The following is a 57,207-nucleotide window of genomic DNA, read 5'->3' on the forward strand; positions in this document are numbered from 1 at the left end:
CTTTGGAGATTTGCTAAAATCAGCAACTAAGGCTCTTGTACAGAACAAAAGAGTTCCAAGTTCATGTGTGTAACAGCTTGGTTTTTTTATTTAGACCGCGGATGACTGAGACCTGCGTTAAACATGACCGAGTGCTAGACAAGAGATTTATAATTCGGGATCACTTAACTTTAAATTCAGTTTTACTACAAGATTGCTTCGTTTCAGCCATTTTAGAGTCAAAGACCTTTAGACATTCTCGACTAGAGCTGTCCAAACTACTCGCCAAGAAAGAAAAACTTGGTATGTTCTTGCCTCAAGAAAATTGTACCGACAAACTAAATGCATTTTCCTTTAGACATTTCTGAGAATCTTCACGATGAGTTTAAAAAAAAAACCTTTCGAATGCAAGATCTGTGGCAATTCTTTTTGCTGTCCGCCATTTCAACTTTCACTTGATAATTTTGCCAAGTTTAAGTTTTCTAAACACTTTTGTAAATTTGAACGACAACTCCACGGCCATTTTAATACAAGCTGACACAACTTTTTGTGAAAGGAAAAGAGTGTAGCTCGAGTAAACAAAATAAGTTAAAAAAAGAAACAATTTCTTTAGTCCAATGTTTTACACTCCTCTCATTCACTGAATATTCCTGCCACCCCTCACAAATTTTAAAATATTTTCCCCCAAAAGGTTTGGAATTGATTCAGAGACGCTCGAATGTTGGGTCTGGATTTAGAAAGAACTGGTCAATTGGATTAGTACTCCCTCCTGGCCTCTCAATCATTTTTTCAGATTAACATTTGTAAATTTAGGGTATACCGCAATATTTTTTCATAGACTCTTAAAGAGAAATTAAGAATGCGTAACATATTTTTAAATTCTCATTTTCAGTTGTTGCACTTCGAGTGTTTTGACGCGCGCATTTAAAATTGGCTCTCACTTTTTGACTAGGCTACAGGAGTCACAAGGCTGATTGTTTTTTGTTCTTGTTTTTTTTTTCTTTTTCTTCTTCCCTTTGTGTAAAGGAGATCAGAGGAAAACACATATCTGAACACTGGACTGCATAGAATATTCCTAACTTGATAACTAGACTGGTTAAGAATGAGGGGGGAATCGAAGGTGAACGTTCACTACTACAAAGATTCCTTCACAAAATTTCCTTACAAATTTTTCTTTGATAATCTATTTACACAGGATGAAATGACTAAATTAAGTTTCCTTAAAGGTAACTTAAAGGTTAACATTAGAAGTATTTAAGACATCTTTAGGTGACATACGAAAGTTCTGAAATGAATCTTTAATTGAACTTTCAGAAGTCAATTAAAGTCTCCTTATGAACCATTTCATGAACACTTTAGGATCATATGAAAGTAAACCTAAATAACCATTTAATTGACTTTAAGAATCCTCCTTATTCTCGTAAACTCGTCTTTAATTGCCAAAACTTCTACTTGTAAAGGCAACTTAAAGGTTTCTTTAATCTTTTGTTTCCCTTTAAGTACTACTTAAAGTTGCAGGTTTTGTTGTAATTCATCTTTAGTTGTACTTTCAGGTCCTCTTAAATTTCAAGTTTTGTTAAAATTCATCATTTAGTGACCTTTAAGTGCCTCTAAAAGCTGTAGGTTTCACCTTAAATTGACTTTTGATTTGCTTAATCACACCCACATTTATATTATGATAAATTATAATATTTTGGGAAACTTCTAAATTGTTAGAAAAAGAGACATCACACATACAAGTAATTACAGAATGTTTGAAATTGCAGTGATGAAATAGTTTCGTTCAAAACTCACTTCCTCCCGAGATAGAGTAAACCCACAATAAAGCTGAGGATATCTCATTTGAGGCACATACATAATTAAAAAAGAGACATCAAAATGTTTGAATTACTAATTGTCATACTTTATTAAGCATTCCTCTTTCATTAATGTATAATTCACATAATAATCTCAGTCATCTATATAGAATAGAATAGAATCTTTATCAATATAAAAATATAAGAACTACAGAATATAACTAGCTGTAGCAACACACTACACAAAAAGCTATTAATTCACAAATTTCACTCTCAAATCCAGCCACTAAGAAATGCAATTTGAACTGATACTAACAATAAAAAATAAGTTCAACCTATCAATCTAAAAAATCAGTACATTTTTCTAAATCAATTTAAATTTGCAATAGCTATCAATTATTTGCCGACCTGTACATCAATATGGAAGAAAGTATTTCATATGGAGGAAATTAAAATATAAAATTGAAGAATTCACAATTACTTACTTTAGATAATGAGACCATTAAAATTGCTAATTAACATATTCAATGAAAAAGAAGTCTCACGCAGGCATTTAAAAGACCTTCATTCTAGACATGGCTGATTAATACTTTTTTCAACAATCAATTTGTCACCTTAAATTGATAAAACAATTTTTTTTACTGCCTTATTGCCCACCCTGGAAAATTTTCAGTTGGTGGGCATCTCAGAGAAGGTTGCCCATCAACTCTGGGTAGGATTCTCTCCTTAGCTCTTGAAGTGAGTTTTTTCCTGTAGGCCTTATCAAGTTTTTTTTTTATTTTTTTCATTCTTCTACTCTCCCATTGAAGGCGATGGACAGAGTATTTTGTTAATTTTGAGTTATTTATATCATCATCCTCCTCGTAACAGCTTTCTTCACTGCTCATTGCCTCCATCACAAGAACCTCCGCCACACTCCCCTTTTCATGCTGGTCAGCCCAGTTGACCAGCTCCAGGGCTGTAGTTCGTCTCATTAACTTCTGAAAAAACAAAAATATACAACAAGCATGAGAAGGGTATTATAAGACCTCAAATGGAAAATATGATCCAAATTACTAATTTCTCTTGATATGCATGTGCACACAGTGTAAGAATGGAATTCTTAAGCATGTTATACTATAGAGTCTCCTTGTCCTTTATTTTTCATCAAATGGTCCATACAAGCTATCATTGATCTCAAATCACATCTTAATATTTTTCATTCTTTTCCTCAACTACAGATCCATCTTTAAAATAATATTATACAATTACCAAATTTACTTTACAAAGATTTTCTTTGTAAGGAAGGCTCTAGATACAGACTAGAATACATAATTCATTTAACAATAATGACATAGGCACAAAACAATTTTGACAGGACACAGTCCCTTTAAAGTGTCTATATGCAAAGCCATCCAATTTTGAAGTGGCAAAAAAAAATGCATTCAATGGGAAACAGCAGGGTATATGAAAAGTAAAATGTTAAAATAGTATCCCAATAAATACCTCTCTTTGGCGACCACTCTTTCTTGTTTTTTGTTTATGTGCCTCATAGCGATTACTGCTCTTCAGCTTATGTGTTTCTAGGCACGTTTTAAAATATCTTTGTAAAGCAGCTGTTCAAAGAAATAATTATCAAAATGCCATGAGAAGTTGATTATAAAAAGATTCCCATATAAATAAATGACAATGTTCAAATTTATAATCATTTATGGCTGGCCGCATAGGAATATTTGAAACATATAATGAGGGTGCTCATTAGAAGTTGCATGATATCTAACTGTGTTACTGAATACTAGTTCTATGATGAAATTTTTGTTGAAGGAAAAGTGATTAAAGACACTAACTGATGGTACAGACTAAAAGCAGGGGTATCTTTAAGGACTGGGCTCTAGACAAATTGACCAACTGTGAGCACGATTTTGTCTGGATGTTTGTAAGCCAAGGCCTTCAGTGAAATTCAACTTGTTATAAAAGAGATATACATCAATACGCTTAAGTGCCAAATTCTTATGCCCACCTGCAAAAAATCATAATGACACCCCAATGAAAGTGAAATGCATGTGCTATGATTATTGATAGCTACCTTCAATGATATCCTTTGTCCAGGGACACTTTTCAGGTCCTCCCTGTTGATGTACAACCTGCTCTACTGTGCGCTCAAAAATTCCATAGTTGTTATCAGAATTTACTCTGAGACAAGAACAAACACCGTGATTAAGCCACGTATTCTGTTTTAACAGTATTAACACTTAGACAAAAGCAACAACAATTAGGTATTCACATAACATCTCAATATTTCTAGCAGCAGCTTAGTCTCTGATTTCACGGTTTAATCAATATAAAGTAAAATATCTTTGAATATAATAACATGTTACTCACTCTTCGTCAAGATAAAATCCACCAAAGTCGTCTTTTTTTAAAAGAAGTTTATATATCCTTCTCACAGCTCTCTAAAAGATTGAAATAATTTCAACAATCAATTTGTCACCTTTCCCCTATTTCTACTTCCACGCTTTTTACACAAGTACCCATCTGTGTGATTAAAACAGGGGAAGTCAAAAGGGTTCAAGAGAAAAGATAATAACATGAATTTTCGTACTGGATTATTCTCGTTGAAAGAACAGGGAGGAAAAAACCTTTCTGGTAGACCTGTTTATGGTAAAGGGGATTATCAAGTAAATGTAACCACACATAATTATGCCAAATGATTACCGCCTAAATAATTGAGTTATGCATATAATTTGCGCGCCAAACACGTACTCAACATAAAAGCAAATCTTCCACGAAACAGAACTGAATTCAGCAAATCATGAACATATATCACATTATTTATGCTCATCGGTTAAGTTTTTCTACTCACTCGACAAGCTGGTGGAACTACTATTGTCCTTCGCTTCTGTCTATTTTGGCGCCGACGGACTTTGGCTCCATTATCACCAGTTTCAAGACGGTTCTCAATCCGCTGAAGAGCCTCTAAGTTCGATTTGTTGCTGCGCTCTTGCTGCTGCCGCAGCTTTTCATTTTCGCTCGCCAGAGCCCGGTTGCTGCGGATCAATTCCTCCAGCAGTACGATGCATTCTTCGGACATGTTACTATTTCTAATTGGCGCTGGAACCACATTATCATCTTGATTTTGTCCGCGATCGTTTACTCGTCTTTCTGCCATTTCCTTCACTTACTTTCCCTAACTCTGAATTAGCTGTAAAATAACCAGACAACAATCGCTTCGTTCGGATGCTTTGTTAACAGAGTCGTCAACGGAATTGAGATTCAAAAAAGCGCGCGATTATCCTATACCAAACCTGGAAGGACCTCCTTTTGATATTGTGCCTCGTTGTGATATACACTGTACCGAGTGTACTGGGCCTAGCTAACGCTGGCGAGTACGAATGAAGACTCAAGTGTAATTGGAAGCGAGGAAACACGGAGGTCTTTTGTGGCGGGAAAACTTCTACTACACGTTCGATCTTCACTTGTTCAAGCAAACTGCTTTGTACCGATACCTAAATTTCATCAAGGTAAGCTGTTCATATATCTAAAATTTAGACGTGTGTAGGTAAGGGATATCTTGTAACAAAGGAAATTTATCTAAGCGTCAAGTCACGGCATCGAAGTTAATTAATTCGATTATATTTCTTGTGCAAGAAAGTGATTTTGTTGTGTAATGATATGTGATCGACGCTTGATACAATTGTGAATTGTTTTCTTTTAAGTGACGAAAGTAAGCTTGTGATAAAAAAAGCTTGTATGTATGGCATGCAAACAGAACTCAATCGAGAACAAATAAGTAGGGGCAGAGGGGACGGTGTGGGAGGTAATGGATTTTTTTGAAATAGCGGGTTGCTTTTCAACAGTGAAGGATATATACATTTTTATTTTGACTAGGAGGGAATGAATAACAGGATAAGCTCAATTTAATACAGTCAAATCAATAACAATACAACCAATACTGTAGATTTTTTGTTTAGTGGGAGGAGAGAGGAGTGGGCTTATTAGGGTAAAGACATTTTAGTCAGGTGGCCTTGATAGATAAGGGGTACCTAAAGAGCAGTTGTGGCATTGAGCTCACATGAATACTAGAGTATGGTCATTAAAAACCTCATTTCAGTGCCATTTAAGGAATGTAAGCTTCATTCCTTGATTGTATTTTGAATTTAAAACTTTAAGTAATCATACATGATACTTGTTATGAACATAAACATCAAGGACACTTTTGAAAGTTTGGCTTTTCAGTTCTTAATGCTCCTGGATCATTGTGAGTGACCACATTATTTTTACTAAGCATTTTGTGGCTTTCTGATAAACATTTACTCAGTCTAAAGTAAAATAAGATATGCTTAAGGATATATAAAGAATATAGAGTGTCAATGCTTGGTTCAGGCTCCAGAGACAAGTGTCAAAAATTTTTTTGACAAATTATACATAAGTAGACAAGACAGGCTTTACTCAATTTTCATGCGTTTGAATGTATGGCTTCTAAACTGAAAGTATGTTTGAGTATGTCAGGTTTTTCAAAATGTGGAATCTTTATGCAAGGTTTGGGTTGTGAGTGACAGAGTTTTAGTCAGATCTTAATGCTCCTGGATCATTACAAGTGACCACATTTCTGTTACATTTACATTTTTTAACTTTGTGATAATGTTGTTTCCTTTGAAAGTGGGTATAGACATGACAAAATCTTCCAATAACATAGACTCTCATCGCTTGGTACAGTCCCAAACTGAACAACTGTTAATATGTAGACTAGTCAGTTGTTACCACAATTTTCTTGTGCTACAATTGTTTCAGTTGAAAGTAGGTTTCAGCCTGTCAGGTCTTTTTCAAAATATGTAATCTTAATGCATGGTACAGCTTACGAGTGACTGCTTTTTGGTCACTGGGCGAAACCAACTGTTTTGTACATGTATTTTTGTGCTGGCTTTTCTTCCCTCCGCATTTATTTCATTACCCAAAATAAGGGAGGGCAGCCCTCCCCTAGATCTGCCACTGGGTTATAAGCACATGTCATTTACTTCAAGCACTCTTCTTTTTCAGCTTGAGGATCATGTTTCAGGAGAAGACATTTCACTTCCAATAGACAAGTTGGATCACAGAGAGCTAATGGTATCTTGTGTAGGATAGTGAAAGAAAAAACATTAGAATTTGAGTCCCTTGTGAGGATTCAAACCTCATGCAGTCAGCCCAGAGAAGGCAATCCCAGCTGGGTGGAGAGTTTCGTGCGCTCCTCTCAGTGCTTGTTTATTTTTGCGTCCCGAGGAGAGGTGCAGTGCAGATTGCCCATACTTCGGTCTTACCCTTTGGTACCTCGGCAATGATATGCTCGTATCGTTTTTATTTTTATGCTTTATGGTTCCTGCTTTTTTTTTTATTTGATACGTGCACTGAGCTGTTAAATAGGTCTCAAACCTGGAGGCCAGACCCATTTCGGTTGTCGGCTGTAACCACCAGAGGACTGTGTCTGTATTCAAGCAGGGATTTACTTTTCTCTTTTCTCTGGCACACTTGACATTCAAAGTCAAAGGAATGCAAAACAACTATATCCAAGTTGGAGAGTATCTGCTACTTAACTGAACAACATCAAAAAATTACGGCATTAGCAGAACTGAATGGTGACTGAAGCTTCCAGAGCTTAACTTGAGAGGGGCCACCAGAAGTAACTGTCTATGTTATATCAGTCAGACATCAATTATCTCTCATACATACTGGTTGTAAGGTTTTAAAAATGTCAAGTTTTTCAGTAAGTGGAATCTCAATGCCTAGCACAAGCTGCAAATGTCAAAATCCGTACATTGCCAGGCCCCAGGAAGATGTAAGTGGGTATAGACATTTCAACTCTTTCAAGAACAAACTCTCTCTCTCTTTATTGTTATTTTTTGTTTGAGACTCTCTCTACAAACATACTGGTTATAAGGTTTTAAGAATGTCAGGGTTTCAGTAAGTGGAATCTCAATACCTAGCATAGGCTGCAAAGGTCAAAGTTCATATATTGCCAGGCCTCAGGAAGATGTGGATAGGTTATGACCACATTCATTTCTCTAAATCTAGATATTTTGTTCCAATTTATTTTGTTTAGTATTTTTTTTGAAGTTTGGTACAGACTGCAATTGACAACTTTCTGAGTAATTTTTTTGAGACAGTCTTAATCTCTGGTCAATTTAGTTTCTTTCCTATACACAGACTCTCTGGAGTCGCAGTCTTTTAATCAGAAGAATATTTCATTTGTTATTATGAATCTACCTGTTCACAGATGAATTTCAGAAAACAATATTTTAACTTGTATACTATGTGCCCCTATCTACCCATTTCACCCCCTAAGATCTCAATATTATTTTTCTAAATTCCTTTCATACAGTTTTTTTGATATATTTGTGAGAATATTGATGTATTGCTAGTGTGTTAGGGAGAGTTGCTTATTAACCAGTCTTTGAAGTAAAAGGGTTGGGAACTCCACGTGTTGGGCTTCCAACTGAAACAAAGGCCTCATTTAACTTTATTGAAATAGAATGTAATTATAAACTGACTATACCTTGCCAAGATCACATTTTGTTCTCTTTTGTACTGGAAAGCATACTACTTGTTTATACAGAATCTACTTGTTCATAAAAGATGGAAGCTGGAACCTTAAGTGGAATCTTTTGAGGGAGATCACAGTTAATCAAAAAGCAATCTTAACTGTATGGAATTATTGGATATTTACTTAGTAACCAGCTGAACGTTAGAAATACATTCGAACATTCTTATTACCACAAACTTTTAGAAGCAATTAGGACTTTCCTCTGTGTAAAGATACTTACTATTTCTAATACGATGCTCCATTTACGTTTTGATTCAGGGATGATTGTGAATGCCTGTGTGCGATATTTTTACAAGAACACATTCCTTGTTATTTGTGCAACAGCAATTGTTTGTTGCCCCTCCAGCTCAAGTTCAGCAGAGGCAAACCTGGAAAATACCCTCTGGAGTGGCATAAACGATGCTGGCCCCCCTGGATGGAATTTATTTTTATAGATTTTAATTGGGTTTGCAAAATAAGATTCCTCATGGGCTAAAAACCATCTTACACATGCAAAGTAGTGCGTGACATGTTCCTCTCCAAGCTTGATTGAATGTGTAAAATAGTACTGGACGATGCCTGGAGATAAAACAAACGCGTCTTGAAGGACTTGTCCATTCTTTGCTGGCCAGGATGCTAGTATCTTGGCAGAACGTATTCCTCTTGGTTGCATTTTGGACCCATACGTAGTTGACCAGATTTTAAACGAGCTAAATTTATATATAGTTTCTGCGAGATTACTCTCTTCAATTCGCCTCTCTGGGTACATCACTCTATAGACGGCGGTCAGTAATTTCAAATCATCGGTATCAAAAGAAACGAGCTTGAAGCATGACGAAACATTAATCCCCGATTTATTCATCCAGTTTATTTCACGTAGTGGCACATTCGTAGCAACATTATAAAATTCGTAGACCGTCGGCCAGTCGGAAGGGGAAACATCTTTATCATCTGGGGTTGTACTTTCTTCAGGTGAACAAAATTTAAGGAAATCTCCTTGAAACTCGTTTGGTAGTGTCATGTCCTTCAGGAATCTTGTCAGTATGAATTTTCTCATGATTTGGAGTTCGATGGATCTTTTGTTTGTTGTTGTACTGCCCAGTATGCCATTAAATCTTTCAAAGCTAAAACACCAAAAGCTAGTAACTGGTCCGTGGTCGAGAATAACCTCTTTCAAATGGTTGTGCAAGTGCATATTTGGGGTAATGGCATCTTTTCCATAAAGAGTCTCCACTGATTTGCAAAATTTTAGAATCAATCCGTCGGCAATATCAAGTTCTGTTTTCGTAATAGCGGACTGGCACAAATATTTACATGCTAACACAAATGTCTGCCAGCACCGGAAATGTTCCTCTGGTAGAATACCTTGAAGGCAGAAAATAGAGTAAATGAGTGTCCAGTTCTTCCACTGCTCTGCTGTATATGAACCACAATTACTGGTTATCCTCATCGGTAATCGTCCGATGTCACTAGGAACCTCGACTGATTTTATCCTTTCCTCGATTTCGCTCAGTTGGCTGGGCGAAAAAAGTTTTGAGTCTGTCCATAGTTTAAACATTCTTTTGGCAGTTCCGAGAAAGAGATTGTGCATAGGATCAACCGTGCAAAATCTAATAACATCAAAGTAATCGAGTCTCAGTAAAATGCTATAGTGGGTGATACCACTTTGTTGCCCTAGCAAATTTTTTCGGGCTTTCGTTTTGCACTGAGTAATTTTAATGGCCATTCGACGATGTTCTTCATTTGTGCGGGGTTTCCATGAGCTTCTGTTGAATCCAGAGTAATCTCTCTTTTCCCCAAAACCACCTAAAAACTTCTTCAAGCAGCGTGAACACCCAAGTTGAGCTGAATGCCCCTTGAATCCGCAGATCTTTCTCGTTGCCGGGACGTCAGAAGATACACACAAAACAGCAGCACGAAACGTTAGGGCAAATCTACTCAGACTAGCTTTGATCTTCACCCCTTTCCACAAGGCTTTCAACTCATCCACAGCTGGCTCAAGAAATTCATTTAGATCTTTGGGTTCTCTGCCCAATGAAGGAACAACGCCTACAATAATGATATTCTCCCATTTGAACCGTTCAGACCTGGGCAGATTTAAAATTGCTAAGTAAAACACTCCAACGGAATAATCCTTGCGGTGTTTCATCGGCTGGAAAAAGTCAAAGTTCAACATAAACCCATAATTTCGTGGGTTACTCAAGAAAGGTGAATCACTGACGTTCTGGAATTCTTTCCATAGATTTCCATCGTAAACATCAGCGAAGGTATTTTCCCCCACTTCTCGTTTTCTCCACAATTCACAATTTATGGGAAAGTCTTTTCTCAAGACCAACTTCTCCAGTTGGTCTATGATGCTGTTGCTGCAGTAGTACTTGATAGGGTAGAAGCAAGTTTTTCCATTTTGAAGAGTAACCTTTGTCACGAGTGTGGCGTCACAAGTTAGTTTTCTTCCTCTGGAGTAATGAGTGTTGCTACATTTTTTTGCCACCTGTCGATTGTTTATCATCGAAATACAGGAGTCGTACTTATACAGCTTTGTACACTTTGGACAAACCACAAACTTATTGAAATCGTCTCTATCAACATTTAGGAATTGCCTCACAAGGTACAAGGATCCCGGAAAGCTCATCGCTAATTTTTCAAAAACCTCATTGGAAATTTCTACGCCAAGAACCCTGAGCCACGAGACAAGGAAATTGAGCAACCAAGCGAGACCATTATCGCTGAGGTGGCAAGTCGCCTGCCAGATTAGCAGAAAGTAAACGAACCAGAAAATCAATGAATTTACTTTTTGAAGTGCTGTTTGGTGGCCTTGAGCTTCCGGAAGGGGAGGGGCGTTTTCTATATCTCTCGATATCATCTCAGGCAGCACACCATTCCAGATTTCTTCGTCACAGTCAGAGCTCGAACTGCAACAGTCGCTCTGGTTTTCATCATCGGTACTGTTTAGATCCCCATATTCGTTGTCGCTGGTAGAGTATGCTGCCTCGGATTTCCGCAAGTCCGTTGGCTATATAGAGGAATTTCAGAACGGACAATCTATGTTTCACCTCTCATAAAGTACTCTTAAGAGTTATGTTAATGAAAAAAACAAACAAACGAATGAACGGCGGCATTAAAAAACAACCAAAGATCATTAGTAGATAACATAGCTTTCGCAAAAGTGTCCTGTTTGTTGACTACAAACTTTTACAATTTGCATGATAAAAGTTAATGCACAAACTCCGCGTTCTTCCTTTCTCACCTGCTCAGCTTTTGACCAAGAATTATCAACTTCTGCTTCGATTTCAAGACGCTCTTCCTGAACAAAATCTGTGGGTCCTGTAAGGATTTGGTGTAAAAGATAAAATTAGTTGGCAGTGGTCTATCGCCTCAAGCAACGTTGAATAGCAGTTACGTTCTCTGTATTTAAGGTAACTAACCTTCATCGTCAGATGAACTTGAAATTTCTTGAAACAAATCACGGGAATTTGAAGTCGACCCGAAAGTATCTGTCAAATTCGACTTGTTACGTTTTCGCTCATGCCTTTCGAAAGTTGAACGTGACACGAAGTCATTACAATGAGTGCAGTAAACATATCCTTTCTTGTCATCGCACTCCATGCGTTCTATAAAGGAGATGCGAAAATGAAAACCCGTTGCTTTCAATTCAGATGTTTTGACAAAATTTGCTGCTGCACATGGAACAAAATTTGCTATTCCTGTCCGACGCAAGTGCCGGCTAATTTGTGATGCATTTACTATTGACAGTTCAGATTACAATTAGACTATCTTTAGTGCGTCAATTAAAGATGTCAAAACAGCGAGACTCGTTTAATTCTCACCTCAAAGGTTAATTAAATGTGTACTAATTAAAAACCTTCTTTTGTGCCAAAAAAGAGACCGCTTAAAGGATGCTAAAAGATTTACGTTATTAAAGTTCACCTAATGTTCAATTAAAGATTCACGAAAGGTGGCTGTTAGCTTTTGGATATTTCGGTTTACAATTAAAGACGCCTAAAGCTTATGTCAACCTTTAGGGACGCTTTCGGTTTTGCCTAAAGGCACTGAAATAAGAGCATTCGTCCTGTGTTAGCGTACGAATTTTCCTAAAGCAATAGACGTTTCCAAGAACATTTTTCTAGTCCAGGTGTTAATGCAGCTTTATTAAGATATGATCCATACTAAAAAAAGTTCTTTGTAACGTTTTTTTCGTATATTGAATATGCGATATCACCCACGCATTCAAATGCCTGCTTTGAAGGTTGGATTCCATGCGTTCCTCTTACACCAATATTGAGAAACACTCCAAACTTACAGCCACATCAGCTGGGTATTGTTGCTGAAAATGCCTGATGGTAAATTCCTCAGCTGGTTGTTGTTCAACCACCGATCAAAAATAAGTCAATATATTTTCAATTGCATGGTATACGACAACAAAGTTCAGAGAATAAGAGGCTAGAAAGAAACATGTTACTTCTTTTAGCATGCTCTGATATAAGGGCATAAAATATACAAGATATCAAAAGAAGTTTGAAAGGGGAAAATATTGAACTTATAATAGAGAATGTCTGGAATAGAGAGACGTTGGCAGGAAAGAGTAGGGAAAATTTTCTGGAGTTGCGACTGTTTGACACTCGGCACAATCTGAGTTTCCATAAGGGAAATTTAATTTTTGAACATGCGCACAGGCGGCCTCTTCGAACTGTGCCACTGAGGTAAAAAACACACTCGTATTTTGTTTATAACCGTTTATCATCCAGTTTTAAGACCAGCTCCTATTTAACTTCCACCGATACGTTAAAGATACTTTCATGAGCGAGAAAATGTAGGTTTATTCTCAGGCTGATAAAACAGCATTCGTTATCATCAAATCGGATACCTATCGAATTTGGTTACACTATTGGTCATGAATGAAGTGACAAACTGTGTACAAATTTGTAAGTGTCTCGCGAAGTGTAGCAGGTAAAATTCTTCAGCGCACAAAGCGATTCGGCTCAAATGACTTTAAAAGCTCCATTGATCAGTCTCAGAATCGCATAATTGAATAAAATATCGCATTCTGATTGGTCAACGAAGCGAAGTATTTAGCGTGGAATTGCGAGTTGAAAACGGGCCAGGGTCGATTGTCATATATACAGAAGAAGAAATAAATACCTTTCATCGCGATTTTAAACTTTCAGTGCTTTGGCTTGGACACTTTATTTCTTTCAGTTTTGCCACCAAAGAGGTAAAAAGTGTAAATTGTTTTCCTTCTCGAGCAAATAATTTGGAAATTTGAAAAAATATTTTAAAGATAAACGGCTTGTAAACTCAGTGAAATACATCTATTATCCTTAATATAGTGTGAAGTTGTGTAAAAAGTTTGAAAATAAATGTAAAAACAAGGACAGGGAAAGATAAAGTCGTCGAAGATTCAAACGTGTACGACTGACCATGCTTCCTATTCGCTGACGCAATGAAAGTTCGAAAAGTTGAATTTGAAATGGCTTTCTGGCGCGCGCGCCCAGGATAAAAACAAACAAGATCATAACTGTTTTCGTTTTTTCTTATTTTCATTCAATTTTGTGATTCAAGGAAAATTCATTACCTGACGGGGGAATTCCGCGTTAAATTGCACTTGAAAACCGATCGGTTTTTTCGATGTGGCAATCAAAATTCAGTCCATAAAATAACTCGTTTCTGCAAATGTCTTTTGCTAAAAAATAAGATAATTACACAGCTGCAGGATACCGGTCTACAAATGTGTGTAACACTGTCTGCAGCCAGCCGTAAACTTGTGCCTTACTGATAGAACTAGAGGTGGGGAAACTAGACCACGAACAAGTGCATTTTCATTCGTATTTATTAACCTAGATTTTCCTACAGAAAACGCAGGAAACTGCATTTTCGAGACCTTTCATGCAAACATTTTCTGCCTCCAGACCCCTTGGTTTAGATGGTCTTCAGCGCTCGAAATTATCTTCACGTGCGTTCACCTTAAAAATCTCACGCTTCAACTTCTCGAAGAAATCGGAATAATTTTACAAAGTGATTACTCGGCGAACAATAACGTGCAATAATACCCACCAGCGCTACGCTTTAAAATACAGACTTATCAACAATTTATCGGCGGTGTGACGGTACGGGCGTAATTCATAATTTCGTTCGTCGCTACATACGTGCATTGCATGAAGCAACAAGGTTTGTCGAATGTAATGTATTAGTACGACCCTTAGAAAGCCAATATCACAATGACAACGAGACTTTTTAATCTTATAATTCCCCCGGGGTGGATATTTGATTAGAGAAACTAAAAGCAAGGAATTAGACAGGAATACCGAACGTTACGTTTGGCTTTTCGATTTCATTTCGAAATGGCGTGATACGTTTTGCCGCAGCTTTCAAGTTAAAGCTAGGTTTTTGATGCTTCGTGTCAACCAAAAGACGGGTGTTGAAGAGACTAAATGAACACAATTGTTATTAATTTGGAACACGTTATTACCTACTAGTCTTTGTTGGTGATTGTCGTTTTGCTTAGTTTAGTTTTTGCGTCTTCTTGACTTTGTCACCTTTGTCACCTTCACCAATAAAGTATTGGTAGCAGTGTCAGAGTGCCCAATGCGCCATGTCATAACATAACTTAGATACAACGCGCGCTCTGATTAATCAAAAATCTATTGTAATTTCCATGTAAAATCAAACAAATCTGAAATATCTTCCCGTCCTGCTGTCAAATGGTGCTACTACTAGCGAATTCCTAAAGTTTAATTTGCTAAAAGCTTTTGGTTTGAAAGAAACGAGGAGGACACTTTGAACGCCAAAAACAACCACAAAAATTTAACTTTTCTAACAATATCAATGTCACCGATTGCTCTGTTTTAGGCATTTTAAAGTGAAAGACCTTCAGAAACTCTCCAATAAAGCTCCCCAAGCCACTCGCCAAGCTCAGGGAAAAACTTGATATGTTCTTGCTCAAGAAAATTGCACCGGAAAACTAAATGCATTTTCCTTTAGATATTTCTGAGAATCTTATCTACTTGATATATGAAAAAAAACCATTCGAAAGTAGATGTGCACTCAAGATTTTTGGCAATTCCGTTTGCTGTCCGCGATTTCAACTTTCACCTGATAGTTTTTGCCAAGTTTGGGCATTCCAAACACTTTTGTAAATTTTAACAACGACTCCATGGCAATTTTAATTCAAGCTGTGACAACTTATATAAATTTTGTGAAAGGAAAATAGTGTACCGCGAGTAAACAAAATAGTTGGACGACGCTTGAATCAGAACACTTGAAACACGGCCCGATGTTGTTGTCTTTCGATTTCTTCGCTTTCAGACGTGATGTGGTCTAGTAATGTTATTAAATAATTAAAAGTTAAATCCTCACAATGAAAATAAACTCCACCAGTTAAAATCCTACAACTGAATTTATTTTTCAAAATAAAAACACTTCTGCAAGTAACTAAAGCTGCTTTCTAAGCTTGCTAACTTTAAAAACTTTCCGTACAGACTATCATGAAAAATTCTTCACTAACACCTTATTGTTTATAAATTTTTTTCGCGTTCTCTCAACATCCAAAGTGGTTTCTGTACGACGGCAAAGCGATGCTTAGCTATCCCGGAGCAACGCACGCGAAATTTGCACTTTTAGCCGTTGCAGGGTAATAGCCATTAAAATCACCTCTTTGTGCTATATTATCTCAATGCTTTCGTATATACTACGAGTACGTTTCGGTGTTAGGGTAAGGCTAAAACCAAGGGAAAAATTGAACATGTTTTGGCTCCGCAAATCATCGAAAGTTGAGAAACCACGATCCTTTATCACACTCAAGACTATATATTCTTTATTTTCATTTTTGTGCCTTTCGGTCGTGGATTTGCATTGTATTTTATCCAAGGCATTTGCTTCCTTTCTTCACGTTTCACGTGAAAGGCTTGTTTAAGTAGTCAACTTCAATTTGTTGGGGAAAATCGCCAATGCAAAATCGTTCACAACGGAATTCAGAGAAAAGTTTTTGTTAAAGGTTTTTGTATGCGGCTACTTTCATATTCCATTTTATATTACCACATAAAACTTTCTTTACATTTGTAACCTCGAAATCTCTCGAAAAAGAAACAATTTCTTTGATTCAATGCTGTACACATTCCTCATCCACGAAATATTCCTGTCATTAAGGTTGTTTCCATTGTGTCCTTTTTCCAAGCCTTTTGGGTGTAAAATATTTTTCAAATTTAAATTTGAAAAATATTTTACACCCAAAAGGCTTGGAAAAAGGACACAATGGAAACAACCTTAATTTAAGCGCCGGAAAATAATGGATATCAACAGGGAGGAAAGCGTTCTCCTAATGCCTGGTGTTGTTTCCTTTTACAAATCACTATCAGGATTTCTATTTTATGATTGCTAACAAATTTTTGGGTGCCGCTAGTTACCTCCACTTTGCTGAATAGCTGTAGGCTATGAAGAATTTCTAAAGAGGAAAAACTTAAACTAGAACAATTGGTACCCCCACCAATCTGTTTCCATGTAATTTTTGAATATGAAAGCGATCTTCGCAGTAATAAACATTACTTAAGTAGTAGTGAAAAGAAGGCCTGTACGAGATTTGAGCCCGTGACCTCTGCGATACCGGTGCAGTGCTCTATCAACTGAGCTAACAAGCCAAGTGGGAGCTGGTCACTGTGTTGGTTCCAAATAAACCCTGAACTTAAGTAATGTTCATTACTGCGAAGATCGCTTTCATATTCACGTCTTTAACCGCAGTTCAAATATATAACTTCTATATATTCACAACCGATGTAATTTTTATTCCTTTTCTTCTATTTTTTTTCTTTTTTTTTCTTTTTTTGCGATTAAAACGCATACAAAACATCCCGGGCAGTATCACTGAATTTCTTAGTGCGTGCATTCTGAGTCAGAGAAACCGAACGCTAGAAATGAGATTTATAAATGTCTTCGAGAGAGCGCAGAAGCTTCTAATCAACATATAATAGTTCTGAATGTATGGGCTTTCTCAGTTTCCTTAAATTTTCGGTAAATTTCCAACTGCAAGTCATGTAGTTATTGGGGAACCGTAACCGGCAGTCGACCTCAATTTTGTGTCAACGTCCATGGCTCTGTATTCTGAGACCAGCGTTAAGGATCACCGAACGCTAGACATGAGATTTATAAATCACTTTGGGATCACTTTGCGGTTCCTCGTCGACATATGATGGTTTGGATTGTGTAGGCTCTCTCAATTTGTTGAATTTTTAAAGAAATTTTTGTAACCCAATATCTCCTAACAATTGCGGTGCAGTTTTTTTTGTGAAAATATATTTCAGTTTTCGAGAAATGACTTTTCTCTTTCGATCGCTAAAATATGCAAATTTTCACCGTGAATGTTACCCGAGTTGTGTGACCTCGTGTAATGAATATATGAATGGATTGGTATATGAATGGTAAATAGAGTTCTCATGAGAATCAGCGACTTGATCAGAGAATAAACTTAAATTTATCATTCTTTCTAACAAATTTCATACATATTTATGTCGTAAAAGCAATAAACCACACTTTTGGTCAGCAAAAAGTTTGTGCCTCGTGGCTTAGACTTTCCGAGTGTTCTCTCAACATCACAATGGTATTTCTGTCAACATAATCCTTTGTTTTATCATCTAAACTTAATCCCCTGTCATTGCTGAAGCTGGGAAAGGAATATTTATTTATTTAGAAATATTTTATTTATTTTCCCATGTCGAAAAGTAGCATAACAGAATCCACTGAGCTTCTAGCTTTTAAAAGACAAAAGGATTGTTATAAAGTTACTGTAAATATTTACTTGTGTATTTGTGTTGTTCCATCTTGAGACGAACTCAAAGTCCGGCAAAATTTACTTGCTAGCGACTATGAAATATACATGGTGTACCTACTTGTCGCCTCCGTTTACTGTCATAAATTACTACAGTAACTTTATAACCATCCTTTTGTCGGTTGTGTCCTCCTGTACCGGTACACAAAGGAACGAAACATTAACGAACTGCGTCACAACTCCATGTATGGATATGAAAACAATAGAAATTCCTCCGTGTACCGGTACACCAGGACAGCCCCCTTTGTCTTTTAAAAGCTTGAAGCTCAGTAGATTCTGTTTTTTCTTAAGAACTCGACTGCATGTTACATTTATTAATATTATTTTTTTCTATTTTTGTTTTTGTTTTAAATGGGTTGTTCAGGTAATAAACTTTAATTTATTGAAAAGAAATCGCCGATGCAAAGTCATTCAAAACGACATTCTGAGAAAGTTTTTGTTACGAAATTTTTGTTTGAGCTTACTTTCATATTCCATTTTACATCATATCTTACACTTTTCTGTTCATAAAACTTTCTTTACATTTATGAACGCAAGAACCTCTCTCTAAAAACAAATCAGTATCGGGATTATTATTTGTGACACTCCACGGATTTCAGGGAATAAGGTGAACGCACGCATACGGCACGTTATAACACGCTCGCGCCCCAAGAGCATAACACACTTGCCATGCAGATATGGAAACAAAAAAAGTTGATTCTGGAAAGTTTGTTGGTAGCCATTTTTCATATCTGGTCAACGCGGTAGAGCTTTGAATCTATAACTCGCTAGATTTTTTTTTTTTTTTTTAACACGCTAAGTTCCTTTGTTTCCTCAACAAGCTAGCTTATCTTTTACAACCCAGCTTAATTTGTCGCTTGCGTTTGTCAAGTATGTTACTAACAGAATATAGGCGAAAATGAAGATCTCCTGTCCTATTCGAAAGTTGTAATGAAAAAGGAAACACTGACGACAAATCACGTTCCCTCAGGATTTTCAGGAGGAATTCAGTGAGCACGACGTGTTTCACAAGGTCCAGAGGCGCTCAGTTTGAACACATGAATTACTGTTTTTAAAGTTAATCCTTACCGCGTAAAATATAAATCCTTATCGCTTCAGGCAGTTAATAAGCCCTATCAATCCTTTAGCAACAAATTACCGGCTCCATGTCCCCTTAGCGACGCCTTCGCTGTTTGTCACTCTATACAAGTCGGCATTTTTAAAATAAATAATCGCTAGTTAGCTGGCGCAAAACGAAGCTTTCCGAGCGAAGCCGCGTATTATTCATTATGATATACATACCGAGATTTACGCGCCAAAATTCATCGAGACAAAAATAGTTTCTTCGCGCTAGAGACGCCAACTGATTGGTTATACGATTATCATTATTTCCACTAGTGAAAAAAACCGTGTCGCTTGCTCGCCGCTCCTCTTGACCGACAAATTGCACATTTCTAAGAGCTTAGGCGTATTTTTATTTTAAGAAAGATGACTTCAAATCAGACTAACCATTTTCAGAGCCTAGGTTTATCAGTAGAAGAGTTCATAGATGGAGAGAAAATGAGAACACTAAGAAAAAGACTAAACAATATGTTGCTCTGTTCCATGAATTTCTTGCATGACTGGACGGAAAAACGCGTGGACTGTAAGTACCTCCCGTTGTCCCATACAAAGCCTTAGAAAACTTTTCTAAGGCTTTGTATGGAACAACGGGAGGTACTTACAGTGCATGCATTATCCGTCCTGTCATGTTTGAAAGGCAAGACGAGGCAAATGCACGAATGACCCCTCAAGCGCTAAACATGTTTAGTTCATTCTAACGGTTCGCAAAAAAGAAGACAACCAGGAATACGAGCCTAATTCCTCAAGGGCATTCTTCTCTAGCTTTGAGCACCATTCGAAGAAAAAAAAACTATGGACTTTGCCTTATGATAGACGAAAAACATCGAAAAAAAAACACGATGTTGCTCTGTTCCATGAATTTCTTGTTTTGAAAGGCAAGACGAGACGAATGGACGAATGACTCCTCAAGCGCTGAACAAGTTTTTCAGCGAGTTCCTTATGACGGTTCGCAAAAAAGAACACAACGAGGAATACGAGCCTAATTCCTTAAGGAACTTCTTCGCCAGTTTTGAGCGCCAATCGAAGAAAAATAAACTATGGACTTTGCGTCAGTCAAAGCAAAGGGATCTAAAACGGAAAGGTATGGGCAACAAGCCTTATGCTTCTGCTGCTTTAAGTGAGGAAGATGTTCAAGTTCTGTTTGAAAAGGATCTCTTGGGAAGTTCCACGGCAGAAGCACTTTTAAACACGGTATGGTTCAACAACATAATCCATTTCGGGTTACTAGGCTGCAAGGAGCATAGACAAATGTGTTGGAGGGGAGACGTAAAACTTTGTCAAAACTTCCACAGGGCAGGAGTTCCTCGAATTCAATGAAAGAGAAACCAAAACTCGTTCAGGAAACGATCCACGGAATGTAAGAGCCATTGCACCGAAAATGTTTGCTGTGCCGAACAACCAGAAATGTCCGGTAAAAGCCTACAAAGTCTACGCAAAAAAGCGACCCGCGGAAATGGAAACCAACGATGCACCGTTTACTTTGACAGTACTCAATGTAAAATCTGGTAACAACGAGGTACCGCCAACTGATATTATGCAACTGTCAGGACACAAGAACGTTCAAAGTATTACTCGGTACTCTACCGTCTCACAGAAACAACAGTTGAATATGAGTCACACTCTCACTGGAATGAGTTCGGGAGAAGTATCTCCCCAGTCTGGCTCTTCTATTCCGGAGAAAAGAAAGCACGAGTTTGACGAACTCACTTATCCAACACTTCGTCCGACTTTTTCTCAGCAAAGCAAGCAAGCAGCACAGAAGCCCTTTCTCTTTTTTCGGGTGCTGTTATAAGCGGACGACATACAGGTGCGGCAATAAACACTTTAAATAAAAGAATCAAACCACTTGATTCGGATTCTTACTAGTATTTGTCAATTCAAGCATGCGGGTTCTGAGAAGTAACAAAAAATGAAGTCTCGGGTTTTTCGACATATTTTCAGGATGTCTTATTTTATTCTATCTAGCTCTGCCTTTTAATGGCATTTTTGCTCGATAATTTAAATGTAAAGTATTTTACAAGGAAGCCATTTCAGTGCAACTCTCGAACTGTGAGGGCTTGACCGCGCGTTGTTTTCCTTTCAAAGAAAATAAAGATATATTTATCTTTGAGTTCTACTCGGTTATGAATCCAGGTACGTATATGATAAATAAGTTATTTCACGGTTAGTTCACTTTCGCGAATTTTATTCACTCGTTGTGAATAAAAATCGTACGCGCTCACCAACCGTGAAACAACCCACAATTGTACTCCGATCTTGGCATCTTACAAGCTCTTCGTCTATAGCACTGCGGTATATACCTTGCGCAACGCAAATTTAACGCGAGGATATTTAAAATTAACATGGTCGAAGGTACTGACGAGTCTTTTTTAGCTCGCAAACTCAGCGAACTTAAATTTTCAAACTCCTCTGGACCCTGTGCGTGTATTCACTTGCTTTTGGTTTCCATAGTTAGGTCATTTACACTACAACATGTTTACACGCGCAAAGGAACAAGCAAACGCTTCGTAGTCGTTCATTATCAAGGTTCAAAATGCATTTACAAATTCTTAAAGTTCTCATACTTTCTAACCGGTGGAAAAGATTTAGAATCCCTGGCAGAGGATTATTTTTGGCGCCAGACCAGTAGAAGAGGAAGATGACCAACTGAACGACTACGGTTCTGACAGCAGCGATGAAACTAATCAGAAAATTGACTCAGATGATCACTTTGACTTTTCAAATTGTGATACATCTGAGCGATCGAAAGTGCAGGCATTTGTGGCCAAAACAGGTGGATGTGCACTTGGAGATAACGGAGATCATGCAGCTCTACTTTAAAAATTGATGTCATCTTCGATTGCCGAAACAACCTTGCGGCACTTTCCTCGACTGAACTCAATCTGGTAATTTTGGGAATGATCCACTGTGTCATAAACTGTGACCAGGTCAGCGACTCAGGAAGAGCAGAGAAAATGAGGCAGCGAACCAGGATGCCTTTCCATTTTCACAGCCACCGAGTCTGCTTGAAAACTTTTCTTTTCATGCATCGTCTCCACAAGACCAGATCCTACAGTCGCGCTAAACATTATCGGATTAGCGGACTAAACATACGTACATATACTTTATGTATGCTCGAAATTCACAGTGTAACTGTAGAGCTAATGTCTTCGAGAAAATAAGCTAAAATAAAATTTAAAAAATATGCTATATTACAATTCCAATATTATTTATAAACTATGTACAACGACTATCGCTTCGTACTCACGGAAACAAGTCTTGACGTCTACCTAGCTCTGCTTTCAGCGCTGAAACTATTCAACGGGTGGTAAAGTTCTTTATAAACGTCGCCGAAGACCAAATTTTTTTTTTGCTTCCAGGAACTGACATGAAACCGCTGCCAACCTCCATGACAAAATCTCGTCTTTGGAAAAGCTACCAAGGTGCGTAGAGACTAGCAAGGCGAGCGTTCAGTGCCACATTAGTACTCCACCGTCTACGGCTGATGCATCATCACAAAACGACCACTACGACGTGACTACCGAGCTCCGAAAGCAGATATTGAACCTGACAGAAGTAGTTAAGCAGTTGACGGCACTGAAGTACCTCCATCAGCACGAGCCGGGGCCTGCTTCTTTGCCGTTACTTGATGATGATTCGGACTTCCCAACATTGGATTCCGAAGCAGTCGCATCTCTGGTGTGTTTCAATAGCAGCCCCACTGTCCAGACTTACCGAGAAACAGCCACATCTAGTAAAGAACCCACTGAGTCTTAGCGTTCCGTCCTGCGCACACTCCGTCAAATCCACCCAGAAAGCCTGTCGCCCGTGTTTCCTGCCCAGATGGCTGCAAGAAGATCACCTCTGCAGCCTGTTGACCAGAACTTCACCCATTAGTGTCACGCAGGCACGGTCCAACGGATGCGCAGCGAACCAAAGATACTCCAATTGTAACGAAGGGAACTGATGTGTCTACTGCCACCCTTGCTTCTGTTGACGTTCTCTTTACGGACGACGAGATGGCTAGGTGCAACACGTCGGGAACTGAAGATTTCCACCGGTTGGACAGCGGAAAACTAGGCTTTCTTGTCTCCGTTTTACAAAGAAAGTTTGACTCGCCATTTTTTAGTGAGTAATGGAATCAGATAGCCGCTCGCATTAAAACGAAATGTAGAGGAAAGAGGAGGACTCTTACTCACAGACTTAAGAAAACTAGTTTGTTTTGAAAACACAAAGATGGCACAATTAGTCTATCATGTCACACAAAAAATTATGGGTCGGTGAATTGAACAGAGTTAGCCATTGTTCAACAAAACTGCCTTCTAAGTTATATTAAATGTGGCTAATCTTAGCATATAAACTTTACTAATTATGGGGAGCCTAAAGAAGGCATGAAACGCAAATTAGAAAATCATCTATCTGCCCCGAATAATGCATTAACAAACAGGTTAGGTGACGACAGTCAAAGGAATAAAGTTTGGCAAATAGACTGTCAGTTAATGAAAAAAAAAGAGTTTATTAGATATTTAATGATTTTGTTCACTCCTTCAGTTTTTACAGTAACCTTCTAACCATGCTTTTGTCTTTTAAATCTGGAAGCTCAGTAGATTCTGTCATATCGGTCATTGTTAAAACTGTCTTTGTTTTGATGCTACTTTTTGACGTGGGAAAAGTATGTCGGACAAAAGTATTCACCAAAAGCTAAATATTTCTTTGCCAGCTTCAGTAATGACAGGGGATTAAGTTTAGATGATAAAACAAAGGATTATGTTGACAGAAATACCGGAGGTCAAGTAAATTCGTTACATGAGGTCACACAACTCGGGTAATATTTACGTTGAAAATTTGCATATTTGAGCGGTCAAACTAAAAAAATTATTTCTCGAAACCTAAAATATATTTTCACAAAAAACCTACACCACAATTATCAGGACATATTGGGCTACCAAACATGAAAGTAGGAGTGAAATCAAAATTTGGGTGACTTGCCGCTGTTTGTCTGATGCACGTTGACATTATCTCTTAATTTCCATTAAATTGAGCTGCCAAGTTCAAGCACCGAAACATTTGCAAACCAGATGCGTTCCGAGGCTGTCGATGGAATATTTGCGGCAAAAAAAAAAAAGAAAAAAGAAAAGGCCAACATCGTTTTTTTTTCTTCATTGTTCTAGCAACGTTCGGACCAAATTTCGCGGATTCCGTCAATTTTATATTGAAACGGCAGAGAGCTTTTTCTGTGTTTATATATTCTCATCTAAACACGAAGGAAAGCTGGAAGGATTCAAGAAAGTTATGCAAACGTTAGACACAATTAAGGGTTTGCATAGCTTTAAAACGTATCGAAAAAAAATTCTTGACAATTCATGTTACTTGTTTATTTTCTGTAACGAACTTATCCAAGATTTAGAATCAAGCGCGAGTGGACGAACTCCCTTCTCCTAACATGGAAGATGTTACCCTCCAGTGGCTACCCAACCTTATTCCCCGCCTCTTCCTTCCAACTAATGGACTGAGTGGATACATCGTAAAGTTTGTCTGAATGATGACTAAAAAGCTTAGCCTTAGCTATCGATATTCTTTAAAACAATAATACACTTTGTGACTTTGGTGAATATGTCTGATCATTGCAATGTTGTAACTGTTACAATTATCCCTGTAAGTCTTTCGTTGTCCCTGCTCATCGTCCCTGTATATTGCCTGCATGATTAAAATTAGAAAGAATAGTCTTCACTTTTGACTTACAGCTCTCTTAATTCGATATTGTTCATAAATATGTCTTTTGGCAAATTCTCCAACTGGTTGTTGTCCAAGAGCCTGTCAACAAATGACGATAGTTAGTCTTCAGGCGCATTACTGATATAAACGTAGTATCATTATCATCAAGATCTTCAAGTGACAAGAAATTTTCGTGGTAAGAACCCATGTTGCTCATAGTACAGCAACGTATTTATATTTTCAGGTAAATCTGTCAAGTCCATAATTTAGTTTCGTTTATCAGGCGCGAATGTCTTCCAAGACATCCATCCATAAGTAACACATTCGTCAATCTATCATTTTCCACAGGAAAGATTTCAATGTCGGCATGGGAAACAGCATGATATTCGAGTTTCTTAAATGGGTTTTTCCTTACCATAATAAAATGAGGGTAAAATTTTCGTAATTTTGCCCTTTTTGTGATTGAATTCGAAAATTTCAATCACAAGTTCTCTGTGATGTATGTAGCGAACGATTTTTCCTGAACCGAGCGATTTGGTAAAATTTCCTTGTTCAAGTGTTGGTTCGACCTTATCAAAAGGGATAGTCCATAAAAAAGAAGCCAGATCGAAAAGCTGCGGCTGCGGACAGACAGGCCCATTGATTTGGCTCAAATTTTGCATACAAAGTTGGTTAGGGGTTTTGATCATGAAAGAGATATTTTAGGATTGAAATCTATTTTTGCAGAAAATTACGGCTCAAGGCCATTTGGAGACCCTCAAGAACATGGAAACGAGGCTGGTTAAGAGAAACTTTTCAATGCCTGGGCTTCCTTTGCTTTCTCATTTTTGTGTCTTTTTTATTATTATCATTATTATTTCTATCATAAAACAAGTGTGCAATCCTTCCTCTTTGGCTCGAATGGTAAATTTCGTAGGAAAAAAAAAGACAATGGTTGAACGCGCTATTCAATTTACTCACTTAAGTTGTCTCAATATTCCTGAAAAATACCGTAAGTTCAGAAGCTTGTAGTACTGTACACATGTCGAGTTAGAACAATTTGTTAGTTTATAAAACAACAGTTGTGAGAGATTATTTGCTACATTGAGTTCAGAGCAGGGCAACTTCAATGCGCTGCCACATCTCCCAGCAGAATATCGGCCGTTAAGGTTTCTGAAGATTTAAGTCGCAGTCTCTCTAGAAGCGGACCATTGCATTTCGGTTCAAAAAAATGGATCTCTTTCAAACTATTCCCATGAATCGGTCTTAGTCTAAAAGTGTACGAAGCAACTTTGATTTCCCGAAATAATGGAAAATAAATTTTTTCCGTGCGAAAATCGGTTCTGCGCTCGAAGGCCTATTTTTTGATAGTATTAACTATTAAAAATGGCTCGTTTTTTCACAAAATTCTTGTTTGAAGAACTTTTTCGCTTCGCATATTTAGATCGATCATTTATAAGAAAAAATCAAGTAAATTGTTAAAATTTTTCATTGGTTTTTGACACTGAAAATTATTTTTTCGCTAAACACCTATTTCCCTCTGCTGCCATGACCATAAAATTGCAACTTTCAATCTCGCCTCTGCTTAAAAGTCCAACTTGTTCCCGATGACATTTTTATTCAGAATAACTAAAAAAAGAGAGAGGAGTAAGTAAATTGGAAAATATATTGTGATTTCGGTCTAATTTTTTTAGCAGAGCGGGCTCATTTTCGAATATTACATTTATATTTAGAAGAGAAAATTCTCAATCTCATCCGCCGAAAGTTGACTCCTCGCCCTAAGCGACCTATTTTTTTCTTTATCACTCAGTATTGAAATGAAAAATGTAGGAAATGGCACCTTCGAGACCCTAGATTTAAAATCTTTTGTAAGAGCACGCTCCTAGATTCATTACTTTGGACGGTGTTATCTTCTCGTGCGTTCACCTTTAAAATCTCACGCTACGAAGAAATCGGATAAATCTAAAATAATACCCACCAGCGCTACGCTTAAAAATACAAATGCATTAACAATTCATCGGCGGAGTGACGGTGGCGCCGTAATTCGTAATTTCATTCATCGCTAAATACGTGCATTGCATGAGGCCACAAAGTTTGTTGGATGTGAAATACATTACTACGACCCATATAAAGCCACTACCACACTGACAACGACGCCTTTTTTAAGAAAGATGGCTTCAAATCAGACTAACCGTTTTCAGAGCCTAGGTTTAGCAGCATAGGAGTTCATAGACGGACGGGAAAATGAAAACACCAAGAAAAAGACTAAACAATATGTTGCTCTGTTCCATGAATTTCTTGTTTTGAAAGGCGAGACGTTTGTCAGCGAGTTCCTTTAACGGTTCGCAAAAAAGAAGTTCCACGGCAGAAGTGCTTTTAAACACGATATGGTTCAATAACATAATCCATTTCGGGTTACTGCAAGGAGCACAGAGAAATGTGTTCAGGGGGAGAAGTTAAAACTTTTTCAAGTTCCACAGGGCAGGAGTACCTCGAATTCAATGAAAGAGAAACCAAAACTCGTTCAGGAAACGATTCACGGAATGTAAGAGACATTGCACCGAAAATTTTTGCTGCGCCGAACGACCAGAAACGTCCAGTAAAGGCCTACAAAGTCTACGCAGAAAAGCGACCCGCGGAAATGAAATCCGAAGACCGGATGCACTGTTTTACTTTGGCAGTAAATAATGTAAAATCTGGAAACAACGACGTGCTGCCAACTGATATTATGCAACTGTCAGGACACAACGATCAAAGTATCACTAGCTACTCTACCGTCTCACAGAAACAACAGTTGAACATGTCTCACACTCTCACTGGAACGTTTGACTCGCCATGTTTTAGTGAGCAATGGAATCAGATGGCCGCTTGTATCAATATGAAATTTAGAGGAAAGAGGAAGCCTCTTATACACAGACTTCAGAAAACTAGTTTGTTTTTAAAACAAAAATATGGCACGATTAGTCTATCATTTCCCACAAAAAAATTCTGGGTCTGTTAATTAAACAGAGTTAGCTATTGTTCAACAAAGCCGCGTTCTAAGTTATTCTAAATGTGGCTAATCTTAGCATATCAACTCTACTAATTTTTAACTCGTGAATTGCGCGCATGCGCAAGAGCGAGTTATAGATACGATGTGGGGAATAGCATTCGCTCGCTCGCTCGCTCGCTCGCTCGATTGGTCGATTCCTGTAAACTTTTTTTAGATTTTAGGCTTTTGAGTGCATTTTATAGTTTTTGGCGAGCAATAAACAGACGAAATGGCGACCTTTGTTGCTAAGAATAGTGGTGGGGTGAAAAAGAAGCCAATGATAATCTTAAAAGAGTTTTTTTTTTCGTTTTAGTTTCAACAAGCGGCGCCAGCGACTGGCAGGCATGCAAGGATTCACACTGAAATAACAGAACAACCTTCGTTTTTCATAAAATTGTAATTTACAGTCCTTGAACTTGAAAACAATCCGAAGATTCATTGAAAATATCACTTACTGCGAAGCGCTCGGAGTTTACAGATGTTCAAAAGCTTTTTCTGTTATAGCGTGAGATTGAGGACAAAATTGATCATTACGTTTCGTCGCGTGTGTTTTTCCTGTGAGAAGCAACAAAAGATGCCGGCGACTGACGAAATAACAAGTTAACACGAAAATCAGATAACACCTAAACAAACAATTTTAGCTACCGATTTCAGTGAATTTTTAAAGAACAATTTTCTTTTAAGTTTCAAGACAATTTGAAGATTCAACATACAAACAACGTACTAAAATGCGAAAGTTACACACCACAAAATATAGGAAAATTGAAACAAAGACCTGAGTACTAAGCCACATAGAATATTCTTGACTTGTTAATGAGGCTATTTAAGGAAGACGGATAGGTTCAAAGGGCGAAATTCTACCCCAGAATAATTCCGTTAACAAACTTCCTTACAAATGTTTCTTTGCTAGTCTATTTCGCGAACAAATTTTCCTGAACTAATGCATGTTTCAAAGGACATTTCATAGTCCAAGTGTTAATGCGGCTGCAGCCATGCGGCCACTCTAGATGGGTATTGCTATTGAAAATGCCTGATGGTAAATTCCTCAGCTGGTTGTTGTTCAACAGCCTATCATAAATAAGTTAATGTATTTTCAATTGCATTGTATACGACAACAAAGTTCAAGGAATAAGAGTGCTCGAAAACTGAAAAAGTTGTTACTTCTCTTCTCAAAAAAAAAAGACAAACAAAACAAAAACCCAATGCAAGTAAAAGCTTTGGCAACCCCTGTGTGCAAAAAAAGCAAACAAAAACAAACGAACAGGTCAAGGTATGAGTATCATTTGGTTTCCGGTTCACGTGACATTTCCCAATTATGATCTACTCACGAGAATGTCTAATTAGTTTATTTAATTTATGAGAATTATAATTTTAACATGGATACATTTTTCTTGTAGGAATTGAAAGACTCAAGTAATTTTTACGCACATAGCTTGTCGCGTTATACTTTAAGCGTTATTTATTTGCTTGATTTATCTCGTTGCTTTAAGCCCATGCTCCCACGAAATGTTAGTACGGAAGCCATTAGAAATATGTACAATCGTCATTATTTAAATCAAAGGTTCAGGCCGATGTTACTTTGAAATGAAAGTCTCCTAGTTCATGAATCCTTCTTAGTTTCGAATCTTTAGTCCATCGCTCATTATTTTACATCGGGATGTTTAAATGCAATTGTATTCCAGAGAATAACACCCTTTATAATTAATAGACTGTTCTTTCATAGACTCGCTAGTGCACACAAGAAAAAAGAAGCGGTCCGGTGCATTTCGGTCTAAAACAATTGATCTCTTTCAAACTATTCCCATGAATTGGTCTTAGTCTAAAAGTATACGAAGCAACCTTAATTTCCAGAAATAATGTAAAATAAGTTTTTCCTGTGCGAAAATCGGTTCTGCGCTCAAAGGCCTATTTTTTGATAGTATTAACTATCAAAAATGGCTCGTTTTTTCACTAAATTCTTGTTTGAAGAACTTTTTCGCTTCGCGTATTTAGATCGATCATTTAGAAGAACAAATCACGTATTTTTTTTTTATTTTTTCACACTGAAAATTATTTTTTCCCTTAACATCTATTTCCTTCTGCTACCATGACCGTAAACATGCAACTTTCAATCTCGCCTCTGCTTAAAAGTCCAACTTGTTCCCGATGACATTTTTATTCAGAATAACTAGAATAAGAGAGAGGAGTATGTAAATTCAAAAATATTTTGTGATTTCGGTTTAATTTTTTTAGCAAAGCGGGCTCATTTTCGAATATTACAAACAACACTGCACGAAGAGCGGACTTAACCGTATATGAAATTTACGTATACAACTTATGGTTGACGCCTGAATTGAGCACTTTGAAGCTTCTTTATGCTTGTTGATGTCATGAAACAGCATTTAGAAGAGAAAATTCTCAATCCCATCCGCCGAAAGTTGACTCTTCGCCCTAAGCGACCTATTGTTTTCTTTATCACTCAGTATTGAAATGAAAAATGAAGGAAATGGCACTTTCGAGAAGCTAGATTTAAAGTCTTCTGTAAGAGTATGCTCCGAGATTCATTACTTTGGACGGTGTTATCTTCTCGTGCGTTCACCTTAAAAATCTCACGCAACACCTGGAGGATGTCAACTTCTCGAAGAAATCGGAATAAATTTACAATAATACCCACCAGCGCCACGCTTAAAAATACAAACGTATTAACAATTCATCGGCGGAGTGACGGTGGCGCCCTAACTTCATTCATCGCTACATACATGCAGTGCATGAGGCCACAAAGTTTGTTGGATGTGATATATATTACTACGACCCTTATAAAGCCACTATCACACTGACAACGACGCATTTTTTAAGAAAGATGGCTTCAAATCAGACTAACCGTTTTCAGAGCCTAGGTTTAGCAGCATAGGAGTTCATAGACGGACGGGAAAATAAAAACACCAAGAAAAAGACTAAACAATATGTTGCTCTGTTCCATGAATTTCTTGTTTTGAAAGGCGAGACAAGTTTCCCAGCGAGTTCCTTATAACGGTACGCAAAAAAGAGGAGAACTAGGAATACGACCCTAATTCCTTAAGGGCATTCTTCGCTAGCTTTAAGCGCCATTCGAAGAAAAATAAACTATGGACTTTGCTTTATGAAAGACGTCCAGTTCGAGCAAACTCGGAGAGCGCTTTAGTCAAAGCAGAGGGATCTAAAACGGAAAGGCATGGGCAACAAGCCTAATGCTTCTGCTGCTTTAAGTGAGGAAGATGTTCCAGTTCTGTTTCAAAGGATCTCTTGGGAAGTTCCATGGCAGAAGCGCCTTTAAACACGGTATGGCTCAACAACATAATCCAGTTCGGGTTACTAGGCTGCAAGGGGCACAGAGAAATGTGTTAAGGGAGAGACTTAAAGCTTTGTCAAAACTTCCACAGGGCAGGAGTACCTCGAGTTCACTGAAAGAGAAACCAAAACTCGTTCAGGAAACGATCCACGGAATATAAGAGCCATTGCACCGAAAATGTTTACCGTGCCGAACGACCAGAAATGTCCAGTAACGGCCTACAAAGTCTACGCAGAAAAGCGACCCGCGGAAATGAAATCCGAAGACCAGATGCACTGTTTTACTTTGGCAGTAAATAATGTAAAATCTGGAAACAACGACGTGCTGCCAACTGATATTATGCAACTGTCAGGACACAACGTTCAAAGTATCACCAGCTACTCTACCGTCTCACACTCTCACTGGAAAATTTGACTTGCCATTTTTCAGTGAGCAATGGAATCAGATGGCTGCTTGCATCAATATGAAATTTAGAGGAAAGGGGAAGACTCTTATTCACAGACTTCAGAAAACTAGTTTGTTTTTAAAACACAAATATGGCACGATTAGTCTATCATTTCCCACAAAAAAAACATGGGTCTGTTAATTAAACAGAGTTAGCTATTGTTCAACAAAGCCGCGTTCAAAGTTATTCTAAATGTGGCTAATCTTAGCATATCAACTTTAATAATTATGGAGAGCGTAAATAAGGCATAAAACGCGGACTAGGAAATCATTTATCTGCCCAAAATAATGCATTTACAAACAGGTTAGGTGACGACAGTCAAAGGAATAAACTTTGGTAAATAGACTGTCAGTTAATCAAAAAAAGTATATTAGTTATTTGATTGTTTTGTTCACTCCTTCAGATAAAGGGAAAAAAGTGGCGTTCTCGTTGTAAGAGGGAATCGAACCCCGCTAAGCCTATTTAGAGAGCGCAAGCGCTACCACTGCATCACACGGAGTGATTTCCTTGCAAATTTTTTTTTAACGATCTATTTAGCGAACGAATTTTCATAAACCGATAGATGTTTCAAATGAAAATGTGTTAATGCAGCTTTATTAGGATATAACCCAAATATGCGATATCACCAACGCATTCAAACGGCTGCTTTGCAGGTCGGATTCCATGCGTTGCTCTTACACAAATATTCAAAAAGATTCCAAACTTACAGAATCCACAGCTGGGTATTGTTACTGAAAATGCTTGATGGTAAATTCCTCAACTCGTTGTTGTTCAAATACCTATCAAAAATAAATTGCATGGTATACAACAACAGAGTTCAGAGAATAAGAATGCTGCCCTAAAAAAAGTTATTATTTCTGTTCTCATCCTCTGATAGAAAGGCCTAAAATATACCCAGAACTATTACATAATAATTTATATATGGGGTTGTCACATTTTTCCTTTTCCTTTTTTCCTTTTTAAATTTTTTTTCCCGTCGTCCAAAAGAGAATATATTTATAGGAAAATTGAAACACAGACCTGAGTACTAAGCCACATAGAATATTCTTGACTTGTTAATGAGGCTATTTAAGGAAGACGGATAGGTTCAAAGGGCGAAATTCTACCCCAGAATAATTCCGTTAACAAACTTCCTTACAAATGTTTCTTTGCTAGTCTATTTCGCGAACAAATTTTCCTGAACTAATGCATGTTTCAAAGGACATTTCATAGTCCAAGTGTTAATGCGGCTGCAGTCATGCGGCCACTCTAGATGGGTATTGCTATTGAAAATGCCTGATGGTAAATTCCTCAGCTGGTTGTTGTTCAACAGCCTATCATAAATAAGTTAATGTATTTTCAATTGCATTGTATACGACAACAAAGTTCAAGGAATAAGAGTGCTCGAAAACTGAAAAAGTTGTTACTTCTCTTCTCAAAAAAAAAAGACAAACAAAACAAAAACCCAATGCAAGTAAAAGCTTTGGCAACCCCTGTGTGCAAAAAAAGCAAACAAAAACAAACGAACAGGTCAAGGTATGAGTATCATTTGGTTTCCGGTTCACGTGACATTTCCCAATTATGATCTACTCACGAGAATGTCTAATTAGTTTATTTAATTTATAAGAATTATAATTTTAACATGGATACATTTTTCTTGTAGGAATTGAAAGACTCAAGTAATTTTTACGCACATAGCTTGTCACGTTATACTTTAAGCGTTATTTATTTGCTTGATTTATCTCGTTGCTTTAAGCCCATGCTCCCACGAAATGTTAGTACGGAAGCCATTAGAAATATGTACAATCGTCATTATTTAAATCAAAGGTTCAGGCCGATGTTACTTTGAAATGAAAGTCTCCTAGTTCATGAATCCTTCTTAGTTTCGAATCTTTAGTCCATCGCTCATTATTTTACATCGGGATGTTTAAATGCAATTGTATTCCAGAGAATAACACCCTTTATAAATAATAGACTGTTTTTTCATAGACTCGCGAGTGCGCACAAGAACAAAGAAGCGGACCGGTGCATTTCGGTTAAAAACAATTGATCTCTTTCAAACTATTCCCATGAATCGCTCTTAGTCTAAAAGTTTACGAAGCAACCTTAATTTCCAGAAATAATGCAAAATAAGTTTTTCCGGTGCGAAAATCGGTTCTGCGCTCAAAGGCCTATTTTTTGATAGTATTAACTATCAAAAATGGCTCGTTTTTTCACTAAATTCTTGTTTGAAGAACTTTTTCGCTTCGCGTATTTAGATCGATCATTTAGAAGAACAAAACACGTATTTTTTTTTATTTTTTCAATGGTTTTTGACACTGAAAATTATTTTTTCCCTTATCATCTATTTCCTTCTGCTACCATGACCGTCAACATGCAACTTTCAATCTCGCCTCTGCTTAGAAGTCCAACCTGTTCCCGATGACATTATTATTCAGAATAACTAGAATAAGAGAGAGGAGTATGTAAATTCAAAAATATTTTGTGATTTCGGTTTAATTTTTTTAGCAAAGCGGGCTCATTTTCGAATATTACAAACAACACTGCACGAAGAGCGGACTTAACTGTATATGAAATTTACGTATACAACTCATGGTTTACGCCTGAATTGTGCACTTTGAAGCTTCTTTATGCTTGTTGATGTCATGAAACAGCATTTAGAAGAGAAAATTCTCAATCCCATCCGCCGAAAGTTGACTCTTCGCCCTAAGCGACCTATTGTTTTCTTTATCACTCAGTATTGAAATGAAAAATGAAGGAAATGGCACTTTCGAGAACTTAGATTTAAAGTCTTCTGTAAAAGCATGCTCCTAGATTCATTACTTTGGACGGTGTTATCTTCTCGTGCGTTCACCTTAAAAATCTCACGCAACACCTGGAGGATGTCAACTTCTCGAAGAAATCGGAATAAATTTACAATAATACCCACCAGCGCTACGCTTAAAAATACAAACGTATTAACAATTCATAGGCGGAGTGACGGTGGCGCCGTAACTTCATTCACCGCTACATACATGCAGTGCATGAGGCCACAAAGTTTGTTGGATGTGATATATATTACTACGACCCTTATAAAGCCACTATCACACTGACAACGACGCATTTTTTAAGAAAGATGGCTTCAAATCAGACTAACCGTTTTCAGAGCCTAGGTTTAGCAGCATAGGAGTTCATAGACGGACGGGAAAATAAAAACACCAAGAAAAAGACTAAACAATATGTTGCTCTGTTCCATGAATTTCTTGTTTTGAAAGGCGAGACAAGTTTCCCAGCGAGTTCCTTATAACGGTACGCAAGAAAGAGGAGAACTAGGAATACGACTCTAATTCCTTAAGGGCATTCTTCGCTAGTTTTGAGCGCCATTCGAAGAAAAATAAACTATGGACTTTGCTTTATGAAAGACGTCCAGTTCGAGCAAACTCGGAGAGCGCTTTAGTCAAAGGAAAGGGATCGAAAACGGAAAGGCATGGGCAACAAGCCTAATGCTTCTGCTGCTTTAAGTGAGGAAGATGTTCCAGTTCTGTTTCAAAGGATCTCTTGGGAAGTTCCATGGCAGAAGCGCCTTTAAACACGGTATGGCTCAACAACATAATCCAGTTCGGGTTACTAGGCTGCAAGGGGCACAGAGAAATGTGTTAAGGGAGAGACTTAAAACTTTGTCAAAACTTCCACAGGGCAGGAGTACCTCGAGTTCACTGAAAGAGAAACCAAAACTCGTTCAGGAAACGATCCACGGAATATAAGAGCCATTGCACCGAAAATGTTTGCCGTGCCGAACGACCAGAAATGTCCAGTAACGGCCTACAAAGTCTACGCAGAAAAGCGACCCGCGGAAATGAAATCCGAAGAAAGGATGCACTGTTTTACTTTAGCAGTAAATAATGTAAAATCTGGAAACAACGACGTGCTGCCAACTGATATTATGCAACTGTCAGGACACAACGTTCAAAGTATCACTAGCTACTCTACCGTCTCACAGAAACAACAGTTGAACATGTCTCACACTCTCACTGGAAAGTTTGACTCGCCATTTTTTGGTGAGCAATGGAATCAGATGGCTGCTTGCATCAATATGAAATTTAGAGGAAAGAGGAAGACTCTTATTCACAGACTTCAGAAAACTAGTTTGTTTTTAAAACACAAATATGGCACGATTAGTCTATCATTTTCCACAAAAAAAATTCTGGGTCTGTTAATTAAACAGAGTTAGCTATTGTTCAACAAAGCCGCGTTCTAAGTTATTCTAAATGTGGCTAATCCTAGCATATCAACTGTACTAATTTTTGAGAGCGTAAATAAGGCATAAAACGCGGACTAGAAAATCATTTATCTGCTCAAAATAATGCATTTACAAACAGGTTAGGTGACGACAGTCAAAGGAATAAAGTTTGGTAAATAGACTGTCAGTTAATCAAAAAAAGTATATTAGTTATTTGATTGTTTTGTTCACTCCTTCAGATAAAGGAAAAAAAGTGGCGTTCTCGTTGTAAGAGGGAATCGAACCCCGCTAAGCCTATTTAGAGAGCGCAAGTGCTACCACTGCACCACACGGAGTGATTTCCTTACAACTTTTTCTTTAACGATCTATTTAGCGAACGAATTTTCATAAACCGATAGATGTTTCAAATGAAAATGTGTTAATGCAGCTTTATTAGGATATAACCCAAATATGCGATATCACTCACGCATTCAAACGGCTGCTTTGCAGGTCGGATTCCATGCGTTGCTCTTACACAAATATTCAAAAAGATTCCAAACTTACAGTATCTCCAGCTGGGTATTGTTACTGAAAATGCTTGATGGTAAATTCTTCAACTCGTTGTTGTTCAAATACCTATCAAAAATAAATTGCATGGTATACAACAACAGAGTTCAGAGAATAAGAATGCTGCCCTAAAAAAGTTATTATGTGCCAGTGGGAAGATTCCAGTCTAGCTGTGTCTGTTAAATATCAAGTTCCACTTCTGTGCCATCAGAAAAAGTTCATGAAATAATACCATTACCAAACTCAGTTAGAGTGTAGCATTATGGAGCTTTAATTTATGGAAAGGAAAACAGACTGCAGAAAGTGGATTTGGTGTTGGTACTTTCTCAATGAACATCTGTACATGATTGAGTCTCAAGATACATTTTCATTTCTAGATATTTACATTCTGAAACATTTTCCTAAGTTGGATCATGATAAGCAATTATTTTGGTTACAGACTGAAATAAATCAGTGATCACATAACATGACATGTTAGATTAAGAAGAATATTGTATTTAGATTTTTATGTACTGTCACAATTCGGTCAATTTGCAATTAATGTCATTTGATTATGCTATTGCCAAAAGTGGTTTGCACAAGTAGTTCTTTAATATAGCAATAGGTACCAAATGTATTGTGTGATCATGTACAACAGTTAGTGTATGAGAAGTTATGGTATAACCTCTCATGAAATAGCTGTAGTTATATTTTTTTGCGCAGTAAAATATTGAAACTTTAGTATGGTTTCTTTAAGGGAAACCCAAAATATTGCTGTCAGTGTTTCATATCATTTATTATCAGTTTTTAAATGTTACATGTATTACAATCCAGTGGCTGACTGTTGGCCAAATTGCAATTTTATGCAACAACAATAACAACAACAACAAATTTATCGAAGTATTTACTAACAGTACATGGCATTACCTCTTAGTTGAGCTGAAGAAAATACAATAAAGCTCGAATCATTTTACAAAAGAAGTTCCCAGACATTGTTTGTAATTACGTATCTTTAATATGCTATGTTTAATAGATGAACCACTAGGTTGTGCTAAAACTTTTTGTCCTGATAGCTGGGTTGTTGCTTGTTGTCATATATCATATGCCGTGAAGGATAAGATTGCCATCAGCAAAGCAACTGTTGTAAAGTATTTTCCAACTTTAATGTTCTAAACGTTAAAAAAATTGGAAAGACTGAAAAAAACCCTAATAAGTTTAGAATTACCAAATCGGATCGACTGGCACAAAGTTTCCTTTTACATGAAATTAAAAACAGAAGGCATACTTAACTTTAGTTTAAACACTGAATGCGAAGGCGCAACAGTATTGGCGCGAACAGATACCCCGCCTTAAGCGATAGGTGAAGGTGCGAGAAGATACTGAAAAAAATGCATTCAAGCGAACGCAAAAGCCCGGATAAGCAAAGGAAGGTGAAGATGTATGTGCGTAAATTGATGATCTCCAGAACGTAAACTTTTTAAAAAAACCTTGGTACTTGAGAATGGAAGAAGGCTTTGAGACCAACGACTGACGACACGAATTACCGAAGGATAATGAACTGATAGTGAGAGATCGCTAGAGATGTACAAATGAACAGTCGGCCATATGTTCTCCACGCATTTTTAACTATAAAATTCAGAAGGAACAAAAGAGCACAAGCGTTTGTGGTTTCTAAGTAACGTGCTAGGACAAAGGTACACAAAATACATTTATTCTACGACAAAATACATCTGTGCCTTTAAGTATCAGACCCTTGATATTCTTTGGCGATTAATGTACACAGGGCGTGACTTGTCATGACACGCCCTGTCACGGGTGTCAGGAACATGACACTCTCCGACACGCCAAGTTTCCCGATAAGTCAGGTCAGTCGGGTCAGTCGTGAAATATCACGGCTCCAAAAATTCCACGAAATTACTCATTTCACGCAGTGCAAGGGAAAAAACATATTCCAGCTTTGCAAATCATTGAAGGTTGGGTAAACCACGACGCTTTGTCACGCTCAAGACTGTATGTTAATTAGATTTATTATCAGACAATTTTTGTGCCTTTTCGGTCCTGGATTTGCTTCGGAAATTAACCAAGGGTTTTGTTTCCTTTTTTCAAGTTTCATGTTTTGGCTTGTTTAAGTTATAAACTTAAGTTTGTGGAAATAAACACCAAAGTTAATTTATTCACAACGGGATTAGGGAAAGTTTTTGTTAAAAAAGTTTTTGTTTGAGGTCACTTTCATATTCTGTTTTATATCATAGCGTTCACTTTTCTTTCCATTTCGAATTCTTGTGTAACCATTTTAAATTTCGTGACAACTAAAAAGGCCTATTGCTAAGGCTGTTCATTTTATGCAGAAAAATGGAGACGAATTTTTCTAAACCGATGCATTTTCAGAGTGACTTTTCCTAATCCAAGTGTTGACGCTTTAAAAAAAAGAAAATAAGAAAGAAGGCAAAACATCTCTGAAATTTGGAAAAGAATTGTCGATGAGGACATTTCCCTCTTGCCTACTATGGTTTCTTTTCTCCAACTATTTTCAGAGCTATTGTAATTTAGAGTATTTTGTATCAATTTCAAGTCTAATTCACTCATGGTATATTATTGTTTCACAGAATCACGCTAGCTCCTTCTGAAGGTCTCGTTCCACTATCGACCTTAGATTAAAAAAAAAAAAGAATTCTGATAGTTTTCAGAATCCATGAGAGGTATATACTGACACAGTAGAGAATGCTGAAGGGGCGCTCTGATTACCTTGTCAAACTCCGAATATTCTCAATTTTATTACCGCTGGGAGATTTGCGCACGAAAGCATTGTAATCGATGCAGGAATAATTTAGTTTGAATAGTTAGTTTTTAATTCACTGTGTTAGTATATACCAAAACAACTACTCGCATCAGCATCATTGGTCAATATCACCAGCGGTTTGATAAATATCTACCCCTACCTACTTCCACTTCCCTGAATAGTTGTTAGCTATCAAGAATTTTTTAAAGATGACAGACTTAAACTCGAGCAAGTGGTACACCAACCAATTTGTTACGATGTAATTGTTCTTCCTTTTCCTTATCCTTTTTTTTTTCTTTTGAGAATTAAAGCGCATGCAAAACATCCCGCATGGTATCACGGAATTTCTGAGTGAAATAATTCTGTGTCAACGTGAACCGAACGCTAGATATGAGATTTGTAAATCTTTTCGAGATCGCTTAGAAGTTCCTCACCAACATATTATAGTTTAGAATGTATGGGCTGTCTCGACTGCAAGTCATTTAATTATTTGGGAACCGTGACCGGCAATCAACTCTTTCAATTTCTAAGTGTCTACAAAGATTGAAGTTTTCTAACGATATCTTTTTTTTAAGTTTTAAATTCAGTTTTACTGAGTTTTCAGTTTTTTAGTTTTATCTAAATGACAAGTAAAAAAAAACCCTTCGAATGTACATGTGTACTCAAGATTTACGGCAATTCCGTTTGCTGTCCGCGATTTCAACTTTCACTTGATAATTGTTGCCAAGTAAAAGCATTCGAAACACTTTTGTAAATTTAAACGACGACTCCATGGCAATGTTAATCCAAGCTGAGACAACTTAAACTAATTTTGTTAAAGGAAAATAGTGTACCGCGAGTAAACAAAATAGTTGGACGACGTTTGAATCATTACAAACTAAACACGGCTCGATGTTGTTGTCTTTCGATTTCTCCGCCCTCAGCCGTGGTGTGGTCTAGTAACGTTATTAAAGAATTAAAAGTTAAGTCCTAACCATGAAAATAAACTTCACCAGTTAAAATCCTACAACTGGATTTGTTTTTCATCATAAAAAAGCTCCGCAAGACATTAAAACTGATTTCTTCAAAAGCTTTTATGCACAGACTATTTTGAAGCATTCTTCAGTAGCATGTCATTGTTTACAAATTGTTTTCGCGTTCTCTCAACATCCCAAATAGAGAACTTAAGCAACGGAAGTTTTCGGGGCGACGGCGACTGGAGTGGCAGAGGGAAGCTGGGACCGATGTAGCCGTCGCCTCCCGCCAAATTCAACTGTTTAAGCGGCAAGTTCATTCAGACGGCGACGGAGTGGCTTTCCAAAGAAAAAAATGACTTCTTTTAAAGAAACGAGAGAATTAACACTGCTGTGTTATGCTGAAAATTTACTTTCCGATGATGAATTTCTCGTTTTATGGGAAACAATCAGTCAAGCAACCCAGATTTTCCTTGGGACAGTTATGGTCCGTTCGACCTCGAAAACATAGATGAAGCCGAATGCAAAGCAGAATTTCGCGTAGAGAAAAGAGATCTTCCTACACTAAGAGAAGTACTCGGGATTCCACCCACTTTCAAATGCCCACAGAGGACTATATGCGATGGAATGGAAGGACTGTGTATGCTACTAAAACGGTTAGCTTATCCTTGTCGTTACAGCGATATGATCGCGCGTTTTGGAAGACCTGTTCCTGAACTGTGCATGATCACGAACCGAGTCATGGATTTTATCTATGATGCACATGGCCACCGAATCACTCAGTGGAATGACACTATACTGAATCCCAGATTTCTTGAAAAATATGCCACTGTCATCACAGAAAAAAGAGCAGCTCTAGACAACTGTTTTGGCTTTGTTGATGGTACCGTACGACCGATCTCCAAACCAGGAGATATGCAGAGAATCGTTTACAATGGGCACAAGAGAGTACATGCTCTCAAGTTTCAGTCGGTTGCCATACCTAATGGGCTCATTGCCAATATGTTTGGCCCTGTGGGTAAGTGCCATTGAACAATATTACTTTAATACTGTTTGCAAAAATAGGGGTAGCATTGATTTGAATAACCCGATGCAGTTTTTAAAATACATGGCTAAAATTTAATGAAAAGTCATTTGCCTATATATGGCAGTATATAAAAAGTACTGCTTGATCTTAGAAGTTTGGAGCAAATGTAAGAACAAAAGATCACTACTATCACTTCTGTTGCTGTATATTAAAATTAGGAAGCTATAGGTTGAACTATATAGTAAGTACCTTAAGTTTATTACTTTTTTTTCCTTTACTTTAGAGGGTAGGAGGCATGATGCAGGGATGTTGCATGATTCTGGGCTACTTCACAACCTGGAAGCCTATGCCTACTCAGCAACAGGGCTACCGATGTGTTTGTATGGCGATCCTGCTTACCCTCTAAGAGTCCATCTTCAGGGGCCATTCCGGAACCCCCACCTTACTCCCTTGATGGAAGCATACAACAGTTCAATGAGTTCAGTAAGGGTGTCTGTAGAGTGGTTATTTGGAGATATCATAGAATATTTCAAGTTCATGGATTTTAAAAAGAATCTCAAGATAGGAATGAGCAGTATTGGAAAGATGTACATTGTTTGTGCACTTCTGCAAAATGCTTTGAGTTGCTTGTATGGCAACAATACTGCAACATTTTTTGACCTTGAGCCTGCCACCCTGCAGGACTATTTTGCATAGCTGATGTGTTGAAGAAAAGAGAACTTTATCTTCTTATGAAATTTTATAATTTGAAACAGTTATGGAATGCAATAACTTGGACATTACCTTTTGAAATCTGAGGAGCAGCCCCTCCCAATCAGCTGATTTAAAAAAAAAATGCATATAAACCTATCATGGTCAAGGGTTGTTGGGTGTAGCAGAGTTTGTGAGGCACAAAATTTCAGACACTTGTTATAAACATATATTCAACATGTACAGTCCAACAATTTTAACCAATAAATTAACAACAAAATGTTTAAGCCTTATTTGTCTTTTTTCGTACCAGCTTCTGCATGAATGAGAAGCCACCAAAGTTTCCAAGAGGCATTTATCATAATAAGCAAATTCAAATGATTATAACATGAAAATATAAACATTTCTTTCAAAAATGCCATTGTCCTATGAAAGTTAATGAACATAAATTCAAATCTCTCTCTGCAAAGTGCCATTCAAAAAGACACCATTGGCTAACAACAACAAATTAAGTTACAGTAATTAACAGTTAATTCCTCTCTTTAGGCAACATTTTTTCCATGAGGGTGGGCAATGCTTGATTCATCTGCTGTTGTTGCTGTAATATCAACAGTGTTTGGCTTCGTTGATCTTTCCTTAATTGTAGCTCTTCCTCTCTCAGAGAATGTTCTAACTTTGCTTTTTCTCTGAGAAATTCTACTGCATCACTGCCACTTCTCCTTTTTTTCTTTTCGGCTCCTTCCTCTCCATCCTCTCCACCTCTTTTTCTGGAGTTTCCAAACCGTTCCATAGCCTTAATCCGTATTTCTTCTGCTGCCTTTTTATCAGCTTCAGCTTTCTTCTTTCCTTCTTTATCACTGTCAATAGCAGCATCTTCTTTTCCAATAAGATCTTCAATGACCTCATCAAGTTCTCCAACCTCAGCATCTATTCCAGTTGCTTGGATTTCTTCTGACATCCTTCTTTTATACTTTGTGCGTAACAGTGTCCAACGATCGCGACATGACCGTTTTGCAACTTTAAACTTTGGATAATCCATTGCATTTAAATTACCAGCAATAGAATCCCATAATTGACCCCTTTCTGGAGTGCCCTTCTTGTACTGAAAAAGATCACTGATTGTCATTTCACCCAGAAGAGCCTTGTCATGCTGCTTTGTCCATTCCATCACTGTTCTAGGTTACATTAAGACAAAAAAAGATTGTTTTGTTTATTTGTGATTGATAGCTGCACATGCAACAGAGAACAGAAACAGGCTAATTTAAAATTCTGGTGCAATTGTCTGGTTGTCCATGAGACATACAAATTTTACCTTACAACAATTATTGTAAAAGTTCTAACACTAGACATGAAAAGCTATTTTTCAGTTGAACGAGGACAAGAATAAACCCATAGCAACCATTTATGGCTAGATCATTTGCATATTTTTGTGTTATAAGAATTAAAATTCAGCATTCCTGCATGCGTAATTAGCAATGAATTTTAGAAACTACAGCATCTCAGAATTTCGTTAGATTGAAAAATCTTTCAAACTTTTGAATGGAGAAAGTTCCAACAGATGCAGTAATATCGAATTCTTAATTCTTAATTTGACACAAATTAGCTGTTTATTACGCATGCATGAATACTGAATTTCGAAATCTGACTAACGAAAGCCAGAACGTTTATTTAAATAATCGATCCATTCATGGAGTCTTGGGCTGGTTCGACCGTAAAAAAAAAAAACATTTGTCATAAAAAGACAATTCAATATCCAGCTGTGTACTTTGGAAAGCTCCCTCAAATCATAAATGTCCGTTTAAAGAAAAGTTCAGTTTATTGGAGGCACTGATTTCTCAAGAAAATATAACTCGCTTTCCAAAGGTTTTTAAAAATGAACTTTTCACTGAATTGTATTAAAATAACATTCTCGTGAAATTAGCGAGACCAAGCAGTTGTAACATGTTTACATGTTTATACTTAGAGCTAAACCTTTCAGTATTAGTAGAGAAGTGAACTATCGCAATTCGCTGTAAACTACTGTTTTCCCGCTGAAAATAAATAGAAATGGTCAAAGAAATGAGTTCAAAGTACACCCTGGCTGAATATTTTTGTACAAATCTACAGACAGATTCAATTGTTATTCTCACTTACGATTTTGTGCTTGTTGAGTTGGCCATTATATGCGTTTAGCTAGAAAGAAGAGTAACTCACAAGTTAGGACGAATTTAAGGCAAAAAAGAACAGTTAAATCGAGCTAAAAAGTCACCTGTATATTAACAATGAAATCAAAAGTAAGGTTTCGAAAAATAGCATTTGTTAGAGGTCACAAAAATGACCAAAACAGAAGGCTAACACTCACGTTTTCACCACAACGGCAAACACCCGCTCTTCACGTCGCCGACGTCCCTGCGACGGCTGGGAAGTTGGCTAAATCATGCGCAGTAATGCACGGGTCATGATTTAACTTCCGGTCTAAGTAGCCGTCGCCCCGAAAACGTCCATTGCTTAAGTTCCCTAGTGGCTTACATACGACGGCAAAGCGATGCTTAGTTATCCCGGAGTAACGCACGCGAGATTTGCGCTTGTGATCGTTGCAGGGTACTAGGAGTTAAAATAATCTCTTTGTGCTATATTATCTCACTTTTTTCGCATATACTACGAGTACGTTTTGGTAGTGGGGTAGGGCTAGAACCAAAAGAAAAATTAAACATGAATTTCTTCAAGATCGCTATTAGAAATCCCTCATCAACATATAATGGTTAGGAATGTATGGGTCGTCTCTATTTCCTAAATTTTCAGCAAATTTCCAACTGCAAGTCATTTGGTTATTTGAGAGCCGTGACCAGTAGTCGACCTCTTGCAATTTCTAGTTAACACAGGACGAAATTGCAAGAATCCGTAAACGGAAACGTGGCAGAAACATGTTAAACCGTTCCGGAAACACGACGGATAACCTGTGTTTCCGTTACCGGTTTCGTGACGTTTTCTCGCGTTTCCGTTGCTGCGTATACGACGGAACCGGACCACTTTTTGTGCATGTTTCCGTCAAGTTTCAGCTAGAGGAAACAAATGTTTCCGCAATCGTAATTTCGGGTTTACATTTGCGGAAACACAAGAAAACGTTGCGGAAACATGTCTTTTCCATGTTTCCGTTGACATATTCCGGGCTACTGAATGGGTGATGGAACCTGCGGAAACACAAGAAACCGTTCCGGAAACTGAGGTCTGTTTCATGTTTCCGCTACAGCTTACGTCTCGGAAACGTGCACATGGAGAAAAGATATATTTAGGTGTCCTTAAACATGGATTAATCCTGTCTTAAACTCAGGTTTAATAAGTTTAAGTTGATGTTTAAGTCACTTATACCTAGATTTAAGTTGGACTTAAACCTGGCTTATACTATCTTAAGGCTAAAACTTAATGCAGGTTTAAGTGCACATTAAATGTGTCCAAAACATTCCTGTATGTTTAAGTACTGTTTAATTGAAGTAAACAGAGCTCAAACATTTAATGTTGTCAAAGTACCATTTAATGCAAATTAATCTGCTCAAAATTTGTTGCTTATTTTAGTTTTGAATCAAATTTGTGAAATCAGTGAAATATTGTTTTGTTGTTTCATTACTAAACTGCCACCCACCAGGTCACATATCACACTAAACAATATATGTTTCAAGTTTCTTTTATTTTAAATTCACTGGTACACATTCTTAAAGCTACTGCCTATTTGTAATTAACCCTTTAACTCCCAGGAGTGATTAACAAGTAACTTCTCCCTAAAATATCTTGAACTTATCCAGCAAAGAGATAATGAGAATTCTCAAACTTATCAGGTATAGGTCTTTGTCTTGATATCACACCAGATTCTCATAACTAAGTTACAGGGAAATATGTAGCAGCTAGCGAGGATAGTTACCAATCAGATCTTGGGAGTTAAAGGGTTAAAATGTCACACATACCTAGCTTATTTATGCTTGACAGGAACAAATTTTCCCCATCATAAGTCAATAAATTTAACAATACTTGGAAGAAACTATCCCTGTGATCTAGATGACAATAATTTGTTCTAACAAAGCAATTACTTCAGTTTGCCATTAAATACATGATAAATAAATGAATAAAAAGTAGAAAAAGTGTTAAGTATTTTTTCAATCACGACTCTTTGTTTATCTGCCTGACAGCCCAAAGTGGGCCAGCAGGTGCAGGCCTCTCCGACATGCCACCAACACTCCTTGGCTTAGCCATTGCCCTGGCATGGGGGGTCAAATTATTTTTGTAGGTTCTGTCTAACCTGGCTTTTGCATTTGTCAAGCTTGTTCTTTCCCATGATAGCTTCTTGGTTACATATCTTGCCAGTTTCTTTTCTTTTTTACCAGTAATGAAATCTTCTTGCTCCTCATAATCTGATTCTTCGCTACTCATATAATCAATGTAAAGGATTTCACTATAATACTGTTTTTCTTTTGGTGTCATAGAAGCTTGTAGCATCTCATAGGATGACTGACGCCTTTCCAGTTTCTAATGGAACAAAAAGCAACAATGTAATCATTATTTAGTTAATAACCAGACCAAATTATATCTATGAAACATATAATTTATTGTCAAATAGAAATACTTTTCTAACTCAAAATGATATCCCACAAAAGATATAAAACATGAAAATAACAATCAGCAATAAATAGAACTCCCAGAAAAAAATTCATGCTAGAAAACAGTACTAAATTAAAGCAAACCCATATTATTTGGTTAACTACCAGCAAGGTTGACTTTCCTAATTAATGTGTATTTGTACACCAGTTGTAAACATACCAGTCCTACTTACAGTGTATGACAAATTTGTGCATGGCATTGTTTCATTTTTTGTTGCTGTATATTATCCCACATTGTATTGTGGTACAATGCCATGCACAAATTTGCCACAGTATTAAACAACACTTGTTGTCAAACTGAATTGAAACGTTTGATTCAGAAGCCATGCTTCAGCCACACTATCTTGAAAATTTATTCTTGAATATAGGTTTAGCATGGCAAAAGCAAGACAACTTAGCTAGTCCTTACATTTAGCAAACGCCTGCTCCTTTTGCACTTTTCTTTATGCTCTTCATTTTTCCCTTTTCTTATCCTCTGCTCTCTTTCTTTAGTTGTTTTGAAGTACCGATAAAACTGAGCTGTTGAGTTAAAAACAATAATTATTATCGCTGCATGATATCCTAAAATTACAATACAATGACAAGTCTATGTGTATATGTAACATCAGCTTATGGATATATATTAATTAAAAGAATTAATGATGGTAATATTGTGTTTTCCCTCTTAGTTTTTAAGTTTTCTGTCCAACATATTTCAGAAAATTTGTTTGATTTTGCACAAGGTAAATGTTTCTTGTTCTAACTTGCACACAACATTAAAACTTGATCCCTGTAATGTAATACCTTCCATTTGTAAGTCAGTCCATAGGCAGCTTTCTCCTCCATGCTCTTTTTTCAGTACTTCTTTCACTTTTGTAAAAATACTCTAGTTTCTCTCTGACTGTGGACTGTAATAAAAATGAGAATGTTATTTTTGTTTTAAACAATAGCCAGAGGCAGTTATAATAATATTATTATTATTATTCAGCCAAAAAAGGAAATAATAATTCAAGTAAAGCAGTTATACAAGAGGGACAATTTTCTAATCACTGCTGGTACAGTGCAGAAGCTACATGCTTTTTACACCTTCAAACTGACATTAGGATTTCTGGTTCCTGGAGGGAAAAGATTTCTCAAAACAAAAATTTGCATGTATTAATCTATCAGCAACATAATAGTTGAAATAACAGATTCTAAAAGTTTACCACCTCCTACTCCCAATTTGAATATTTTACACTGGCCCCAGACTCTAAACACTGGCCTCAAAACAGATAACTAACAGTCCCTTAGAAGAAGCTGGTCAGAGAGATATTTAGTTCTTGGTGGTAAAGTTTTAATTCTAATATCTTGCATGCCATCTCTCTTAGTGCCTTGCTATTTAAATACATCATCTTATGTATGGTAAAAAAATAACATACTCCTCATCAATGATGAAACCTTGTGTCACTTTTTTTCTACCATCTTTTTGTAGATGAACCGAAACCGTTTCTGGAAGATAATATGGAAGAACATCATATGTCAAAAGTCAATTCAAACCACAAACTTGTTTATTTCTTTAATCAGGGTCAGCAGGGTTTTTGGGTAAACAGTACACAGTGGAATTTTAAACTGGGTAAACAGTATTTTTGCTAAATGCTTGCAAAATAGGCACAAGAATTCAGCACAAGGATGTTCCAACTTTGTGATAAGCACTAGAACCAACATCTACACATATTGTGCTTTAAGTTAACACAGAACACGCGTGATGGCGGAATGGCGGTGTCTTTGAAGACACGTTTTATGCTTCTGATACACCGCAACTGAAACTCTCAAACACAACTTAACGGTACTAAAGTTGAAAAAATTTATATCCTTAAAGTAATTAAAGAATATTTACCCTTAAGTCATTTGGAATCACAACATTTGATTCTCTGCGAGAGCTTTTAGAACGTTTGTTGCCTTTCTTCTTTGCCTGCCCTTCCAGACTCGCAAGTTGGTTCTTCAGCTTTGCATTTTCTTGCCGAAGGACTGCATTCGTATCTTCTAGTTTCTTTTGCCCTTCGAGAATCGAATCAATCCTTCTACTCATTCTTTCCATAAGAACAAGCTGTCTCTCTTGAACTGGATCGTTTGCAGCCATCATCCTATCGAGGAAGAATCCAAACACGTGCCCGCAACGAAACGAAACTCGACCGAGTGAACGAACGACAGTGAAAGATCAAATATCCCGCGATTATAGTTTTAGACATTTGATTGGCGTTCATACGGTATTTGTCATGCGCATAAGGATCTCGGCCTCACTCTGGGGACGAGACATACCGCGTCCTCGATACAAACGCGCGCTTTTCAACGTTCAGTTAGAGATGTCTGGTGACGTTTGCAGTTCAGAGCTGTGTACTTCATGCTCAGAAACCCCGGTTTCCTTGTTCAGCAAAACCAATGCTTGGGAAGTTTTAATACCCTTTGTGTGTGGGACGCAAATAACTTTGAACCTAGAGCATCAAGCTACTTTTTGCCTGTTTATAGGATACACAGTCTTTTTGCTGGAGCTTATTTAACTCTTGACAATGTAAAACTCATGGCAGTTTGCCCTATTCCACGCCGTGCCATTATTTTACCAGCCAGTTATTAACATCAATCTACATTCACATGTCGTTGTTGTTTTTAATATATTTAACAATAAATATTATTCCCCTTAGTGGTGGTGGATATTTAATGAGCTGTGAAGTATATACCAAACCAGTGAGATAAAAGAATTATAAATTTATATCTCAGAACACTGCAAAAAAAAGTTTTTCACACTTCAGCTTAAGCTGGGAAGTGGATAGCACATGCATGTACTATCCTGAGTTTGAGTAGCCAATCAGAGCATGCAAAAAACACTGTCCACTGGTTTGGTATATACTAAAATTATATGGTTTTGAAGAAATGTACCTTATTTGCTCAGGTTAGTCAAATTCCCTGTGCAACCACCTTCCTTTAGTGAAACAGTTTCCAACACAAGAAATCAAGTCTCTTGTTCACAATCAACAAACACAGTTTCATTACCCAAAGAATTGAAAAAGCAATAAAATCAGTAGCGTGAAATATTGTGGCTTTACTAAATACATAATATTAATATTAATCTATGATTAATTCATTGAAGGTTGCTGGAGGCTGCTCTCGTATGGTTTCTGGTTCTGGTGAGAGATTATGTCAATAAAGTAGACTTGGTGTACACCAAAAGATTTGATGTGTTTTTAAGGTCCTTAAACACGGCATAAATATTATGATAAATTTAATGTTGTATTTAAGGCTCCTTTAACTAGACCTTAAATCTCCCCAATAGGTTTAACGTTAGATTTAAGGTGGTTTAAAGTAACCCTAAATCCTTCAAAGGATTTAAGTACGGTTAAAATGACTTAAACATAGCTTAAATCTCAATGTCGATTTAATTTGCATTTAAGAATGCTTAAACCTCGCCTAAACAAAGGTACATTTTTAAGTCATGTTTAAGTTTAGTAAACATGGCTTAAATTTGTCTTTGGGTTTAATAGTTGTTTAATTTTACTTAAATGACACTAAAATTGGGCATTTTACCCAGTGATGATTACCAGCAAGCTCACAAAACGCTGTAAATGTGCTCAAAAGCGTAATTTTGGAGTGTTTATTTGGATCAGCAAACATGATCAAACTCGTAGAATTGATGAGGTTTGCATAAGCAGGTAATTGCTGGCAAATTCTTGGTATTGAGCAAGTTTGCTCCGTATGGCAAATATGATCAAATTGTTAGTATTGAATAAGTTTGCTCAGATAATAAAATGTTGACAAAATCAAAAGTTTGACCCAGTTTGCTTGGTATGGTAAATGTGAGCAAACTCTTGACCAAAAAAGCATGGACCAACTTCGCTCTGTATAGAAAACATGATCAAATTCTCAGTACCGAATAAGTTTGCTGCTGAAACATCTAACTTTGCTTATAAGGGAGTGTCAACTTCAGCTTACTGGGGTTAACAGAATATTTAGAACCACTGTTATAAATAGTATAGATCTATATATTAGGTTTTAGAACTAACCATTCAATTACTTTTTAAATAGTTTATTTGTCTTTGTTCAATTGGACCACAAAAACATAACTTGACTTATAACTTCTGATATAAACAGCATTGATCTTTAAAGTAGGTTTGAGTACTGACATATAGCTACCAATAACGTTTTAAGATATTTTATTTATATCATTTTTCAATTTGGTAATAAAAACTGTCATACATAAATTTGACTGCTACACTGTTAAGCACATTAACAGTAGAGTATTGTTTGTTTGAAAATTCTTGGATGACATTAACAGTAGAGTATTGTTTGTTTGAAAATTCTTGGATGATTCACTTATGCATATATTAATTTTTTTCCAATATTTACTCCAAGCTGTATGTAAGAAAGCAAATTGAGTATTTATGCATGCTATCATACCACATTATTTTTATCATTTAAATTTTTAACTGTAACAATAACTATGATGGCATTCTCTGATATTTTCTAAATTACTTTCTACAAGTTCTAAAAAAATTGAAAAGCGGATAAAAATGTTTGAAAGCTACACTGAACAGTAACAAAAAAGAAACCAAATGAGCTTTATGAAAATTTCTGCCACACATTTAAAGCATAAGTGCCTAAACCTCAACTAAATATTTTACAAATGATATTCCTGAAAACCACAAGATGCTCCAGTATTTTCCTTGTTGTAAGGAAACCACCATTTAAGCAAAGAACACTCTAAAGTTTCTAAAACTTGTTTTGACACGCTTTTTTTTCACCTCAGTGATGGATTGTTGATTGCAATATTCATATCAATACTACATTCTAGATACATGTCTAACATAAGAACAGTGAACAAATGGCCACACTCAGTGAGTCAGTAGTTATTACTTGGGTATCCGGATATTGGTAATTGGATAAAACTTGGTTCACTCAGTTTTGATATTGCATTTACATTTACTTTTAGTAAATCTATAGTATAAATTGAGATTTTGGTGCTATCCTATAAAGCACAGATGAAGACACTTTGCAGTTACATCAGGACATGCATGATAAATATTAAGATCTTATATCACTTTCTTCAAGAAATTTCTTTCTCAGGTGATCCTGTTGAAACTGTATGCTTCTGAATCTGAATGGTGAAAATTTGTAAGGGTCATCAAATGGCACATCTTGTAACTCAGTGCTTTCAAGTGACAGAAGTCTTTCTTCTACCCATTCTTTAATTATATACCAAGGTATTTGATTTGTAAAGTTATTTATTTAGTTTAATTGTATATGAGAGTTTCTTAGGAATTATTGTGACTTGATTTTTGAAGACATGATCTACATAAAACATGATTTAGACAATTTGTTCAGCCCAATCAAAATAATTTGTCAGTTTTGTGTGATAACAGCTAAAATAATAATAATTTCCACATGCAATATATGTTTGCAGTGTTTATGAAGACAATAAAATGTTATATCTGTGGTAGGCAGAGGCCTGCCACTTTTGTTTGTTCTATTAGTTTTTTTTTTAATAAGGAGTGGATTACATGAGCTGAGTTGACTGTTTTCTAAGATCACATTATATGGGCAGGCCAGCCTGACTCTTGTCATCAGCCTCTAAGTGGATGATTGACAGGCCTGTGGCCTGAATTGTTACTTCCCTCAGATTTCTAGCAAAGGTAAATAGATCAATCTCATTTACTTCCAATTTCAGCTATATAAAATTTTATTCTGAATACAGTCAAACCCAGTTAATCAGCCACCCTTATGACACAATTGTCTCATTGGCACCAACCGACCTAAGTCACACAACTGTCTCATTTGGCCTAACCTGATTAAATAACACAGCCGTCGCATTAAGATTCCTTGTTGTTCAAAGAACCATCTCGCGTTTGTGTTTTGGTAAGATGTAGCAAAAAACTGCAAATCCGTTTGCAGAAACATGACGGAAACGAACAACGGCGGAAATGTGCTGGCTTAAATATGACGGAAACGTGACTTGGCATTTCCGTTCCGTTAACGTGACGGAAACACGTAGACTTTAATTTTCACGTTTCCGTAAGACGTAAACATAACGGAAACATGGAGTTGCATGTTTCCGCCACGTTTCAGAAATACGGAAACATGTGATTTCGTCCTGTGTAAGTGTCAACATCCGTGGCTCCGAACTCTGAGACCGAGCGCGAGAGAATAGATTTATAAATCACTTCGGGATCACTTGGCAGTTTCTTATCAATATATAATAGTTTGAGTTGTGTAGCTTCTCTTAATTTGTTAACTTTTCAGAGACATTTCTTGCTGCCGGTCATTCAACAGCAGTTTGAGAAACTTGGCTGCCTGCCGATCAGATAACCAAAGGGTACCAATAATTACGTTAAAAACAAAAACAACTTTACAGTTATCGACAGGTATAGCTTCATTATTGGCTTAAGTCACAAAATTCCCGAAACCTTCTTTTCGTAATATATTTGCTTCCCCTTTGTGCCCGTTTCATTTATCTTTTTGATCTCTAAAGATCGTGTGCCGGTTTGTTTTTAATAATCTCAATTTTTGTTTTAAAAAGACCTCTTCAATCGTCGCCGATTCTTATATTAGCGCAATTACTAGAGTCCTAATCTATCCGTAAATATGAAAACTTCGGCAAAGAAGAAGGAGCTTCGTCCATAAAATGTTGTCTGCGGCACATACTTGAGCAGCCATTTCGAATTCTTATTTACCCATTTCAAACTACGGGACTACACAGCTTAAAAGGTTTATTGCTGGGGCTGCTCATTTTATAGGGAAACGAGGAGTGGCACATAGTGTTCAGCAGAGGTTAAAACAAGGAGAGGTGGGTCCAAGTGTACAGTACTAGTGCATCAGAATTAGAGGGAAGAGGGCATTCGGATAAAACATTACTTAAATGTTCGGTAGATTTGGATTTAAGGCATATTTTGCATAAACAAGCAGGGTGTAAACTTACAGGACCCACAGCCGGGTGTTTTTACTAAAAATGTCTGATGGTACTTCCTTGATCTGGTTGTTGTCCAACTTCCTAACAAAACATCATTTAAAGGTGGTGTTTAGTACGTTGTACCAATTAATGAACGTCAGAAAACGCAAGTAATGCCTACAAACAGACTTTTAGTGTCAATAAGGCGATGCTTACTTTACAATTTTTCATATTAGAGTCTGCGGTAAGAAAACATGCTATACTATATAACAAAATGACTTTGAGAGTTTTAATTCGAAGCATTGAAAACAATTGTACACTTCAAAATTCCTCTCTACTCCCTCCCTCTCCTCCAATCACCAATTGTTATGATACATAAGGCATTATGATACATAAGGGCTTTACGACACAAACTGACATGTAGTGTAGACCACGTCATAGGCCAGGCGATATTTATTTGTTTTAGGGTGGGGGGTAGGGTAGGTAGAGATACCAAAAGAAGTTTAATAGGGAAAATATTGAACTAACAATACAGAATGTCTGGAATAAGCAGACTTTGGCAGAGAAGTATAGGGAAAATTTTCTGTATTACGACTGGTTGACACGTGCCCCATGTCTGAGTTTCCATACTGGAAACTTAGTTTTTGAACATGCGCAGAGGTGGCCACTTCGAAATAGGGAAGGGGAAACGGGAAACGGGAAACGAGGAGTGGCACATAGTGTTCAGCAGAGGTCAAAACAAGGAGAGGTGGGTCCAAGTGTACAGTGCATCAGAATTACATGATTACAGGACATTCGGATAAAAGATTACTTAAATGTTCGGTAGATTTGGATTTAAGGCATAATTTGCATAAATAAGCAGGGTGTAAACTTACAGGTACCACAGCCGGGTGTTTTTACTAAAAATGTCTGATGGTACTTCCTTGATCTGGTTGTTGTCCAACTCCCTGACAAAACATCATTTAAAGGTGGTGTTTAGTACGTTGTACCAGTTAATGAACGTCAGAAAACGCAAGTAATGCCTACAAACAGACTTTTAGTGTCAATAAGGCGATGCTTACTTTATAATTTTTCATATTAGAGTCTGCGGTAAGAAAACATGCTATACTATATAAAAAAATGACTTTGATGGTTTTAATTCGAAGCATTGAAAATAATTGTACACTTCAAAATTCCTCTCTACTCCCTCCCTCTCCTCCAATCCACTAACAATACAAAATGTCCGGAATAAGCGGACTACTTAGGCAGAGAAGTATAGGGAAAATTTTCTGTATTACGACTGGTTGACGCGTGCCCCATGTCTGAGTTTCCATACGGGAAACTTAGTTTTTGAACATGCGCAGAGGTGGCCTCTTCGAAATTGAGGTGTCACAAGCCCACTGAGTTAAGACCTTTATCTATCAGGTTGTCAATTTTTACTTAAGTTTTGGTCTTAGTGGAGGGGGACAGGGAGGACTAGGGGGAGGGAGCCCGGGGGAACAGGGAGCGGGACAGACATCTATCTGAGGGCGTGAAGCAGGAGCAGAAATTACAAAACACTCGTCTTTTGTTTTTAAACTACGTATAATCCAGTTTAAAGGCGAGTACCCATTTAACTTCCACCGAGGCGTTAAAGATACTTTTATGAGCGAGAAACCTTAAATTTATTCTGAGGCTGATATAACAGCATTAATAGAAATAAAGTTGGATATCTATTTGGTTACGCTATAGGTCATGAACGAGGTGACATAAAACAAGCACACGTTTGTCAGTGTCTCGCGAGCTGTAGCAGGCGAAATTCTTCATCGCACAAAGTGAGTTGAGTCAAATGACGTCAGAAGTTACCAGTCTCATTATTTTTCGAGGTGGGGAAACTAAACCACCAACAAGCGCATTTCCCGTCCTATTTATTTACCCAAAGTTTCCTGCAAAAAGTGCAGGAAATGGCACTCCGAGAAACTACTTAAAAATCTCACGCTACACCCGGAAGATGTCAACTTCTCGAAGAAATTGGAATAATTTTACGACGTAATAACTAGGCGAACAATAACGTACTATTATACCCACCAGCGCTCATAAATACAAATGTATTAACAATTCATCGGCGGTGTCATGGTACCGCCATAATTCGTAATTTCGTTCTTTGGTCTATACGCGCATTCCTTGAGGCCATAAGGTTTTTCGGGTGTGATATATTATTACGACCCCATTAAAGCCACTATCACGATAACAACAAGGTTTTTAAATATCATAACTCTCCGCGATGGATAATTAATTAGATAAACTAAAAGCAGGGAATGAGATAGGAGTACCGGACGTTACGTTTGGCTTTCGTATTTGATTTCTTAATGGCATAATACGTTTTGCCGCAGTTTGCAAGTTAAACCCGGGTTTTAGATACTTTTACATTTAGTTTCCGCGTCTTAATGACTTTTGTTACCTTTGTTGGTCAAAGTTTATGGCAATTCCGTTTCCTGTCCGCGATTTCAACCTTCACTTGATAGTTTTTGGCAAGTTTAAGCACTTTAAACACTTTCTGTAACAATTTAACGACGACTCCATGGAAGCACGTCATTGTTTAAAAAATTTTTTCGCGTTCTCTCAACATTGCGAGTAGTTATACAGGACGGTAAACCGCTAAAAAAGTTTGCTTTATTGCTTAGTTATCCCGGAACAACGCACGTGAGATTTGCACTTGTAATAGTTGCAGGCTGATAGGAGTTAAAATTAACTCTTTGTGCTATATCATCTCACTGTTTTCGTACATACTATGAGTACGTTTCGGTAATAGGGTATGGGGAAAATCAAGGAAAAAAAACTGTTCCAACTTCGCAAATCATTGAAGGTTGGGCAAGCCATGACCCTTTGTCACGCACAAAATTATATTTCATATATTTTCAGACATGTTTCTGCCTTTCCGGTACGGGATTTGCTTTAATTTTAACCGAAGACTTTGTTTCCTTTTTTCAGGTTTCGCGATGAGAAATTGACAAGATCGAATGTTCGAAATATACAAGATTCAAACGTGAATGTAGATAAAGTTAAAGTATAAAGCTGCTTGACGCGAAAACGTCGAAAGGGATTCCAAGCTTAAGGGAAAACATGACGCCTTGATAGTTTAAAAACTTTTTTTTGGGATGATAATTTTTGTTCTTAAGATTGTGTTTACGAGAGCACAGGACAGTTGTGCTACATTCTATCTCACCGATTTCAATAAAACTTTGCTAGTTTAAAGGGTCTACCCCAAAACTCAAAAAGACAAAGTGGTTTCTGTTTTGGTTTTTTCCGGGAGGATATAGAGTATACGAAGCTTTCACTGCGATCGTATTCAACCAATTACTCTGAGAATCTGCACACTTATTATTACATCCTTAGTTAATATGTGACGTAAGTATCAGTCAATTTAATTGACGTCTTGTCAATCAACAGAGGCAAATAAACGACTGCGTTTTTAGACGTTTCGATTCATCCCACTATTTGACAACTTTGAGGTCAAATATCTCCCCTTGCCAGAGAGGTGTAACACTAATCTTAATTCCCCTTTATAATCCATCATCTTATCTCTGAAAACCATCAAAAAAATATTTGGGAACTACCGAATTTTTCTCTAGGATGCCCTTTAAGATCTGCGTCTGTGACAAGTTTCTCTCAACTAAACCTGTCACGCAATTCTGGCTCTAGCCGTTCACTTGACCAAATGAACCTACATTTTTTAGCTTTACATACAAGATGATTGATCAAAGAATTTTAATTTGTTGGGTTGGAGATAAATGGACGATGAAATCGCTCACAACGGAATTTGAGAGAGTTGTCGTTCAAAAGTTTTTGTGAGAGGCTACTTTCATTCTCTTTTAT

At 37.1% G+C, this 57,207-nt stretch overlaps 5 protein-coding genes and 1 pseudogene across 9 annotated transcripts; 2 read left to right on the forward strand and 4 right to left on the reverse strand.

The window, feature by feature from the left end:
• Positions 1 to 1,860: 1,860 nt before the first annotated feature.
• Positions 1,861 to 5,180, reverse strand: LOC149052451 (uncharacterized). Its single transcript, XM_089195479.1, has 5 exons — positions 4,618 to 5,180; positions 4,137 to 4,207; positions 3,841 to 3,947; positions 3,261 to 3,370; positions 1,861 to 2,755 (listed from the first exon to the last, which is right to left on the reverse strand). The coding sequence occupies exons 1-5, from the start codon at positions 4,921 to 4,923 to the stop codon at positions 2,414 to 2,416; spliced, it is 936 nt and encodes a 311-aa protein (XP_089051605.1). The 5' UTR covers positions 4,924 to 5,180; the 3' UTR covers positions 1,861 to 2,413.
• Positions 5,181 to 8,487: 3,307 nt separating this feature from the next.
• On the reverse strand, positions 8,488 to 11,916 carry LOC149052452 (uncharacterized). Its single transcript, XM_089195471.1, has 3 exons — positions 11,736 to 11,916; positions 11,558 to 11,634; positions 8,488 to 11,323 (listed from the first exon to the last, which is right to left on the reverse strand). Exons 1-3 carry the CDS (start codon positions 11,914 to 11,916, stop codon positions 8,621 to 8,623), a joined length of 2,961 nt encoding a protein of 986 aa, XP_089051597.1. The 3' UTR covers positions 8,488 to 8,620.
• Positions 11,917 to 19,591: 7,675 nt separating this feature from the next.
• Positions 19,592 to 21,091, forward strand: LOC149052453 (uncharacterized; annotated as a pseudogene).
• Positions 21,092 to 40,341: 19,250 nt separating this feature from the next.
• On the forward strand, positions 40,342 to 42,146 carry LOC149052454 (uncharacterized). The gene is made up of 2 exons (XM_089203505.1): positions 40,342 to 41,154; positions 41,447 to 42,146. Exons 1-2 carry the CDS (start codon positions 40,575 to 40,577, stop codon positions 41,857 to 41,859), a joined length of 993 nt encoding a protein of 330 aa, XP_089059631.1. The 5' UTR covers positions 40,342 to 40,574; the 3' UTR covers positions 41,860 to 42,146.
• LOC149052455 (uncharacterized) lies at positions 42,067 to 44,349 on the reverse strand. Of its 2 annotated transcripts, XM_089203516.1 has the most exons (3): positions 44,195 to 44,349; positions 43,987 to 44,025; positions 42,067 to 43,028 (listed from the first exon to the last, which is right to left on the reverse strand). In XM_089203516.1, the coding sequence occupies exons 2-3, from the start codon at positions 44,010 to 44,012 to the stop codon at positions 42,383 to 42,385; spliced, it is 672 nt and encodes a 223-aa protein (XP_089059642.1). In that variant the 5' UTR covers positions 44,013 to 44,025; positions 44,195 to 44,349; the 3' UTR covers positions 42,067 to 42,382. The 2 variants fall into 2 exon arrangements, with proteins under 2 accessions (XP_089059642.1, XP_089059645.1); XM_089203519.1 differs by lacking the exon at positions 44,195 to 44,349 and having other exon boundaries at positions 43,987 to 44,188.
• A 1,506-nt stretch (positions 44,350 to 45,855) lies between these two features.
• Positions 45,856 to 50,024, reverse strand: LOC149052456 (uncharacterized). Of its 4 annotated transcripts, none has more exons than XM_089195736.1 (5): positions 48,337 to 48,659; positions 47,879 to 47,948; positions 47,265 to 47,368; positions 46,891 to 47,000; positions 45,856 to 46,350 (listed from the first exon to the last, which is right to left on the reverse strand). In XM_089195736.1, the coding sequence occupies exons 3-5, from the start codon at positions 47,269 to 47,271 to the stop codon at positions 45,985 to 45,987; spliced, it is 483 nt and encodes a 160-aa protein (XP_089051862.1). In that variant the 5' UTR covers positions 47,272 to 47,368; positions 47,879 to 47,948; positions 48,337 to 48,659; the 3' UTR covers positions 45,856 to 45,984. The 4 variants fall into 4 exon arrangements, 3 of the variants coding, with proteins under 3 accessions (XP_089051862.1, XP_089051855.1, XP_089051868.1); XR_016183487.1 differs by having other exon boundaries at positions 46,288 to 46,350; positions 48,337 to 48,706; XM_089195729.1 differs by having other exon boundaries at positions 47,879 to 50,024.
• Between the last annotated feature and the right edge of the window lie 7,183 nt (positions 50,025 to 57,207).

Source organism: Pocillopora damicornis, chromosome 1 (assembly GCF_964200805.1).
Source record: "Pocillopora damicornis chromosome 1, jaPocDami1.2, whole genome shotgun sequence".
NCBI classification, from domain to species: domain Eukaryota; kingdom Metazoa; phylum Cnidaria; class Anthozoa; order Scleractinia; family Pocilloporidae; genus Pocillopora; species Pocillopora damicornis.

What these genes read in the sequence shown, in the direction of transcription:
- LOC149052451 (XM_089195479.1), bottom strand. Translation starts at nt 4,923, where the DNA reads ATGGCAGAAAGACGAGTAAACGATCGCGGACAAAATCAAGATGATAAT. An exon ending in GGATTTTATCTTGACGAAGA is followed by an intron (nt 3,948 to 4,136) that starts GTGAGTAACATG and finishes TTCTTGTCTCAG; the next exon opens with AGTAAATTCTGATAACAACT. An exon ending in AGAGTGGTCGCCAAAGAGAG is followed by an intron (nt 2,756 to 3,260) that starts GTATTTATTGGG and finishes TTGTTTTTTCAG; the next exon opens with AAGTTAATGAGACGAACTAC.
- LOC149052452 (XM_089195471.1), bottom strand. Translation starts at nt 11,916, where the DNA reads ATGGAGTGCGATGACAAGAAAGGATATGTTTACTGCACTCATTGTAAT. An exon ending in AAGTTCATCTGACGATGAAG is followed by an intron (nt 11,635 to 11,735) that starts GTTAGTTACCTT and finishes AAATCCTTACAG; the next exon opens with GACCCACAGATTTTGTTCAG. An exon ending in CTTGGTCAAAAGCTGAGCAG is followed by an intron (nt 11,324 to 11,557) that starts GTGAGAAAGGAA and finishes TCCTCTATATAG; the next exon opens with CCAACGGACTTGCGGAAATC.
- LOC149052454 (XM_089203505.1), top strand. Translation starts at nt 40,575, where the DNA reads ATGGGAAACAATCAGTCAAGCAACCCAGATTTTCCTTGGGACAGTTAT. An exon ending in CAATATGTTTGGCCCTGTGG is followed by an intron (nt 41,155 to 41,446) that starts GTAAGTGCCATT and finishes CCTTTACTTTAG; the next exon opens with AGGGTAGGAGGCATGATGCA.
- LOC149052455 (XM_089203516.1), bottom strand. Translation starts at nt 44,012, where the DNA reads ATGGCCAACTCAACAAGCACAAAATC. An exon ending in AACTCAACAAGCACAAAATC is followed by an intron (nt 43,029 to 43,986) that starts GTAAGTGAGAAT and finishes AATGTAACCTAG; the next exon opens with AACAGTGATGGAATGGACAA.
- LOC149052456 (XM_089195729.1), bottom strand. An exon ending in GGAGCAGGCGTTTGCTAAAT is followed by an intron (nt 46,351 to 46,890) that starts GTAAGGACTAGC and finishes TTGTTCCATTAG; the next exon opens with AAACTGGAAAGGCGTCAGTC.